Here is a 72,089-nt window from a genome sequence, read left to right as displayed (position 1 = left end):
CATAATAATAACCTTATGTTACTACCACTGGTTAATTTTTTTTTTAGCTTCCACTTTTTTCTTGGTATAGACTTGCCCTGCAAATCCCTCTGGAATGATAAATGGTGGATGTTTTCCTACTTCTTCTCTCCCAAAGCTCAATCCATGCTTGTGGTAATGATTAATTCTTGAGTATTCATTAGCCTTTCTGTATAATCCTGATCTAGGAATGACAGTAAGAAGGATTCCTTATAATAAAGTGATGTAATACTCTGGGAAATTAGACACTAAGAGTTCCAGTACAATAATGTTACATTAAAGAGAGATAATCACAAGAGGAAAAAGTCTTACAGTGTCACAGCATGCCTGTGAAAGTCCCTGGGTTATAGAATCAAAGTGTTTTCTACAATGCCCTGTCCATGTCAAGCTTTTTATAAGGCGTCTCATCATGACATTAGAAAAAACAGACTGAGTATGCATTATTGCAGTAGCTTCAAGCCAGAACTGAAAATCCTGGTTGTGTCAGATAACCCTTGTTTAAAAAAATAAAAATTAATTCTCTAGGGACTGTCTATTATAGGCAAATCACTTTCAAGAAATGAGCTACAATTTGTGGTAAATTAACATTCCTGAGAGTGCATAGGAGCTGAATTTCTGCCAGAGAATGAAGCTGCTCTAGAGACTTAGATGTGATGATAAACTGTAGCATCCAGGCAAACCCCTGATGAGGATTCATTTTGGCCCATGTGTAAAAGTAACAGTGAATCCATAACAAAAGTCTCAAAAATTTATGTGTGAAAGCCTCTATGTAAAAAAGCTCAACAACTTCCCTCAACTATGTACAGGAATTGCTAACATAAAAGATGAAAAATAATTGAAATATCACTTAGTATAATGTTTAATAGAAAATAAGAAAGCAGGGAGAACTGGGAGTAAAGCAAGAAAGACGATAATATGTAGAATGCCCTTATGTTATCTCAGTTTATGTCTAGCCTGAAAACTTTTCTATCTTTATCAACTATTCAGGTTTAGATTCCTCTTTCCCCATTTTATAAAGGACTTTGAACTTCCTGCTTGATGTTAAAAGCAGTATATAAATTGAAACTCTATTACACATCAGAGCAGATAAAGACATTGCAAATGCTAAGAAAAACTTTCAAATGAGATACATTACAGCTGGAAATGCAAACCACATTAATCCAAGAAGTTTTGGGGGTTTAGTTCTGCCAAAGGAAGAGAGAAGTCAAGAGTGACATTCTAAAGAATGCAGGAAGGAATATGAAACAAAATCATAGAGGATACTAAACTAGCTGAATAACAAATGAAAGCACATATTGTCACACGAGTCCAAGAGACCAGGAGACCAGGCAGAAAGCCAGCAAATATGGTTGCAATATTAAAAGAAGACATGAAAATCATCAACCAAATTATAGACATATTAAATGTCTGTATGTGGGGAGGAAAGGGGCAAAAGTTAGTGACACAGAGAGAGTCATTGGATGGTTATATTTTGCAGCACATGCAGAACACTCAGGGCTTGTCACAGTTCACACAGGGCAGTAATGAGGGCATCCTAAATATCAGATAAAATCTGGCCATGTTGGACTCAATGTGCATTTTGACATTGATTCTAACAGAGCCAAGATTTCCTTCATTAAGGGAGGACTTTAATACCCACCTCAATGAGGTAGGCAAAAGCAGTATTTCATTCTGTAGAGGGCAAACTCAGACTCCAGTAGACAAAAGGTCATATTCTTTTAAGCTTTGTTGCCTCTGTGAGGTCTAGAGACTTTGAATTTTAACAGCCCTGTGTCTAGCATGTAGAATAAGATCTCAAGACAAGATTTAAGTGTTCAGATTTTCACTAAGATATTCAGGTGGAATTAGTTAAGTAACAAATCAAGAGCACTATTTTGAGCTAAGCCAACAGGAGTAATCTTACACTACACATTGAAAAAACTTGGGCTTCCCCAGACATGTCTAGTCAAAAAGCCCATTTAATGATTTCGGGGTTTTTTTAGCAAAAACCCTGTGAATATTTGAGAAATAACTGCCTAATTAGCTCAGATGTGGTACAACACAAGCACAGCCACACAGCATTGTTTCAGATCAGAAGGTTCTCATAGCTCACCAGAAGAAATGCCAGAGGACACATTTATCAGGTCCCCAGTATATATCCAGGAATACCTTAGGAAATACAAAGTAAAGAAATCTTTAAGCCAACTCTTCAAACTCCAGGTAAGAGGGAAACAACTCCTTTGCATAAGCATTTGTTAGTATCCCTTGAATGAACAGTGCATGTTTTTTTGTCTTTAAAGAGACGTTGGAGGACTTGCTGAATGCATATTAAACAATTATTGACAAAAAAACCTCTGAAATAAGTACTGGGAGTACATCCTAGAACACTTACCCCTTTTCACAGCTGAATGCCCTACTGAAATCGAGCTGTGTACTATCTTTCATTCTTCCTGCTGATGAAACTACTCTTGCTTTATTTGCTGTTTTTATTATTTGTTATCATTCTAAGTTATCAAGAAAGAAGGTGTATATTAATTCCAGAAAGTCTGGTGACTCACTCATTGTGGTGATTATGGCTTGTAAGCCTCCTGATGTGTGGAAATTAATATTTCCTAGGAACTTAAGTGCTTCCTTGTCTAGTTTTTGGTTTCTGATGGTGCTTAGAGAGACTTCCCACTTGTCAGAGCTCTTCAAAGAATGTGAACAATGCATCTCTATATACACTTAAAGATGTGCCAGGTAGGGGGGGGGGAAATAAAGTGCTTTTGTGGCATATAAGATCAGAAGGGATTTAAGGATTATTGGACCCTAGACCTTAACTAAGTCTCATTTTCAGTGAGTAAGGCATATACAAACATTCACCCTGCAACTGGTCGGAATATCAAAGTGCTCCAGCCCTCAGACTCTCGTCTTCAGCCAGCTGGAACCTCACTCTGCTTTCCCTAAACCAAGGATTACATAAGCACTCCATTTCATCCAAAATCACCAAAGCTTTGGCTGCTGAAACCTCAGCTAAAAGCTCCCCAAACTTTGCCTGGAAGAGAAGGAGCAGTAAGGAGGTCAGTGCCATTACCTGAGCTGCAGCTGCAAGGCTGTAGCTGGATGCAGGAAGGATTTCTGTGCGTGCCTCCAACTTCTTGGACCTATTTCTACAAAATGTGCTTTTGATCTCCCAGGTCTCCCATGGTTTTTGATTTATGAACTAACCCTCCATCTTCCTTGCTGTGGGACTTTCCTCCTGATTATTTGTCCTAGAGTCTGGCAGTCTTTCCCCAGGCAGCTTGTGCATGAATTATTACAATGTTCCTAATGCAGGGATCAACAAAACACCCTGTCTTATTAAAACCAAGATTTTCAAAATTATTATTTATGTACAGAGTTGCCTACTAAGACGTTGGTTTTAGTTACAGTGTTTGTTATATTTCATACACTCCATTTTCTGTTTCTGTATCAGCCAGGGACCTCTCTTGGAACCTTTGTAAGAAAGAAATTCAAATAGCAAGCGAAATTATGTATTTCAGGTAATTTTGGAGTTGTTGAACAGCTACAGTTTTAAGGTTGAATATCCATACACCATTGAGCCAGACTAGAGTAAATATCACTCTGGAACCAAAAATACCTTTTTTTGTCCCCTACTGGAAAAAAACCCCAATTCTATTATCGGCCTAAGTTTCTGACTTAGATTTATGTTAAATTAAGTTGGATGCATTTTTCCACATTTCTAATTGTTTCTTCACCTTTGACTACTATAATTAGAGCTGTATTACAGATGAAGGAGATAAAAAGGTTAAGTACCAATACATTAAAAATAATAAAAAAACCCTACTCAAAACACTTCTCAAATATGTAGAGCACAGGTTACATGAAAGTAATTGGTATAAAAGTTTTAATTATGTTAACATTGGCCAGACTACATAATTCACCTTAAACTGAACCCTTCAAATCTTGCACTCTGAGTCTGACAGTGGGTGAGCAAGGGTCAATGCACATATAACACACAAATAACCAGTCAATCAGCTGCATTCAGCAAGTAATTATGTAAGGTGTTTCATCATCTCTGCCTCCTTATATCTCTGCTTGTGAGCTGAGTCTGGGAGTTGCCCTCACCCTCTGCCCCAGAGGTGCCACCTGCCCTGCAATGCAGTGACCAAGGGTAATGTCCCCTGCCAAGGGGAACTCTCCAGGGCACTCTGGGCATCTCCTTTTAAGAGTGTCCTCAATTGCTGCCAGAAAAGACAAAGTGGGAGAGAGAGAGACGCATAAAACTAGAATAATATAAGGCTGATGATCATAATCAATGTTCAGTTCTCCTTGAAATTCAAGTAGTTAGATATAGAATTTGCTCATTTTCTCCTTTAGATAGTCATATAACTCCAACATGCTAAAAGCTGAGAGGTATTATCACAGAAAATCAGTTAAAGAAAACAACATATTGTCAAAAAATCACAGTATAACTCATAAAAGAATAACACTTTTAAGCACAAGGGTCTGTGAAATACATAAAGTAGCTGGAAAAAATGCTTTATTGGGATTCACTCATTGAATGGGTTATCAGCTTGATACATCAAAGCAACTCAAGCCTCCTGAGAACAAGATTTGGTTTTACTGATCCTAAAGCACCTATGCCATTAGGAAACAAAATCTGAAGGAAAAAAGTCCTGAGTGCACAGTACTGTTTTTGTAAAACACATCCTACAATTGTATGTATAGAAAAAGACATAGATATCAAAAAGTTACCAAAAACCCCCAAAACCCAAATAACCAACAAAAGAGCAGAACAGAGAAAAGCATGTTTAGAAAATAAAGGTAATAATATTTGTTAAATGCAGAAGTATAGCTGGGCTACTCCCTGCTGGAGAGTAACTATCAGCAACAAGCAATGTTGTTATGTTTAATTCCCAGTCGTGCCTTTAAATTATTTACATCATTGTTTTAGTCACCCTTCTACTGTTAAAAGCTCATCTGATCTGAATGGTGGTAAGGATTCAAAATTGGCAAGATTTGGGTTGTTTGAGAAAAAATTACTTGCAACATCTAGTTAGGAATTGTTTATCCATTGCCTTTATATTCTCCTTTCTTTTTTTTTTTTCCCTAATAAATGGCTCCCAAACAGTGGGTATATTAGACAACAGTGATTAGGCCTAAACAGTTTTTTTTTAAAGGAATCCATTAAAAACCTTTTTTGTAGCTGTTATCATTTACTTTGGACTGTTTAGAGACTGCATCATGAAGACCTGTGAAAGTTATAAAGCCTGTGTTCTAGGAAAATACATACAAGCATGGGAATTTGAAAACTGTGTATATAAGCAATCAGTGCTTCTGAGATCAAGCCATAAATTTGCACAATTAAGAATTTACCAGTGTCTATAACCTGGTATAGTCCTAAAGTCTAATACAAATGTTCTTTTTCAATTTCGTCTAATTCAGACTGAAAAGAATATACTTTAAAATCTCGTATTTGATCAAAAAGCCATTAAATTAGAATCTTACATTGAAAAAAAACATTATTAATAGGAGAAAAGGTAATAAATCTAAAACATGTTTCATCTGAACAAAAGTTAAAATTAAAAAAAATTAGAGAGAATTTTGGACCTGATATACAATAGGAAAAACATGATTTTCACAGATTTAAAATTAGTTTTGTCTCATATGGAAAGTAAACAGCCATCCTTCTTCTTCAGCCTCTTCACCCCTTGCATCATACAGCACTTTTTAGTGTTGTTCTAGCACTTGGGAACTCAAAAATTCTCTAGAATTCCCTCTATATCTTCATGATTCCCAATTCCTCTAATTCAGAAACAGTTGTGGAAGAACAGAGGACACATATCAGACTCTAGCTAATGAAAATAATTAAATAAAGTGTTAACATTTGCAGTCCTTTATCAGTAGTTCCAAAATGAGATAGTAAATAAAGTTGCAGCCTAATTAAACCATATCCATGTTATCTATTTCTTCCCAAGTGTCCTAGACAGCTGTACCTTACAAAACAGATATCAGAGATGCCTAAGGAGTAAATTGTCTTTAGGGAGGTGCTATTAAGCATGCATCTTCTTGTATGCCATACAAAACACCTTTAAAATGCAATTGTACAGCTCCTTTTGTAGCAAAGTACAAGTTGCTACAGAATAAAATGGTAAAGCAGAATAAAAATCTTGCCTGTTCTTTGCTAGCGCGAGATATTTCTCCAATGACAAAAGCAAGGGAGTCCCACATGGAATGCTATTATTTCTGTCTTATCATCTCTCAGTGAGATACCACAAGTCCCAGCGTATTAGGGTTTCTCTTATCTTCCCACTCAAGTGGTCATGTGCTTATACCAGAGTCCCAAATTTCATTCTAAAACAGAAATGCTCTTGCACTCATTTTGGGGTGTGAATTGATTCATGACTCTTCACAGCTTGTGCTGCTAGTACAGTTTCTAACTGACTTTAATATCATTATCTAATAGCAATAAGGGATTTCGATAGCACAAGCAACAGCTCAGAACTATAACTAGCTCACACAACAGAAATTTACTGGAAAAAAAAGCTATATTTCAGGCACTTACCATAGTTGCTGTTTCAAAAACCTGTGACTAGCACCTTATTTCATCCCCAAACATGTCATTTTGCCTCATTCATCAAAAGCACTTACTTCAGTCTCAGGCAGCTGCGAAACCATTTGAGGTTATCTTGCCAGAGAAGGAGCCTTCATATCCTGCTTGACTTAAAAAGCACCTTTGCTCTTTACATACCGGAAGGTAAATACACTATAAAAATGCCAAGGCCTACCACAGTTCAGATATTTGAGAGCCTCATGAAGAAAAGGCACATAGAGAACCTGAGTAGATGCTGCCCATGAACTTTTCAAAGAATGCAAGAACATAATTCTTGCGTCTCTGAGGTGAGCAAGTCATCAGCTCGCTCCTAATTCATTCCACTCTTAACAAGCTTATAGAGCAAAGCACTACAGAGAAATGTGTGCTTTAAAGAGAGACCAACAGCAACCCCACTCCCCAGCTGTGCTGTGAATCTTCTCGGGAGACGAGAGCTATGCATGGCGCCGTGTAGCATTTATTATTAACAGTAAGTGGCAGCAGTAATATAATTAAAAATTCCTTTCATTTCTTTCACTTTGCAAAGCAAAGGATGAACAGATTTGAACAATGTTCCTAAGGATAAAGCAAACACCCAGTCAGGCTCCAGGGATGGCACCTTCCTAGCGAATGCTATATCCGCGCTGAGATCTCCCTGTTCATGAAGACAGGGATTCCTACCAGAAACTGTAACAGATGCTTACATTTACCAGCATTAGAAGATGCCCCTTTATTAAAGACAGCATCGGAATGAACTCCCCTAGTTTGAATTTCATAAAGTTTGTTAAGGAAACATTTTTGAAAGCAGAGAGAGAAACTGTGTTTAATGATGTTCACATGTTTCCCCAAAGAATGAAAGCTGATACATGCAGGCGTCGAAAGCATTACATTCTAATTTCATTACAGTGGGGGAAGGTACCTAGAAAAAGCACAAAAGTAAATGCTGTTGACCTCCCTGACAAGAGGCTGAAAAGGAACCTGCTCTGGGAAGCCAAGATATTTTGCCTCTGTAACAACTGGGTAGGTGATGGCTGTCTTGGAAAATTTATAGTATCGTTTTATTTATAGCAGATGTCCTCTAAAATCAGACAGTTTTGCTTTATGCTCCACAAATCTTATGGATAATTGCACAATGTAATGTGGAGGTTCAGTAACGCTGCAAATAGCAACATTATTTTCTAAAATTGATTATGAATGAAAGGAGAAAAAAATATCCTGATACTGATCTAAGGCTTGAAGATAAAAGGTTAATAAAAACAAGACTTTTGCCTGTGCTTTCTAGAAACTTGTTGTTTTAAGCGGAAAAGGTAAAAGTTGAAACTTTGTATGGAGGCCACTAATTAAATTATCATTTACCCCAAACGCATCTTGCAGTTCCAATAAAGATGATCAGATGCCAAAATAAGCTTAAAGTAGCACAAGTAGTTATGGTCATAGACCTATAACCCAAGAGTTTATTTTAGGTGTGTAACTTTTTGTTCAAGCATAGTCCTGCTTGCATGTCTTGCTCTGCCTAAGTGAAAGAAGTTCAAATGATCAATTCCATTTTTTTAGTGGAACTCATATGATAAACTTATTGTTCACTTCAGCTATAGTGTTTTTTTCCTGACAAGGCTTTGATGAGCTGCCTCTTGCAGAAACTTCATTATCTCAAACCAATTTAAAGAATCAAGAACAATTAAATCAGATGTAATCCCACAGAAAAGTTTTTATCAATACAGAGGATGATTAAAGAGGAAGCATCACCCCTTTCAATATCAAAACTTTAATTTCCCTTGTTAACCTCCTCTCAGTTTCAAAGATAATACTTGAAGCCCTTGGATGTGAATGAAACCACTGTTGCTGGGGTGTTTGCTTCCTTCATTTTTCCCCTAGCAAAGGGGAAGGTAGAAGTAAATGAATTTTTTGAAAGTAAAATAGAAATGGACAGAAACAATACATCTGTGAATTTGCTGTTCATTATGCACGGTTTGTAAGAATGCATATTTCAAAAAGGAAGTCATTAAAGTAATTCTGCTGTTCTGTTTTGCAGGTCTGCATGACAGTTTAAGCAATAAAATGGTTTAATCTCTCTGGATTGCAAAAACCGAAACCCCTGACAAGGACAAGAGATTGGCAGAATTTGTAATAATATATTTTTACTTATGTCACATATTTGTAATTTCAAGGACACGATTCACAATGACCCTATTGTAATGTTGCATAGGCATTGTTCCACACTGATTTGCATTAATATCTACAGAAGAGTTTTCCTCTCCTAGTTCTGCTTCAGAGTATATGCTTGTCATTAAAATTCTGCTCACAGATGTGGGTTAAAATATCTCTAACCTTTACAAATGTATTATGTGGCACTACTGACATAGCTTTTATTGCAGATAAAATCTATAACAAATCCTGTGTGTGACAGGAGAGGAACATGATTTTGTATTAAACTCAGATGATAGAGATGCATTCCTTGCTTGTACTTTTAAAATGCTTTGGATATAGTAACAATGAGTTAGGCTTTCAACTCCATTGCTGTTAGAAAGCCATTACATCTATTATTTTTTTTTTCTGCCTTGGTACTTAAATAAATTCTTCTTAAGCTGTCTTTCAGGACAGGACATAAAAGAGTAGAAATATTTCAACTCACTTCCAATCTTGGTTGAATACATCAGAAGTAAACAAGAAATCAGTTTATTAGGATGGACTATGTAACATCCATCAGTGAAAATCTTTTGTAACGTGCACTGAACACAGACCATGATCCTCTACTTCTGTTTCCTAACTTCAATTCATGTTCAGGTCTAAAAGGGTCTCACATTAATGTATTGATTTCCCTAGTACATTTTGCACATTCCACTGTTTAAACTGTGTTTTGAACATCACCTGACTTGTACATATATGCTGTAGGAAGGAAGTGCTTTCCCTATTGTTTTAGTCACAGTACTGCAATCCTGGATATTTTTAAACAAGAAGGCTTAATCAGTTTGCAATGTGAAGGCATGTGCTGAAACTAGACATTATTCCCCAGAAATTGTTTATTTTTTTCTGCAACAGCATTACTCTTCTTGCTTATATCTACTGAGTCTGATTCCACCCTTATCACAAAATAATGGTTTCCATTGGATAAGGTGAGAGCTCCCTTTTGTACTTACATTGACTTAGCTAACAACAAAATCTTACAACCAGAATCTTACTGTAACTTTGTCCTTAAAGAGGTGAAGCTGTCATTGTGCAGCTGGAGGAGATGGCTTGCTGTGGGTTGAGACCTAAATACCACAAGTTTGTTGTTCTTACCATGTGAAGATGGAGAACCTGACCAGATTGTGATGTCAAACACACTTTAGAATGAGCCTGTCCCAAGGAGCATGATACAGTATGGTCATCCATTTCACAGCAGAGTTGGGATCTGTTGGGATCTGTGTCAGAGCCTTTGACCATATTAATGCATTATCCATAAGTTTACATAAATACAAAGCCTAACTACTTTTTATTCTGATTTTAAAGGAAAGGAGATTGTTTTAAGGAAAGTGATTGTTGTTTGTTCATCTGTCAAGGTGGACTCACAAAACATATTTGAATCTCATATTTACTGGTGGAAAGAGCAATATCTGTGTTAGTAGATTGCCTTTAATTCCAATGTGTTTTCTTTAGGAAAAAGAACTGGAAAAGGGAGGAAATTTAACCAAATAATAAATTAAATTAGATTAACAAATAATGATTATGGCATTTTTAGTTTTCACACTAGGAACCAGAATGCAACACAGGGATACAGGAAGTGTATCTAATGTAAAATCCAGTGCCAGGGCTCTTCAGATCAGTCCAAATAGGTTTGTGTACACTGGAAAAATGCTCATTAGGGAGTATTTCACTTAGATGCTGTCAGATCTCTGGATCTTTGGTACTCAAGCACTTCTGTATCCTTATACAGCCCCTAGCACCTTGGATATTCAGGAGCAGTCTAGGGTTGTGGAGAAATTCATTGCACATGCAGGGAGGAATAAACTCTGAAAAGTTTACACAATTGTCTGCAGAACCTTGCAGAAGCAGTCCTTATTGACAGTAACATAGATTGAGAGAAAATCACATAGTTTTGTTAATCAGTAATGCTCAGTGATGACAGGGTGTGGGAAAGAGAACCAAACAAAAACCAATGAAAAGATTGCATAGGAAGCTACAGAATTATGGAATTTAGAAAGGGATGAGGGAATGGGATTTGGCTGATTGAGTTGATATACTCTTGAACTTGAAGGTTCACAATGCTTTTTCCATACAGAAGGGAGGTATTTTGCAAGGGAATTCTCAGTCTGTGGAGCATCAAAATAGATGTTCAGGACTGAGGTGTTGTCCAGGGCACACTGCTCACCTCTGCTGGCATGGGACAGGGCTGGGCAGAGCTGGGACAGAGCCCTCCAGGGCACTGGCTGCACACCCAGCATGCAAGCAGAAAAGGTGACAGCAAGCACCTCAGAGTCTTTAACACTGCTGTGCTCTTCTTATTTAACCCTTCCTTCAGTGCAGCAAGAATTTGTCCCAGGAGCTGGGGGCTGGATATTGAAGTGGAAGAGCCAGGACACGGCCCACCACTGAGCCACCATCTGCACCTCTCCCCTCTCTGCAGGGCTGCTGAATGCCAGCACTGCTGAGAGCTGAGGAGCAGGTCATGAGAACAGATGCTTTGGGCCCCACAAGTGGGTAGTCAGTTCCTCCCAGTGCCCTCTCACAGTTAATGTTGGCTTTTAAAGTCTTAAGTCATCTTCTGTTCCTAGAGAATCCCACATCAAGTATGTATATATTTTGACATTCCAATTTAGACACAGCAGAATGTACACTCAGCGACACATTTCCTCATCTGAAAGAGTGTGAATTAAAGTCAGGAACTCTCAAGTTATTTCAGGGTTTCAAATTATTTAATTGAAAGGTTTTGCCCCACTCAGATCAATTTTTTAGGCAGAGAATTGAAAAACAAAATCTTTGCAAAATAAAGTATTTTACCACTGATAGAAATGAAATGTTTCTTTTGAGAGTGGCAAGAATGTGAGGGGCTTCTTGATGGAAAGAGGATTGTGTTGATAAAAGGTCCCCAACCCTGCTCTTGAATTTTCTCTGCAGTTCACTTACTTAATAAGATTATGGGAACAGATACCGTTTTGTTGTTGTTGTTTTTTTAAATTGTTTAATTTGGTCATGATGCCAAAAAATTTCCAGAATTCTTCAAGCAGTAATTTGAGATTTTCAGAGAATATTCATTAAGGCCTTTTCTAAATACCAAATTTCCCTACCTTTAGACTGGGAATCATGATGCCTAATCTGTTTTTTAGAGAAAGTCTAAAGTTGGGGAAATTCTAAAGAAAAGAGTTATATGAAAGACACAAATACATAATATTTGTATTACAATACAGTTCCAAATTATTCACTTATTTATTCAAACATACATTATATCATTAAAAACTTTCTTGGTATTATTTCCAATTATATGTATTAAATATATTATTCATATATATTTTAATATCAACACCAAAATCCTGATGAAAAATGCTCAAAAGGTTTCCAATTAATGTTATTCACTTATTGTCAGTTTCTAACACCACTGACAGCAATTTCATAGAGATGTTAATGAATTTTACATGATATTCATGAGAATGAAAGTCTTTCTCATCAAATAAGATGTACGAGGTTCTGGCCAGAAAAGTGTAACTGAGTTTGCAAAAATGTTAAGATGTAGCATATTTCTGAGAGAACAATTTGCAGTGTGCATGGAAGAAAGCTGATAGCACTTGATTATATTGTAAATTACATAATTCTTCTCCATATACTATACTTCTACTGAAATAGGAGAGGGAGTTTGCCTTGGTTTAATGCCTTTTTCAGAGGTACTGAACACAGATGGACACATTTGTATCAGTGTAAACTTTTATGTCAAGGAAGATCGAAGTCACTATAAATAAAATTCCAAGGCATTTTAGTCTTCAGTCTCCCTAAACACTGGATTAAAAAAGTAATAAACAGCTAAAATAAAAACTATTTTTATTTCATTTTGCTTTGCTAGAAACAATGACAAAAAATATTGCTGAATTTCTCTTTGGCCCCCCAAAAAATTTACTTCTTAATTATAAAAAATACTTTTGTTCCATTTTCTACTTGCTTTTCTGTAATCTGTTTCCTTTAAATACAGCCTATCTTTATAGCCTCAAGAACAAATACAACCTGATTCCAATGACATACCATTGAAGTCAACAGAGTTGCCTCTGTATTTCACAGATTTTTCTTTCCATCTTTGTGCGTGTCATATATTGTCATGTCAGTGTGATTCAAGACAAATGAGCTTCTCCACACAGGCCAGATCCTGCCAGGTACTGAGTGCCTGAAACTCAAACCAGCTTCAAAGGAAGCACTCATTACCTCCCAGCATATCTGGCTCAAAATACAGTATTTCCTTGTATTTCTCCATAATTACCCTAGGAAATACTTTGAATAGTACAAATATTGAGTTTAGCCAACTGCCAGAGACAGCCTTAGTGGTCTTGGATAGATCTGTGGCATGTTGCATTTGGTTCATCTTTTGATTTTTTGACACCTCTTTCTCTCCTCTCCTCTCCCTTCTCCACCACGCACATGTAACAACTATTTTTCATGCAATTTTTCCCTGTAAACCAAAATGAGTTTTAGAAGTTTTTTGGAGGATAAGATGTAGACTTATGCTGTGCACAAACTCTGAGTCCACATATGTGCCTCTGTCTCTCAGGGGTTTTTGGGGCAGGTGATATCTAAAATCTCCAGAATGCCTTCTTTTTGCAAAAGTGGAACCTGGCTGCCTCTAACTGTCATCAGCTTGCAGAAGTCCCTGTCATCATAAAGGAAAATGGCAGCAATAAACTTATGTCACCTGCTCCAGGAATTGAAACGTTCCTGTCCTTTCCCAGCCATCCCACACAGTCAATGGCTGCAATTCTGCCAAGATCAAGTTTTTCAAAACTTGCTCGGTACCTCCAGAGGAACTTTATAAATTGCTCTTGTTCCTGCACAGTAAGTTTTGTAGCTAAGCCCCCTAAAGCAGCAAAGACCTGCCTTCAGCTATAGATAAGGGAGAGAAGCAGAGCTGGGTTATTTCAACCTGAGCCAGGAGCAGCAGAGGAAGGAGCTCTGCTGGGCAGTTCTGTGGCTGAAGCAGCACCTACACATGGCACGACTGAACCTGCCCTCAGCTTCACTACAGTGCCTCTGACAATCCAGCCCAAAATAATCCAAATTATATTTGCTGTGATAAATATTTTTAAGGGTCCAGGATGTGAGCAAATGGACATTATCCTCCTCACCTCTCCCCAGTTTTTGGCAAAGAGATGACTTGTCTGCATAAATCAGATCTTCTGAATAAAGTTCTGGTACTGTAATAAAACCATGAATATTAATAACAGGACAAAGCATACAACAAGGTGTCATGAGAGAGTGACACAGTAAGGAAAAGGTGGATAAGCTTTACACTCTTCATAGAGTAATTTCTTTGCATTACCTAACCCAGTGGAAAAGGCTAAAGTGATTGCTTAAATTCAATCTTCAATATTGCTTCTCTGCAAAAATAAATGTGATGAATTAAAAAGTAAGACTTGCATGAAGAATAGGTTTGCCTGAATTCCTGAGCAAACAGAAAACTAGTCCAGAAAGATTTCTTTAAAGACTGATCAACTAATTTGTTTGACCTTATTAACTCTTCCTTAGCAATTTTGTTGATTTTTGCCCATCAGTCTTCTGGTTCAAATCAGCTTTGACACTTATAAGGACTACCGTTTGGTAGTATGCAAATCACTTTTAATGAAAAGAGCTTCCTAAAGGCAGGCACAGAACTGAAAAATTTAATTCATCCAGGTGCTGCTCAAACTGTTTTCATTCATTTCTGAAAGGGAGGAGTTTGGTTGCCCAAACAAGTAGTGAGAGGATGTAATAAAAATACTTCAGGAAATAAGAGTCCTTGGTAAAAAAATAAAAAAAAAAAAATTAAAAAGGCTGCTAGATTTTCAGTTCAAATCTCCTGGGATGAGATTCTCAAAACAATGTCAACATAGACATCAAATTGTCACTAACTGTAATGGCAAATGGGTATCAACATCCATTAACTGCTTGTTAAAAAGATCCCAAAATAAATGTGTTCATCTTTGACACTGCAAACACAGCACTCCTGATACTCAGCTGGAATAAAAGACTAAAGATCCATTTAATTAATCCATCTTCTCTTCGAAACTTGCTGTTGCTTCTTCACAGGTGAAATCTCAGTTCAAAGGTAAAATGGAAGGTTGGGGGCCCAGCCTGCCCTAGGTGACCTGGATTGCTCTTTCATGGAATGCTCTTTCTCCTTTTTGATTACACCGATAGAAAGATGAGGCTCCTAGTTCTGTATTTAAATTAAATTTTTATATCAGGTTTTATTAATATTCTACAGGATTAGATAAAAATTAAAATTCTTAGTATTTCAAAACATCTTTTTCTTTACATCTTAGGGCTTAGCCCCATTAAATAAATGTTAGAATCACAGAATGATGGAAGGGTTTAGGTTGGAAGGGACTTTAAATGTCATCTAGTTCCAAACTCCTGCCATGGACAGGAGCACCTTCTATTAGACCAGGTTGCTCAAAGCTCCATCCAACCTGGCTCTGAGCACTTCCAGGGATGGGGCATCCACAGCATCTCTGGGCAGCTTCTCCCAGGAGCCTTCCCTTCCTCAGGCTGAAGAGCCCCAACTCTCTCTCTGTCTGAATGAGAGCTACTCCAGCCCCTGATCACTTTTGTGGCTTCCTCTGAACTCATTCTAACGAGACCATGTCCTTAAACAGGGGACCCCAGAGATGTTTAATTCTAATCCCTGTGGAGCTGCTGTTTAACGATTTATATACTGTGTACAGCTACACTGAAATTACCAGAAACAGGAAACTGAACAACAGCCCTAAACCTTTCAGGAATCAAGATATGAAATGGGAACATTCTCAGATGAGTGTTATTTAATAGACTTGATCATCATACTGCTCCTGAAATTAAATAGAAAATCTCAAAGTGGTGCTTGAAAAATGAACATTTCATATCCTAAAATACCACATTGATAATTGGGGAGAAAAGAGGAGATAGCTGTATGTTGTTGGTACAAATACTGTTGTGTTCACTTGGCTAATCTTCTGTTCTACACAGACCAAAACTAACAGACTCTGTTGAAGGGGGATGAAATAGGAAAAGAAACAACATGAACTAAGGCCCAGAGAATACGAAAAGTCTGCAAGCGAGTCAGTCACTGAAAACATCTACCTGTAGTGTTAACAGACCTACTTTTCTAATTGCAGAGACAAAGGTGAGAAGGTGGTGAAGTCATTAGGCAGTCCTGAGCTGCAGAAAAGCCCCTGAGATGCCTGGAGGAGGGGACTTGGTGCTCCAGGAAGATGACTGGGGATACAAAACTTGGAGCAGGGTGAGGTGCTAAAAGCTCTGTCAAGGGAAAAAGAGGGAAGCCCTGCTGCAAATAATAAGGCAAAGACACAAGGAGGATGATTTAGATTTCCCTGCCACTGAAAAATTGTGAGGGAATTATCAGATATCCAGCTTGCCCCTTGGACTATTCCAGCAATTACAGGCAACACCACTAATATATTTAAGGCTTTTATAATAACAGCAGACTCACTCTTTTGTCTTGTTGGATGACATTATATTCATAAGAAGCAAGTGGAAAAGGCCTCAAGTAACTCTGAAGACAAAGCTCCACTTAGACAAAACTCACTGGTCCCTTTATTTCACACAATTTAGCAGATGTATTTGTTGCAGTTGGTCATTCCAAAAAGAGATGTGACAGAGCTGTATCAAATGATACACTGTGATATCAATCAATGTAATCAGATGTGATGACTGTAGTATTACAGAAATCACTGTGAATTCTGATAAAAAATCTTGAGTACTAGTAGACAACACTTCTGAAATAGAGGGCTTCTGAATTTTTTCCTCATCTTTGTAAAAAAGAATCCCACATAAATCAAATGTCTTGGATTTTTAATTCATCATACTGTTTCTTAATTTTTTTCTTGCTGAATTCTTTTCTTGCTAAATACATGCACGTTTTTACTTGTATATCTAAAAAAGAAAAACTTCAGGCACTTTATAAATCTAAGATAATAGTTGTTTTAAGGACTAGCTGGTCCTTTGATGTGGATAATAAAGACAGAACAGATTTATGAAAAGAAAATAAAAATCTAAAATAGTTTTTGTTTTAAATAATTTTAAAATATGTACATTTAGTTTCCATAGATTTTTGTAATATTTGTTTTCAACTTGCTTTTAAAAAATATTGAAAAGTGGATAAGAATATAATTATGAACAGAATAAACTTTCCCACATTGCCTTTTTTGCTTCTGTAATTATGATGTTTATGCATGGACTTGTTGCATACTCTTATTTGGAAGTCTGTGGTATTATATCTTATTCTGTCACCTGATATTTAGGGTGGTTTTTCTTCCCAGTGTAATGTTCCTCAGAATTCTTTCCAATACTCAGAGTCTCACAAGATATAAAACTGTTTCACAGGGTCAGTTGTCATAATTATGCATAATGTGTGCACAGTGTTTATGTGAAAGCATTCTATCTCTGTTATGGAGGTATCCTGTGTTATTTTTATTTCTTCTTGCTTATCTTTTCTTGCTTCCTCTGGTCCATACCTCATTTTCAACCATTTCTTAGTTTTACTAGATTTTATTTAAAAAGCTGTTGCTTCTATTATTCCTGTTTAACTAATGAAATTTAACAAATCTCCTGTTCGGCAATTTCTTGCCTCAGTCTGGTTAAGAAATGTGTTTTGTTTCCTTCTGAGCAGGGTAACAGACTGGCACCAAGAAATGTGTTGAGGCCATTTATATGCAGATGATCTGCTGTCCTGCTTCTTTCACTAGGTGCCATAAATTAGCATTCAAATTTTGCTACAATTTTGTCAGGTTTTTTTATTCCTTTCATATGTATTTAATCCCACATCAGCCTCAGTTCTTCTGCAATATGTGCCATATTGCAGCAGCTTTTTGGCTGCCACTGATGATTTTCACATTCCTTTAGTGTGAGGATTTAATTCTGCTAACACTTTTGTTAATGAAATACATTTCACTTAATGGAATTAAGTGCATAGTCTGTCTATTGCTCATTACACTATCCAGTCTTAGAGTCTGGATTTAAATTTCACCCTTCTTCCATAAAAATTATCCACCACATTTTGGCCTAACAGGCATTCTGTTCTTTGTATAAAGTGTGGGAAAGCTGTCATTACAAGTAAAACACCAGTAATTGTTTCAATGTTCTCTGAAATGTTTTATTTTATTCTTTTTTCTTCTTTTACTAAATATGTTTTAAATGCATTTTCCACCATTTCGTTATGTAGGGTTTGGAAGGCTGAACTAGAATTTGATCACCTACAGACATCACAGGTAAACCTCAAACTATCCAGAACATCCATTTTTCCTTTTTTTTTTTTAAATAGTATGAAACTACTTCAGAGATTATCTTTAAAGTAAGAAAAAGCATGCATGTCTGCAAGCATACAGGAAAATTAAAGTCACACAGGAATTCACCAGTGAAACAGTTTCTCACTAGGCACCAACTTGCTTTTTTCATAGATTACACACTTTGTGGAAAAATCTACGGAATCCATTTTTTCAATTCAATTTTTTTCTTGGGATGTGGAGTCTCAGTTTCTGAGTAATTATTCTGGGGGTAAATTCAGCATGCATAACCTAAGCTAAAATCTGAAGATTGGCTGCTGTTCAGACAGGTTGTTTTTGAGGTGATTCATTGTCTTTTATGAAAACTTTGGTACAAGGTGGGGTAAAAAAAAAAGAAAAGCTTTTGGAATTTTCAAGTTTCTTCAGGGAGAATTCATTTCTAATTGAATTATTTTCTCTATCAGAACTACAGAATTTGAAATTCTCTATAGAATAGACCCTTTGAACTTACAACAGGTAGTTGGAAAGCTTAGTATCTGCCTCGCAGGATTGAGAGCTTTATTTCTTTATTTGTTTAAATTAACAGAAGGAGCTTTTTTATTGTTTCTAGACTATACAACTTCTGAATGAAAATTACTTTCCTGTCCCCACCTTTGCTATTATCAGTGAGTTTATCTAGTCAGAGCAGTGAATATATTGCCACAGTTACACAGCTGAGACAGGGAAAACAGGGTCCAGCCAGCTGCACCACAGCTACACCACATTTCTTCACCTCTACAAAGAGGCCTGCAAGGGATCAAAGGTTTCCTTAGAGCCTTCCTTGGCATCTACAACACTTTATCAAAAGTTCTCCAGTTTAACAAAGCAGCTTTTCTCAATGAAATTTCTTCAGCCAGAAAATCTCTGACTGGCTTGGCCTCCTTCAAAGACTTCATTTAGAGGGTCACCAAGGATCTGATTTCCTCTACTTTTCTCCTTAGGAAACCAGATCATAGGCTCTTCTTTCTGGAATTAATCAGCTCTGCTGGAAGTACTTCAGGTAGAACCTTTTGATATTGATTATTTTGAATATTTGGGATTTAGTTGCAGCTTGCACATACATTTATAATAAGTTACCAGAAATCGAGGATCTCCTATTATATCTGAATGTATCTGCTTGCTACTGATGTTCATATCTGCCTATATTGGGACCAGGAATAAACAAAAATAACACCAACAGCAATCACATTGGTGTTTTTGCATATTATTCTGACTTTTTAGGCACTGAGTTATATCTGCTGGACTTTCCTTTCTGGGATGCAGCAGATAATATGATAGCCAGTTGTTAGAATGTATTTGGCTTTTCTGCTGTTATAACCATGATTGGTTCTTTTCTGCTTTTCCATTGTCTAATCAACAGAGAATTGTTAACAGGGTGTACAATTGCAGAGCAAGGATGTTCAGGGGGGATTTAAATAAATCAAAGGGACCTCTTTTATAAGTGAATCAAAATCAAGCCTCTTGTAAAGCTAAAAAATGTTTTCTTGAATTTCTTTGTCCATTTTCTCTAATCTTTTCTACATCCTTCACTCTCTCAGCCTGACTTGCTCTGTGATTTCAGTCATGGCTAAAAGTTAATATGTTTTTCTCATTTATTTTACTCCAGCAATATTTTCCTGGTAAACTGAACTCTTGTCTTTTCTTGCTACATTATCTGCTCCTTTCTATGTTTCTTTTCTTTTTCTTAGTTATCTTGGATGGAGTACCTAACAGATTCTGTACTGGATGCTAAAATAATTGTTATATCTATGACATAATCTTTCCTTATCAGACAGGTTTCAAAATGAAGGGTAGAAGAGGGAAGAATGCACAGTGCATCTACAGACAGCATATTCTGAAGCATGACAGATACACCATTGAGTCTGCTCGAGTCTTCAGCAGCACCAGAGACACTGATTGGCACTAAAAAAGGGGGAGGGAGAAGACACATGACAGGTCACCAAGTTCAATGGAATATATTACAGAAACTGGGAACAAAAGATGAGGAATCTCTCAAGCCTAGTCTTCTAATTGCATAGGCAACCAGGTGAAAGGACAACTTTAACAGAAGAATCATTCTCCATTAAAACATATTTAATTTTTTTACCCCTACTACAGCTATTGGGAGTCTGGAAAATTCACTTCTGTTATGGTTGAAATCCTCCCTGTATTTCTTATCTAAGCATGAGCTGCTTTTCCATTTGTCAGCCTCATTCTATAGCTTTATTCAACTGTTTTCCAGTCTGCTGTGTAAGAAATACATTTACAGACACCAGTCATATCCTCTTTCAGTTTTTTGCTTAGTCAGACAGAAGCAGCTAAGTATTTTACTCGCCTCCATGAATGGTGGCTCTCCAGTCTGCCGGCCATTGCAGCTGCACCTTCTTGCAATTATCCCAGTTTTTGTATGTTTTCTTGATTCCAAGTGACAAAAACCACATACAGAATTTCAGGTAAGGCCACACTATTTACATGGCATAAATATATTTTTTTTTTTTTATTACAGAGAAATATACCATATTTCATTTGTATATGTGTAGAAAATATTCTGGTACTTGTATTTTATGTAATTAAAAACCACCACTCACTCTCTTTTGTAATGAATTTGTTTTCTAGCTCAATGGAAACTACAGATTTCATACATCTTCTCTTCATGCCTGAATGCCAAAAACAGATTGATTGAAAGACAGATTTTTGAGAATTCCTGCTAGCAAATTTCCAGCAGTTTGATGCCGCTTCTTTCAATGCCACCTGTTGCCATCTATCCATTAGACAATCTCTTATCCACTTTACAACTCTTCTCCTAATCCCCTGTTTCCTATGTAATGCTGTATCATAAGCAGCTCAGATATAGATAAGATGTATCACAAATCTTTTGTTTAGAAAATCAGTTATCTTATTAAAGAGTGATAACAAATTCACTCTGTACATTCTATCTTTAGTAAATCCTTTTTGTATGTTATCCCATTTTCATTTGCCTCCCTGTCTTAAATTATTTTTTCCTTCAAAATTTCTTCTGAAGTAACTGAGGTCAAACTAATGGGTTTGTAGCTGCATAGGTCTCCCTTTTATAAATGGATAATACATTTGCTCTTCTCCAGTCAGCCAGTATCATGTCTGAGCTGCTTCCTACCAGCTTTGGGATTTCATGTTCCCTTTCTTGTCAGATTGTGGAATGGACTTTATTTGATACCTCTCCCTGTCCTGAATACACTGTGCTTTTAGTTTTGCTTCCAGTTTGGTAATCCAGTTCTGGCATCACAGCTTCTTTCCCACTATTTATCCTGTTTCCTCTGAAAACATACATTAAGAAATATATAATTGTCTATATATTTTCTTTATTTCTATTAGCTTGTATTGAAGCCTCATGGCTTGGGTTTGGGTTGTTTGTTTGTTTGTATTTGGTTTTGTTTCTTTTTTTGGTTTTTGTCTCATCTGCATGAAGATTGTTTTCTTCTTTGTTTAAATAGCCCTTCCAAATTGTAAATCTGTTTGGCTGCTGACAATTTTCACTTTACTTTGTATTTTGACCTCTAATACACATCTGTCTGTTGATCCATCTTTTCTCTTTCATATCTCTTATAAAAGGAAGGAGTTCTTCCATTTCATGGAATAGCTTGGCCACTTTTCCATGCATTGTCTCATCTCCATCTCCTACATATTCCACATATCTTTAGCTTCTTTAATCTAAAGGAATTACAAGGGTCTTCCATATTCAAGGTCTCGAATAATCTGGTCCAATTTTACTAACAAGGTCTTTTAGGCTAACAAAATTTGCCCTTTCAGCCATAAAGACTTATTTTTATTGATTGTTCCATTTAATTTAAATGAGCTTCACTCATGATCTGCTTTTTGGACCAGTTGTCTGATAGTGTCTGTGCTGCTTATCAGAAGAAAGAGAGTGGCAGTCTCATCTCTTACTGGCTGGTGACTGCTTCGTAAATATTTGCCTTAATTTGGCCCAAATGTGTTCTTGCCTGATGCATGCCATACTTTCCTTTGCCTTTTTAATCTATCAGATTATTGGAAGGCAGTTACAAAAGTTTACTTTTTTCTTTAGATCTTTCCTGAGCAGCTTGAACACTTCCATACCTTGTTCCCTCTACGGAAATTTACCTTCTCTTACCTGATCATGCACCAATATTTCCTCAACCAGAGCTCAATTTTCATTGAGCAGATTTGCTACTTGTTGTGTAGAGCAGCAAGACATGAAACTCTAACAAGGTTTCCATGTATTTCTAAAGGTTCTTTTTTCCCCTTAAATAATGTAGATCTCAGTTCCAATTTTTTCCATGGATATTCAGCCAGCTACTATTCCCACGAGTCTTCTCTTTTTAGGCACTTTTCCCCTACCTAAAATGAAATCATTTAGTCTAATCATCTTTGATTTATTCCAGTGGGAATTTCTTAGCATCATTTCCCATTGAAGAAAATTAAATTTTAAAAAAAGATCCTTCCCTATTCCCAGCAGAATGCATTTTTCCTTTTCCACCCACATCTTCCGTATTGAGAAATTACCTCACATCCTGCTCTGTGGAATTGATTTAGTGACAGTTTATTTGTTTCTGATTAACACAGGCTCCCTGTTCAAGCAGCCACTATTTTTTCTTAGTCCATTTTGCCTTCTATTAACAGATGATCCTTACTTTCATTCTTCCTTTCTCACTAACTTTTCTACCATTATCACTCCTTTTTGGAATCTACAGGTTTTTTTCTGGAGTTAATTTTTCCGCTTCCTTTCTACCTTCTGTTTTGTTTTATTTTCTGTTGTAGTTTTTGAGTCTCCCAGACAACAAGCATATTATTTTGCTTTCCTCTGTTTCCCAGATTGCTCCACTTGTTATATTTTTACAGACTTCCCTGACTCACCAGTCTCCCCTGAGGTATCCCTTACATGACCTCTCACTTAAAAAGAGCCCATAATTCTCCAGTTGCCCATTCAGTTTGCTCTTTCTTACACCATTTCCTCAAATCCACATCTTCATTCAACACTACCTCCAGGCACATCTCTAGTAAGGTCTTCTCTTGATGAACTTTAGCAGATGACATTGCAGGCATATATATCTTTCCAGAGAATAAGATACACCCTACAGTTTCTGAATCCAGTGCACATTGTCCCTGGATTTTTTCCTTCTGCGGCTGTCTCGACTTCTTACAAAGGCATTCCCTCTTACATGGAACCTTAAGGCAAAAATTCCTCTCACTGCTGGATTATTTCTTTCTTTTTCTAGGATTCCCTGTTGCTGGTGACATACAGGTTGGTGGGACTGAATAGCTATGCCATTATCAGCTTGGATACTGCAGCACTGAGGAGTGTATTGCAGGGTACAGAGTAATAAGAGCAAATTTGGTTCACAGTCCATCCTTTTCAAAGCCATCTATCAACCAGGAGGCCACTTTACACAGCTATCATATACAGGTTTGATATTGAGACTAGACTTCTGAGTGCCCTGCTGGAGTCAAATTCATCTGTTATTACCTGGCGAGTGGTCACTGGAAGTGGAGTGGTCACAATTGAGAAAATAAGAAATAAAATTTGGAGTCCATCTTACAAGTAAGATATTTTCAGACAACATAGCCGATAAGTTCTGGACAGTACACAAGGAAGGACGATATTTCAGTCAGGTTAAACACTATATGGGTAAGTATTCAAAGACACATAGTCTAGTTGAAGGATCCTTCCCCTCAAAAGGATCAAACTCCCAGACCTCCAGTGAACAAAGAGCATTTCTCAGAGGAAGCATTTTAAATGTCACACCAATAACTGTCATATAGCGTGTCTTAGGAAACCAAAATATATCCTCCATTACTTTGTCCAGTGTCTATGAGATCATTTATGTATAACAAATTTTACTTTAAAAAAAGCAGTTTCTCACTGAATTAAGTATAGTATTTATGCTATATTCTGTTCAGATAAAAGCACTATTCTGGATTCTGTGTTACAAATAAACATTGGCATACCCGGAAATGTGAAACCCAACAGACTCATGTTGGACTCAACCTGATTTGTAAATGAGCTAGAAACAGACTTTAGTCATGGTTGTCTTTGTACACAGTTTCATTCTATTTATCTCTGAACAAGCACTATTTTACAGTAAGACATACATCTTACAAGGCAACATTTGAGTCTTTTGAGTGCTAATACAGGCCATTTTGTCCCACCAAATCTCACCAACGAATAATTCTCAAAGAATGTAATTGCATCCATTCCTGTTTTAGGTGTTCATGAAAGAACCCATGACCAGTCATGCTATCACTTTTCATTATTTTTGGTCTAATTTCTGAGCAGAATGAATCCATGTAGAGGTTCACAAAATTCTACACCATTGTGCACAAAGAACATATCTTAAATATTCTGAACAAAAGAAACAAAGTTTATTTCAGGATCCTCCTGGATTGGATGCAGGTTCAAGAGGGTTGAACATACTCTCATATTTCTCTAATCAGCTTAAGTACTGCATTTAAATCAAATCAGGAGTGTGCAACAGGTAATGTTTGTGGTATTTATGGTAATAAGGGAGAAATTCTGAAGTGGTTGATGCAAATTTTTTGTGTCTCTTTTGTCTTGTTAGATTTTTAGATAACATTGAAACCACCAGGCTAGAACACACACCACCATCCTGGTAGGGACCTTCCCGCACAGCATGCTCTGAATGTTGCCACCCCTTAACTATTTTAAAGGCACCTGTACACTCACAAATAATAAATCTACCACGGCACACTTGGAAATAACCCATCTCCACTTGTACAAGTTACTACCTTCAAAATACCTCTGTGTTTAAAATCGTTTAGCAGGGTTTACCAGATTTATAATCATTTAAGGCTTGCAGTCCAAAACCCTGGGTGCACGTCAGGCTGAGTTATTGAGTGTTTACAGAAATCTGATCAAATGGACCATCATAAGCTGGGGGGAGCAGGGGCGGGGGTGGGGGGGCTCTGCGTTGAACTCTCTGCTGGTCTTACGGCGGCGGCATGAAGAGGGAGCTGTAGCTCTTCGAGCCGCAGCGCTGCCGAGCCAGCGCGCCCAGCCGCGCTCCGCTCCCCGCGCTCCTCCGCTCGCACACTCACTCCTTCCCTTTTCTTTTTTTTCTTTTTTCCCTCTCAATTTTTCTCCCCCTCTTTTTGTTTTCTGTCCCTGCGCCCCTGTGCCAGTTAATTTAAATGTATCTGTTCAAGTGGAGATAATCCATGCAAATCAGAGGCACTGGCTCCCAGTGCTCGATTCACAAAGAGAACTCAGCTTCAGGAGGTCACTCGTTCACAGCTGCTCCTCCCATTATATTTTTCCCTTATTGCAGAACTACTGCATGTATACAGTGACTGAAAGGACTCAATTCACTGCAACTGCTGCCCGGCTTTACTTACAACTTTCTTTAAAGGGGGACTTACCTTCTATCACTCTTGCTAAGGTAGGAAGTCTGATTCTTCTAAAGACATGTAATGCCTCCAGTGTTTGCTCTTTATCAGATCCCACTATAATGATGTATATTGTTGTCAGAATTAGGTCCTAATAGATTTGCACCAGGTGCCTGATGCTTTTATTACTTGTGTGTATAGATACAACTGTTTAAACAGCTCATTTACTGTTTATTTAGCCAGCTATGTATCCTCCACCCCCTGGTTCTCTTTTCCTTTACATAATGGCAGGTAGGATCTCAGTGCAGAAGCTTTCTAATCTACAAATGTAATCTCTAGCCAAGTTTGTATTCTGTTTTAAAAATGTTTTCTAATGTCTGTGCAAGTAAATGCAGTGAACTGTATCCCCACAAAAGAAAACAAGAGAGCTTTCTGGCCTGAAACCTTATGAAGGTGCTATCTCTGGAGCAGAACAAACTGTTGAAAGGTTTTAAACAAAAATAAAAGGGTCACCTTTTACTTTGCAGTGTTGTAAACAAGGAAACTCCAGGCCTCACTGCAAATGGGCCTGTCATAAATTTAGACCACAAGATAAACATAGTTAGTAGAATTACCAGCAGAAGTGATGAAATGGAACTCTCACTATTCTGTGTTAATATTTATTGTTTAGAAAGGTTGGATAGGCAGTGCTTACTCTGCAAACAAAGTGCAACTCTGAAACAACTATTTGAATGAGATTTCTAAAAACCTCCTTAAGAAAAGTCAGTCACTACATCATTAGTTACATTCTAATTTTAAGCATACATCACTTGAAATATTGAACTAATACATCTGACAGCACAGGCTGGTATTATGAAAGCAGACAGAAAATCTTGCATTTATTGATGTATATTTCTTTGAATACATTGTCAGAATTTAGGGCTGAAAATAGTTATATAAATAACTACATAAACAACTTTAGATACATTAAATCACAGGTAATGGAATTGAAGACTAATATATTGCAAAAATTAGAATTTTTCTGACTTGTACTTGTCCCAGAGTAAAGTTCTTGTTTGTTGTTTTGCACAGCTGGATTTAAAAAATGACAGCAATTAGATTTGGAGCCACTCTGCTTTTGGATAACTTGCTATCTAACATAGTCAAGTTAATCAAATAACAGTTCTGTGAGGCTTCAAACAGAGTTCAAAATGAAAATTTAGTTAACCAGTCAGGACAGAGAGATATTCCCAAACATATCCTGTCTAATTTCTTCAAGAAGGCTTGAGTCATACATTTTCATTTCATGTTTCTGGATTAGATATTTCTACTAAAAATGCTTCAGGAAAGTATTTGCTCACTATATTAAGTATTTCAGTGCCTAAAATGTGCATATTTTCTCTTTGATATACAGTCTGCTTTTCTGAACAAAAAATGCATTCTGATTTTGGAGTACAGTGCAAACCTAGAGAGCCCTGTCATTGTTAGCATAAAGAAGACATCTACACAAGTATTACTGTGCAGAGGGCAATCTTTCTTTCTTTGGCATTTGTAAGGTTACTGTACATAGAATTTAGCAGATAAATATCTTTTGCTTCATGGCATTTTGGAGATCCTATTGGTATGCAGGTTACCCTGTGAGGATGGCAACTGAAAAAAAGAAATATGTTTTATAGCAGTGTGTAATAAAAGCCCTTCACAATGATGTAAGTGGAGTCTGACCTTTCTTTCTTATCCTGTAATTAGAATTTTTTTTAACTCTTTCAAGTGCAGACTTTTTTTTAATAAATTAATGTTAGAGAGAAGAAGCATATATATAATGTGGAGGAACAAACATATATTTTTGATACATGAGTTTTAAAAGTAAAATTTAAGAATCCTTTCTAGACAGGAAAAAAGAAATATATTCTTCCCAAAAACTCAACTTGCTCCACACAAAGAAATTTTGATTTGCAGAAAAGAAGCATTTGATACTGGCATCCTGCCTCCCCAGAAAAAAAAAAAAAAAGTAGGAAACAAAAAAGAAAGGGAAAAAAGAAAGCATTTCTAAAAAACTACTTCTTTCATTTTGTGAAAGAGAGGGGAAATGCATTTTAGAGAAGTGAGCTGAACTTAAGGAAAGGCATTAAGGATCTTTTGTCTGACTGAATCTCTGGCCAGGGTAAAGTTGGAAAGTAAAGGTGATCCCTGTGGAGTTTAGCAATATACAGAGATGAGATTAGATGAGTCACCACTGGAGATATGAAAAAGGCCTTTCCAAGGAAGATTTTTTGTAAGTGGATTAAAATACTGTTGCAGCAGACAGCTATTTCCTGATTCTTTTCCATCTTTTACCCAATGATCAATGGCTCACAGGGACAAAAGTGGTCCTTAGTGAGTCATCAGCAGCATTTCATACAGTTACATCCAAATTATGTACTCAAGTTTCCTTTAAATTCACCAGGTTTACTTGACACAACTTAGTTTAATTCTTTGATACAGTGAAATAAATGAGATGAAACTAGGTTGAGATGGAATATTATTGAGCCCTCTGAATGTATTTTCAGTAAACTCTCCATGGAGCAAGACCCTGTGTTTCATTTCAGGCTAATTAATGCCATGCACTTTTCTAGATGAGACTATCAGAGACTTTCTGCAGCCAGTTCCTTTTTCCCATTGGTTTGGTTTCTTCCTCTGCCTCTGCAAACCTGCCACTGCTACAGTAACTCAGCCAAAGCTCTCTTCTAGAAAGATTTCCAGATACTCCGCTGTGGTGTGCCTTGCAGCAGGTCCATGGGACGCAGCAAACCTCGGAGCTGTACATAAGGCAGGGCTCTTGCTCCCATCAGGCTCCTTCCTGCAGGTTTTACCATCTGAAAATAATGCTTTAGAGATTGTTATTAAGTTCCATCCAGCTTCTTGAATGTCTTGTTTATAAGGCTAAACAATACTTTAAAAGTATTCTAGAGAGTGGGGAAAAAATGGGAATCCTAAAAAGTAAGTTGTAGAGCTTTTGAGAGAACACATGGCTAAAAATAGGAAACTTAATTGTCAACAAAGTCCTCGAGGATTTGTTATTAGTATTTTCTATAATTGCATAGAAAGACTATGTTCCCCACAGCTTCTCATCAAATTACTTACACAATTATATCATATTCTCCTTTTTAGTATTGCCTTGTGCTGCAGATTATTAAAATGTAATATTGCAGAGTACAGACATTGCATATCTTTTGCAGATAAAGTGTGCTTATACCTCTAGGGGTTAAAAGCTGAATCTGATCTATAACTTGCCTACTGACAGCCTTTGAAGTTGCTCCTTATTTAGTTATTTATTTATTTGTTTATTTGGTTGGTTGGTTTTTGTTTATTTATTTTAGTCTAAAGATTTGGATTGACAGGTTTTAATATGTTTGGAATTCTTCAGCAGATGTAAAATGCTTGGTAATGACTGAAGTTAACCTGAGGCTTTATATATCCATCTTCCCCAGGAACTGCACTGAAGCTTTAGTAAGAGTTGAGAATTTTATGCAAACAACTATTCTCATGAGAACTTCTCATTTTTCTGTCCTATCTTACTTGCTTTATAATTTCTAGAGGTGTTTTAAGTCAAGTTGAACCCTTTTGCTTCCCTCTCTCCCAAATACCTGTCCTGGGAGTCTACATGAAAATTTTCACAGATGAAATGCACCAAAAGAGAAGCTGATAAAAAGAAAATAAGTGGAGTGGAAATGAATCTTTAAATGGCAAGTCTGTGAAACACTGAACATGGTTATCTGACATTATGTCAGTGAGTGTTATCTCTTGAGGAGAAATGAGCAAGAGCAGTCCACACAGGAAAAGTAATTGTTGCTTTACTTCTGTCTGTTTATTTGGGATAGCTTGAACTGCCTCCCATTTTTTATTTTTCTCAGCGTGAAAAGATTAAGTATTAGAAATGCAGCCAGTAGGCATCTGACTCAAAAGCAATGCTCATTTGACCTTTGGACACAAAATATCTAATGCAAGTGCAAATCTAAGCAACCTCAAAAATCACTGAATACAAGAAATACACAGAATGTGGGTCAGTAAAAATGCAACACTTTTAAAAATTAAAACAAAATAAACTACTGAAATCACTTGGTTAGATTAATGTTTATTTCTCCATTCCACATCAGAGTATCAGATGTTGCATTTTTGTCAGCTTACCTGGGGCAAAAGGTCTGCGGCAAAATTCTGCATTAGTTTTAACAACTGCAACTGAAAGGTTTTGGAGGACAATACAGGGGGAAAGGAGGGTAAAAGATACTTAATCAATACATCCATATTTGTCAAATGCTAGGTTTTAGAGGATGCAAAGATTACGTAGGAATTAAGATGCATTTAAAGTGTGTGATGCTGCCATTTCTTTGTCTAAGGGTTACACTCGTCACATAAGGAACTTTATCCTTCCCACCCTTTTAATTCTGCTCTTTTTGCTGGGGGGCTGGTTGGTTTTTTATCATTAGGGGGAATGGCATGTGAAAATGCACGAGTGTGAATTGATAAAAATCTCTCACTCACAAGACACTATTTCTTACTTTTCTTCCTGCCAAGTTATGAAGGAAGAAGGCAGAAAAGACAAAATTTATTCCATGTGTGACAAAGGATTGAGACAAGGATACAGGTTCTGTCTCTGGAGAAATAAGTCACAACAGGCCTCTGGAGCCAGGACTCTGATATCTGACTTGCCCCTGCAGAAAAGTCTATGACTTAGAAATTGTGCTCTAAGGAAGAAGATGAAATACTTGTTAAAGTCAAGTAACAGTCCCCATGCAATTTTTGTTCCTTGGCTTTGCCATGGCTACGTTACACGAGTTCACAGAACAGTAATAGTATAATGTCAGTTGGCAACCTAAAATTTAAAAAAGGAAAGACATTTCAGTATTTTCTCCAGTGAACATGACAGTATATATAATTCCCATTACCCTTAGAGCTGAGGCAAGAATTTTTTACTTGGAGGAGTGTACATATATTACATATACATACATATACATTGACATATATACATACATACATGGGGGATGTATATTTCGTTTTTCTTACCAAAATTTCATTGCCCATGTTGAGTACAAAGCTGATCACTGCAGAAACAGCTAGGTTAGTGAGCAGGCAGGAAAGGAGGGAGGATCCATAGGCATCACATGTTCAAATGACTTTGTTCCATATTTCCTCCATAGATACAACAGTTTTTGTTTTACCTGTCCAGTGAGTAATGTGAAACCTGGTGCCTCCTTTCTCCAGGGAGGAAGAGATGGTGAACAAAAAGAGGTCTAAAAGTTAAAGATAAGTTTGAACCTCCAAAAATCTGTGCAGGCATTGCTTGATGGTTTCCCAAAGTCCATTAGCCAGTCCCAAAAATATAAGTGGAAAGATCAAATATGTTTCACAAGTTCATGCTGTATGGCAAGTTTTTATGTGAACCTAGCAGGATGGACAGACAGAGGGACACTGGAGAGTATTGAGGTAACATGTGGGACAGCCAAGGATATTACAGAAGACTGCTTAAAAGTACAAGATGTGGTTTGCAGTCAGAACACTTGAGTTTAATTTATTTAGAAATTACATAATAAATTGTGAAAAAAAAACCAAATATAGCATAACATTTCTGGGGATCTTCTCTGTGTTGTTTGCTATGGATGTTTTCTCTGACCTTGCAGTCTCTTCACCAGGCTCCCCTCTATCCGCCGCAAAAAAACCACCAAAAATGTATCATAAAACCCGTTTAATTTCATACAAAAGATTATACTAAGTGTGCTTTTAATGTAATGATGTCAGTGGTGGATGATAACATGTATTAGGTAGCGCAAACTGCTGATTATCTGTCAGGATAAATCTGTTTATTTCAGAAATAGCAGTCTGACAACCCCCTGTTGTTAATCATGAAAGTACATGCTAATGCCAGGTACTGTTTGGTTGGAGCGTCTCAGAGGAATGTGTTTGTTAGATTTGTGCTTTGACAGTCTTTACACTGAGTTTTGCAAATTTTCTGTATATTTTTTTTTCACATTTTTTTAATGCAGAGGCTAGAACAAAGCTGCTGATCTACAACTTAGGTTCACAGCAATTCAGATGAAGGAATGACTTGTGAAAAGAGAGAGTAGATTATAGGATTACACAGTGGTTCAGACCGTGCCCATTGTGCGTTCATCTGTAGTAATTTCAGTGCAGGCCCATTAGTGATGAGCAGAAAAAAAGCAAAATGAAAGTTAGGGAGTTCTTTTTGTCCCAAGTTTCACTACTCTTAAATTTGTTTATTTATTTTTCAGCACTTACAGCAATTCCTAGTTATATCCTGAACTAAAAAGATCATCTCCATATGATGCTTATACCATTCCTTCTAATGAGGTAAATGGCAAAGTGAACCAGACAGCTTTTATAATATTGTGAATTTGACCCAGATTTTGTGTAGTAGGAAATTACTACTATGTATTTTGAGTGAAACATAAATAGAATACTGGGGTACAGTTTGTCAAACCTTAGGTGAAAAGGTGTTTTATCTGACTTTATTCCATTTTGATCATTCCATGAATGCCACAAAAAGCTGAATCGCATAATAAAAATTGATATTTATATTGACATTTCAGGATTCTAAATAGAAGCAGAGAAAATCTAAACAGCCCTCAGTATCTCTGCAGCTGTTCCTCCAAAACCATCTGAGTTCTGACTAATTCACTTTTTCTCCCCATATACCCTCAATTGGCGCTAATATAAACATCTCTCTCTAAAGCAATTTCTCCTTAGAAGATTATGCACATCTTCATCTTAATTCAGAATTTACATGTGTACTTTGCATATTTTTGCATCAGTATGTGTGTTTTAAATTAGATAAAGGTCACTGTCATTCATAATCAAGAAGAAGGTGCATAAAAGGTCAGGATTCAATAAAAAAACTGATTAGATGTAGAGGTTTGTTCATATGATTCAGTATATCATTGGATAAGTGGAAATCATGAGTCAACAAATTAACCTTGGTATAATGGGTTACTTGCTTCATTAGGACCAGAAATGAGATTCACAGGGTTTTTTTCCAATATACTCCTTGTTTGTCTCCGAAATAAAAAGAAATTCTATGGTGCTAGTAGTTACATAACTATTTTTATAATTTAATTTGGCTTAAAATGTGACACAAATGACAATTCTAATGTGAAAAAAGGAACTGAGGCACCAAATACATTTTCTAGGCATATAAATATCAATGGAATAAAAATGATACACTGTAAAAATAGAGAAGTTAATTTAAAATAATGGTTTGTTTCACATAGGCTTTAGCTTGAGCACATAGAAGAACCTGTGATGAGTCAGGCTTTCAAAATCTAGTGTCAGGAGGAGGTCCAGGTGCAAGTGAGCCTGAACTGAGGGCAAGGATAAGCTTGTGCTCCACATGTTGATTCTGCCACAAACTTTCCATATGTTCTTGGGTAAATCACCAGCATTGACTGAACGGCCACACATATCTGCAAAAAATGGAAAATAGTAACAGGGCTTATAGTCTTGTCTCTCCAGACATGGGATGACCAGGAGGGCTAAGATTTTAGGATTTCCACCACTGTTCTATTTGTTACACCATATTCCTGGTCTTATTCTGCATCACACTGGCAGAGCTGGCAGAGCTGGGAATCTGCACTAGAAACTATCTGAGGATTCTACACAAATATTCTCAATATTTGTGAGCATAGACAAGAAATATCAGAAGTACAAGACCCTACTTGAAAAAAAATCTGACCTAGGAAAGACAGCATTAATTACAAAAAATGATAATGCTATATTCTTAACTTTGGACTGTATAAACTTCTTGGGGCAATTTTGATGACTCCACCATAAGCTTTTCCAAACAGTTGATTTTTTTCTTTTTTTTTCTTTTTTTTTTGCCATGGGGGTTGGTTTTGGAGTGTTTTTTCTTTTTTTCTGGAAATTATTGCAACTATTTCAAGCTCTACCTTACCAGAATGGCCTATTAGAAAATCAACATTACAATTAAAATAGTTATACATGTCAATGTTTCAGACATTGTGTATTTCTGTGAGCTTTCTTCACGTCTGTGTAGAATAAATATCAAGTTACTACTTGTTCATTTTTTTTTCCCTTGGGCAGCATTCTGTACCTATTAAATCCTAAGTATGAAAGAAAATTAGACTTGCCTGTTACCACTATAAACTTACACACAGTGGTTTTTAAATAACATGTAGGTGATCTCCCCTCTGTAAACATAGAGAATTGGAGTTGCACATAATTAAAGCTGCGAGCATCACAATACAAGATGATGCTTTCCTGACATTCATATGCCTCATTCTCTTCCAAAATGCAAAGAAAATACACGGAACCATAGAGAACTTTCTTTATTTACAATATTCTTTACTTTTTATGCAAGTTTAGTACAGCCATATTTTTACTCTGTTATTCCATCCTTTGAAAGTCAGCTGCGTATGAGTAGGAGTTTCAGCTGGGACTTACTATGTGAGACTGCAGGATCTGTTCCTGATCACTAAAAGGATGAAACAACCTTTGTAATAACCTGGCTTAGCTTCCTGTAACTCCCAACTTCCGTTACTTCTCCTCCATAGGTTTCTAAGCCAGAGGTATTTGACTATTTCCCACTTAGAGTTCTGCTGTGGGCAAACTCCTGATGTATGCTGGCCTTGGAGGTACCAAGGCACAGAATCAGCATGGAGGTTGTACCCCCATGATGGGGTACATAAATAATGTGTGCACCCTTGAAGGAAATGCCCACAGCCTCCCAAAACACTGAGCTGCAGCCCAGAGACAAAATAGCCTTGTTGTTCCTTCTGGACATCACTGAGCTAGAGGATGTGTTTCAGGAATGCCTCTGGTGGGACCTGAGCAGTCATGGGCATTCAAATCACAGGAACAAGCCCATATTCAAACACATGTAATTTATGTTGTGCTCTCAGTTTTTGGTGATTCACATTAGAAACTGACTTCTGTTGAGTAGCAGTGCTTACTGAGGTAGACATAACCTGAGAAATATTACATAGAGCGCTGGCACTACATAGAATTCACCAGCTCCACCCCTTATTTCAATATTAGGAGCTCACTGTGTATTCAACTCATTAGTTCTTGAGTCGTGCTGCAGACGTAACACAGAAAAGAGCTTTGGCTGCCTCACCAAACCTGAGAAATCATACAGATGAAGGACCACTCATCCTGTAATGTGACCATGTCCTGTGGCTGTCAGCAGATGAGGAAGATGCTCCTCACAGTGTCCCTCCTTACTAATATCTGCACAGTAACAACCAGAATAGAGATAAATTCCTCATGCTCATCTGAAGCTGAGGAAGTGACCTTGGGACACTGGACAGGATGATCTGGTGCACAACTCCTAAAATGTATAAACAAAGCTGATCTCCAGGAGTTCTGTGGCCACAGCTATCCCAGCTAGTTTTGTGTAATGTGGTAGAAGGTAACATACAAGCAGGTGAGAGGAGGAGTTTATATGAAATGACCAGACTTCTTCAGTGTCCTCTCCATGACACAGTGTGATCTCAGCTATTTTTGTGATTTGGCTGCTCTGGGAAGATGGGAAGGTTCTCTTGTCCTTGCAATGTCTGGACTATGGTGCAGTATTCCCTGCCCACTCCAACTTCCTTTAGCTGCACAGATCTACCATATTGTGATTTTCTTAGTCCATTGTTTCTGTGCTGGAATCTCTGTGAAAACAAGTGTTGAAAATCACGACTCTCACTGGTACCTTTGGAAAAATCACCTAGCTGAATTTTTCCAAACTTAAAGTTGCAAATTTAAATTTCATGTTTAAGCATCCAAATTAGTGGTCTGATTTTAATGTGTGCTGACACTCACATTTTCAATTGACTTCAAAGGGAGTTGTGAGTTCTCAGAAGTCTAAACCTATGAAAATCAAGCCAGTCAGAGACTCAAACTTGAAAGGTTTCTCCCATACCATTATTGTTATTTGCATTACTTTAGTAGCTTGACACCCCAGTTATATGACTAAAGTGCTAGGCACCATATTTTATATATTTTTTTCTTATTTTGCTATATGTAAAAGATGACAGACAAGGATGTTGTCATGATTGTTTTGTTAATATTTGTATACAGCTTTGAAAAATAAATACTCTGTAAACACAGATTATAATTATTCATGAATAAAACCCACAGATTACAATTATTCATTTCTTTTTAAAACAATTTCCATGGATTTTGAGCCTATCCTTAAGAAACAGACCTGGTACTGCTTGCAGAATATGTAGAATAAAATTGAGGGGCCAAATTCATCATTTGCTCTTAAAATATATGCTATACCTGTAGTAGTTTGAACAGTAAACAGAAATTAAATAGTCTCATACTGTGTTCAATTTGAACAGAAATCCACACCATTTAACAACTCCTACATAATCCTCAAAGAAATTAAGTAGGATGATGAACCACAAAGCTTTCTTTAGAAACTTTTGTCTTATCCATGCCTCTTTATTTTAGTTAAGCTGATCCTTACTAGAAAATAGTAGACTCTTTGTAACTGGGACCTATGCAAAGCTTTTTCTTTTTTTCCCCTGTGGATTCAATAACTAAGCTGCTTGGAACACCTTTGATTCTGACAAAATGTTTTGCTTAAAAGAAAGTTTTTTTCTCACAAATAATTAAGAAATTTCCCGATGCCTGTTTTTAGTTTAGAACTTTAAAATATGAGGTGCTCTTTGAATGAGTTTCCATCTTCTGAAAAGGTAATGACTTCAGTAGCAGCGTCCCCACTGACTTCGGTGACACAGCACAGCCACTGTGTGTGAGCAAATACAGCCACGATCTGAGCTCTTATAAGGCTAAATGCAACACATATAATCCACCAGATCCCTAGTTTTAGATCAAAACAGAGTGCAAGGATTTCTCAAGAAAAGTAAAACAGGATTTCTACAACAGAGCTTTTACTGTTGGTAGTTTGGCCCATGGCTGTGACATCTCAACACAGGCACATTCCAGTGCCATCAGATCAGGAGTGCAGTATTAATATATGCAAAAGTGCACATTGGTGGTTTTCCATTTAAATAAGACAGGTGGTTTAAAACAGACCATAACTGATTAATAAGTTTCTTCATGCAGACTTTCATTCAGGCATCAGGAATAAGTGCTCTGTCGGCTTGATAAATATCCAGGCTAAACACAAATGTTGTTATTTGTCAAATAGTAACTGTTTTAATGGGCAATTCTTCATGATCTTTAACAGCTATAAATTGATCTCCAAAACTCAGATGTCACAGAATAGTCCCTGTATTTCTCAAAGAATTGTCTTAAAGAACCCAACTTAAGGGAAAGCATAGTACCAAATAAGGAAATGCTTTAATTTACTCCAGGGGCAGAGTATATTAGGCATAGTAATGAGGATTTTACAAACAAGCAGCAATGATATTATTTTTCTACAAAGCAGATAATATAGTAATGAATCTAGACAGTCATTGTATATCTTCCAATACTTAGGATTTTAATAGAAGTAATCATCGGGAATTCTATTTAGACTTTCAGACCTTTACATCTTGAACCATTTAAAACATTGATACATGATTTTAATCTGTATGGTGTAAACTTATTGATTTTTTGCTTGTAAACTGCACACTCTTCAGATAGATCAATTTTCACATTTACCATACCTAATTATTTTCTGTTTCCTTCTGACTTTAAAAGGCAGAGATTATTGGGGGCCCCCTTTGTTTAACTGACAGTTTCATGGCAGCTAACACAAATAATAAAATAAAGCCTGAAGAAAGAATAAGTTGTATTTAATAAAAGGTTTAGCACAAGTGTTTATGTCCTGTGAGCACAAAGAGCTGTGCATGTTTCCTTTATCTTGTAGTATCAGGTAGCAGCTTTAACAATATTTCTATATTTCATACATAAAATTTCATGTGATTACAAATCTCAGCCTGGGTAGTGGAATGAACCTTGCCCAAAAAGGAAAAGAAAGACTTATGCTTCTGACAAAGTACCCAGACCCATATCTTCTGGGAGATCGGGGAAAGTCACTCTTTTGGAAGCTGCATAGAGAGATAAATGTGGTAACAAAGGTTCACAATTCTAGCAGGTTCCCCTAGAATAGTACTTCAGAAATGTGAGGTGTGAAAGAAAGGCAATCTGTGCCAGATACTGATTAAATTTCAGTCATCTATCCAAAGCAGTCCCTAGTCGCTTGTAAAATGCTCCATGTAATTACAGCAACTACAGTTTTTAAAGCAATTTACACATTAGCCTTTAACTTGGGTTTCTTTTTGTGGGTGCATTTCTTCTTTGGAATCAATATCCTTAAAATATACGTAAATAAGTTATATGACTTTGCAGCCATATAGACTTTAAAAATTCCATCTCTGGTATTTTCTTCACAGATTCCTCTTGGCTTTTGGAAAAGCTTAACTGTAATAAAATATCACACTCTGGATGTTTAGCTAACGTTGTTCAGTGACCCCAGCTGTAAGTCACAACCATATTTAAAACTGTTAAGGAGCTAGGAATTGATGCAAAATCAAACCAGGATATATTAAAATGCTGCCAGGATAAAATAATATTAAGGGCTAAACTTTGTCCTTTGCTAGTTACACAGGTGCAAATATCAAACTTGGAAAATCCTTTCAAAACTTTGTGTGTCCTAATCTTACAAATCTTCTCCTAGTCTTTGGACATGGAAGACTTTGCTAATGTAAGAGCCACTTACACAGTTACAGGATGAACACTGGCCAAGTAAAAGAGGTCTGGCTCATAGCTGTGGTATTCCAATTTTAAATTAATGTGTGAATTTTGGAAGGAAACTAAACTGACTATTTCATTAAAATTCTACTGGCTAAAACCAGAAGAAATGCAAGGAGTGAATTAAACTCCTCACAGTCAGTAAAACTGTTCCCATCAGAGCTGCACAGTGCAGCTGCAGGTAGCTTTACACTTTTGTTGTCGTTGTTGTTTTACTGTGTTTGTTCAAGGTGTCTTTTGTATCTGCCAAGCACAGAAAAGCTCCCCAGCTATTCTGCACCTCTTTGTTACCAAGGCTATTATCCTAACTGGGGCTAATAATATGAAGCACATTTATGTTTGTGTAGGAAAACTAGGGTCACTAGAGATAATCCAGAAAGTTGTTCCACAAGGGATTATCTAGGATGCTGTTTTCCAAAACTGTCACATATCAGAAAAAGGGCAAAGCACTTGTAACTCTTGTGATTGATCCTCTGTCAAGTCATGATTGCTGTCACCAGCAGGTTACATTCCTTCAGCAAAGCGGTAGACACTGCTGAATTTTAAGCTAAACCAGTTAGGCTTCCAGTGTCATATTCCTTTCCTTATCTCTTTCCATACCTCATTCCCTCACATCAGAAGAGATAAATTTGTAACTGAAAAGAGAAGATGACATGGTGTATGTTAAAATATCTTGAAATTAGTGCTCCCCTCCCAATAATATATTTGGGTCTGAGGAGTCTTATAGGTCCTGAAATGCCACAACTGAAGCATTTAATTTGCTCTAAGGTGAGAAGGTAAAGAATGATTCATCTGATAAAATTCAACACAGTGTTCTATTAGACAAAACCATAGGTTTACGATTCTTGTGAAACAACAGATATTATTATGCTAAACATAATGTTTTCAACATGATTTTGAAATTAAATGCTGGTATATGGCTATGTCCAAAGATTCTAAAGTCACTCTTATACCAATAAACATCATTGGTTTGTAAGATTGTGGTCAAGGATGTAAAGTGCTCTCTGTCTTTATCTATCCTGAGGACTTTCTGTGGTTTTATTCCCTGTTTTCTTTCAGTCTTTGAAAGTGTACAGTGGATACATCATAGTTATCAGATATTCCATGAATTTTTTTAAAGAATTTCAGAGATTTTATTGGTTTTTCCAGTGAATCCTGACATTTGTAATTTATTTGCATCAAATTACCGTAATTAAAGATCTAGCTTTTTTCAAGGACATTTACTTTCAAATATATCCTTTAGTAAATCACGTAGAGATCCACCTGCTTTCCTTTACACATATTAAGGTGCAAGTAAGATTTTTAATTAAGCATTTACTTATTGCTTTTTAAAAATTTTCACTACCAACTCTTGTTTAAAATGGTTGTGGATTAACTATTTACTTTTCTAAAAGTTTCTCCACCAAGTGCCAGTATTTACAAAACTATCTCAGGAAGCCTCATTGGGCCAGACTTTAACTTGCCTTGCATAAAAAGTGATGGTCTGCCTGCTTTGACTTAGACTTCGTGGGAAAGCATTCCTGAGCACTCAGTGGAAAATGGCTTTTTCCCCAGTGGTCTGTCACCTTACTCCACCAGAAGCTGCCATCCTCCAAGCTCTGCTTGTGGAGGAGTTTGTGTACGCATTCCTTTGCATTACAGACAAAATGAACTGGGAAAGCTTAATGGACTGTTGAAGGTGAGTATGAGCTAACCCAGCTCATTTTGTCTGAAATGGATTGGGAAGCACTCACATGACCTCCTTCCTCTCTCAGAGCCCCGGGGTAGTTGCTTCCCATGATGGAAAACAGCACCAACCAATTCAGTGAGGTCTGGAAGAAGACTTTTTTCTGTGTCCTGAAAAGCAGGTTCATAACTCACATTACCTTTTCTCCAGCCTTTAGAGAAAGACTTATATCAACTGTAAATGAGGAGTTGACTTTTAGGGGAAGCTAAGCAACCAGCAATGAATTACAAGTAGGCAACACAGGTTTTTTCAAAGCTGTGGCCATAGCCTCTATTGGTCATTTCAATTACTGAATGTCTAGGGGCAAAATGTCCAGGCCAAATTTAGCAAAGTCTGTAACAGCAGTAGTAAAATGCTGTCTCTGGAAAATTCTCTCTTCTCTTGATGGTGGTTAATTTTTAAAAATTACTGTCTAGATGGCTGAGTCTTCTGTTATCTTTAGCAAAGAAACTTCTGGAGGTGAAAGTCTCTTTCAAACAGCCCTATTCTGACTCCCAGTTTTTAACCCATCTTCCTTGTTTTAAATAACCTGCAGAAAGCTTAATAACCTAAAATATCCACACATATTCCAAAATATTCTCATGATCTCCATACACATGAATGTACCTTCTGTCTCCATTATTTCATATATTAGTAAGGCAACTGATTCATCTCTGCTACTCTTTTGCCCTCTAATATAATGTTTGAATAAGGAATCGTTAAAGTTCTCATTAAGTTTGTTGTGGGGTTTCATAATGAATTCCTTTTCACAAGCTGGAGAGTCTTTTGATTTTTGCTTGCATATTCATGGAAGAACTATGTCATAAACAAAGTCTAAATCTGGCACCACTCTCTTGCTAAGCCATGCTAAGACTGTGCTGTATCTTTCTACACTTTACCTCATAAAGAAAACAATGTCAATGGCAAGCATGGAAGGTGAAGAAGATTGCTATTTAAAGGATATTTTTCTGGCACAGGAGGTACCATTGGAGGCACATCATAAACAAGAAGAAAGTGCATTGCTTTTCTTCCACAGGACAAAATTCTGCCTTGGTCTATCCCAACAGAAAGAACAATACACTTCTATGCAAGATTGTTCAGCAAAGTCCAGCTCAGTAAAATTAATCTCTGGCCATATTTACATATTTAGAGATAAGTAAAAAAATACACATATTTCAGAGTTCTTTTTTATCCTACACTCTCCCTCTAACACAAGTTAGACATGAATCAATGAGATTTATCCTGTCAACATGAAAAGAGAAGCATATATTGATAGATAATCTACATAGATACAGTGGTCAAGCAGTGGATTCGAGTTTAACTGATAAGTTCCATTCAATGGCAAGTATATTTGCTTAGGGCAGCAAAAAAATTCTGTATCTCCTAATGATGTGGAACTGAATTCTTTGTCTCCCTTGCTGCTAGCTTGCTTTTAAGGCAGAACTGGACATATCTATGACAACTAAATAGGTATTTTGTAAATTGTACTTAGCTACCTTTAAGGAGAGGTCCAAACCACATATTGTATAAGCATTGCCAGAAATTCTATCGAGCTTGGCTGGAAAAAAACTACCTAATGCTACATTCTTCTTGCCAATCAGCACAACAGAATTTTTGGTTTTTTCTCTACCCTCAGGCCAGTACTGCAGGCAGAATTTTGACTCAGAGATGCTGCTCTTTTAGGGCCTTTTTAGGATACTTAAAGAAATGTCAACAATAATACATAAAATCACTGTCATGTGAAATAATTGATAAGCTGATCAGTTTCCTATTCTATTTCTTTAATACATTTTCCCCAAGAATAATGATTATATTTATAGAAATATAATAATTTTCCATGCTAAAGCAAAATGGTATTTGACATTAACAAAAGGTCAGGTGTCATACTGTAAACCACAATGAGTATTGCTTTTAAAGATTATTGAATTAAGAGGTACATGTATTTGACAAAGTATAGAATTCCAATCACTGCCATAGTAGCAGTGCCCTTTTACATGCCATGGATTTATTGACATTTCCTAACTGTAAAAATGCAAAGTAGTTTGCATGTGATAGGCACTATCAATTTCAAAAATAAAAATGTCTCATTCAGGAACATGTATGTTTTCCTTCTGATTTTGCATGCACACATTTGAACACTCCAATATCTGTGCATCCCATTGTGATTGTTGTTCATAGAGACAAATATAAGTTCATTTTTGGAGGCACTTTTGTGCACCCTCATGCAATAATAAGCCATACCTTTGCCTTTTCTTGAAACAATAGTGGCACTGCTCTGTAAACGTGCCCCAAGACTGTTCAGGGGAGTTAGTTAAAATGAGTATGAGGACAGCATCAGAGCCTCTCCGTGGTGTTTGCCCACACCACAGATCTGTCACAGTTTGGTGTGACTGACGGGCCTTAACTGAAGTCCCAGGTCTTTTAAGGGTCAGAATCACTGTTGGAATTATGCCAAAGACTGTCTAGAGAAAACACCAGAGCTTCAAGAACTGCCAGGGTGTTTCAAGCTGTGAGGGCAAATTAACTAAAAAGGATTTTTAACATTGATAGGTTTGAATAATAATACTTTGCAAATGTAACACCTTTTATGTGTTCCTGCAGTTAATAATAATAGAAAAGCCATAGAGAATGAGCCTTCTATTCCACAAAGCTGTGCCACGTTACTATAACACTCTTACAAGAATAAACTGTTTATTAATGAAACAAGCTCAGTTTCACTTTAAAAGGATATTATACATTTCTATTCATCTGTATTTTCAAACAACTTTTCTGGTAGTATCAAATGAGTTTCTTATAACAGGAGGGCTTGAGGTTTTTGTTGTTTGTTGTTGCTGTGATGTTTCTTTTAAATTTACAATCAATTTTTTTATATTTAGCAACAGAGCCCAAATTCCCAGAATGGCCAGTTCCATGTTCAATGACTAAGAGAGAGATTTTAACCTAAATATATGCCTTTTCAATAGTTTCCTGTATGTAGAATGAGGATTCAATGGAAGGTGGTTATCTAACAGGTTTTCATTAGTCGTCATCCACTTGTCATCAGCAAATGTGTCATTCAAGGCACCCTTAACTCCTCCTTTCGGGACCTTTTAAGCTTCTAGTCTCTCTCACTTCTTCTGCTATCTACAGGGCTGTTCTCTGGTCTTTTTCATTTAAACTCACATCAGCTGTTATACCCAGGAAATTAAGTTTTAATTATAAAGGAGCAGTAAAAATTGGAAAAAAAAAAAACCCTAAACTGCAGTGCTTTTCTGTCAGTAAGCTGAAAAAATCCCGAAACAATCAAATAAAGCCAAGCAAAAGACAAAGACAAAATCTGGATGCATTGTAAGATCTAATAGTTTGTGTACACAGTACACAGTACCTCAGGTTTTGGTGTAAGAATTGCCATGGTGGATAGAATGAAGGCTTGCATGAACAGCAGCACAAAGGTTGTCACATATAATTCAAAGTCAGAACTCACTTTTCAAACACGGATGCATTGGCAATACTGCCAAATCTTGGATTTGGTCTATTAAATCAGTACTTAGGCAAATAAAACAGTCATTTGAGTGATAATTTCAACATGCTAATCAGATATTCAGATGTCAGCAACTGAAAAATACACATTGGCCTTTTGAATTTAAGCCAAGACAGGCTTTGAGACTGAGACTTTAAAGAAGGATCAAATAATTTCTGAATTTATCTTAATCTTGCTGGGAGAGAGGAAGATGGGATTAAAGTTCTTTATGAAGTCTTCACTAGTTTTAGATATAAAACTTTTCTTTATCATCTTATTATTAATTAGTTGTGTTTTAGTTTGTATGCTGGTCAAAAAGCATCCTTATTCACACATCCTCACTTTCACTCTCATTCTATACAGTTCTCACCATGACACTGTTCCTGTAGGAGTTCCTACTGAACTATTAGTTCCTTTCTGCTGAAACAATACTTTTCTTGCCCTATTTCTCTCCATCATCAAAACCAAGGTTAGCTGAGCCTAAAGAGATCTGTGTTAGATATAAGTTTTGGTAGACGCTAAGACCAGCTTTTTTTCATCTAAATAATTTTGTTCGTATAGATGTCAAGTATTTAATTTTTATTGTTGTTCTTTCTTTTTACATATTCATCAGTTTCCTAAAAAATGTGAAGACATTAAAATATTGCAGATAATATTTATCCTAGAGATGAAAAGTCTCTCTTATGCTTTACTGTTCTTTGAAAATTAACTAGAAAATGTATCTTTAATTATGATTGTGACTTTCAAGAACTAAACCAAAGTATGACTCAATGCTGTTATTTTTTATTAATTTTTAGTAGTATTAGTAGTATGCTGTCTACAAGTATAATAATTGTTCTTACTTGAAGCCCACTCTGCTGAAATCCTTCTAAAGAGGCTGGAAAAATTCCTGTGCTGTGTTTAAGTGCAAGATAGTACAAATAATATAAACCAAAAGAAAATGAGGCAAAATTCACCAACCTAATCAGTATTATTCCTTGCAAGCCATAAGCCTTACCATTCACAGGTGCAACAGAGCAAAGAGGTTTTAAGCAGGAATTTGAAGTGGAACAATGATGTGCTATTTAACAGACAAATTAGCTCAGATATTATTGGGCATGCTCTCTTCCTATTCTGATAATGTAATCTATTTTAGCTTATTTGCTAGCTCCTTGAAATTGCTAGGTATCCATTTACTGGATTAATTAATTAAACATATTTAAATTATGCATTAGTCATGGCTTTAGAAAGTTAGAGTAAATAACATAGGCTTTATTAATTTTTTTCCCTCTCATAATTTTCCTATCCCCAGTCTCTGATTTTCATCAATTTCACTTTCTCTTTTTTTCCCATTCCTTTTAAGTTTTTGTTAATTTTTTAATAGCACTAGCTGTTTCACCACTGGAGCAGGTGTCTTTTCTCCGCAGTGACACCAGAACTGATCTGTGGAACAACTGAGAACAGAGTTGTCCCTAGGGACAGAGCACACCCAGTTTTTCCCATGACAAGTTGTCAGAGCTGGAGGCTTAAAAAATTTAAGGGATTTTTTTGTTGTTGTTTTAAGCAAAATATTTTCCACCACTTTTATATTTTCAGAACATTGTTCTGGCCTTGTACAGGAGACAGGGAAATGTAAATGTCAAACATTCACTTCTGTTTAAATGGGCTTATTATACCACAATGTGTTGAGATTTTGTTCCCTACCGGCCGGTTCTTTTCACTGTCGTACCCTGTAAGCACTTTCCTTGCACCTGCCTGAGGAGACTAATCCTCTATTAAAACATGTTCAAACTGAGCAAAGGCAGAAATAGCAGCCATTTCACTCAAACAAAATGAATCAAAACCTTGTAAAAAATAAATAAATCAGGATAGCTTTGGAGAAGACATTTGGCTTTTGGTGTGTAGATGAAGCCTTGTTACCTCACTATGTTCCATCTGGAGAGCAGGCTTTGCCCTTAGGGCACGGACCTGTTTTGAAAACAGTGCAAAGAAAACTCCCTCCCACGTAGGTTCTCAGCTGTTTATCAGTGCCACTCGTGTATCAGTGCCACACACACCTCGTCATTCTGGGGGGCAATCTTCCTGCACTAGTGCACCAATGACTGGTCATGCTCTCACTTCCTTCTCCAGGATCATGGCTATTTACTTAGATGGAACAGTAATAATATGGATAATGTGCATTTCTCTCCCAGCCTTGGTGCAGTTGGACTCAACAGGGAGCTGCAGAAGCATTGAGAGAACGGTGATGTTGCGGACTGGCTCACTGGGGAGAGAAACTGCCTCCACCAGACAGCAAAGAACTGCAGTCTAACAGGGGAAAGGATGAGGGAAAATCTGTTCTGACATGGTAAATCAGCAGGCTGAATCTGTGGGCATGAACTGCACTGCCCAAGAACAGAAGTCCTGTTGGACAGCCCTCATCAGTCCAAAGTGCAGGGCTGATCACATTGCAGTCCTCAAGAGATAATTATATTTTAGAAAACCCTAAGAACACAATAACAACAACAGATACCCCTTGCCCCCAAAATGATCATTGCAACTACTGCTCATAAAGCCAGGTAGTTAATTTATGGTACGAAGTCACATTTTTCTACAGCCAAACCCTTCTCTGCTGATAAAACCAGTATAGAGATCAAGGATAAACAGTGAACTGTTCAATTTGCAGACAAATTATACAAACAAATGTGTTCATGCTAGTTGCAATGAAATTTCAACTACTTTCAAGTCCTAAGCATTTTGTATCTTTTTAAGTTGGGTCAATGAATGGATCAGGTTGACATACAATGACAATAAATCATTTATAATGAAAAGAGTCACTTGAAAATGCAGTACTCACGTTTTCTCTGTTTCGTGCAGCTTTTGTTATAATTTGTTTCGTAACATCACCTTTTGTAACATGGCTTTTGCTTTTGCTGTGTGTTTCCTAAGAATTTAAAAATTCCTCTGAATTATGAACAAAACCACTCACTGGAATTTTCCCTACAAGAAAGGAAAAAAATGTCTGTGCTGTTGCTGAGAGACATGCCATACAAGCCAGTATCTAGACAAAAGAGAGCTGGATTGATGCTGGTTATTTTTCTGGAGGCCCAGCTGTGCCTAGATACTTCTCAGAAAAGTTGTATGTAAAATTAATTTAGAGTAATACACAGCAAAAACAGGCATAAGTAAATCTGCAGACAATACCCCTTAGCTTTCAGAAGCTCAAAAGGTGTATTATTTTATTTTAGTCCCAAGTATTTTGATATATATATGATTTGTTATCTGCTGAAATGATTTCTTTCCTAATGCCAGCAAAACACAATTAAAGATAGCATGTTTCTGAATTAAGATTACATGGAGCACATCAGCAACTGATTGTGATTTTGATTACAGATTCCCACAAATGATTAAAAATAGTAAGAACTCCTTTACAAGTGCTTCACAAGTTTCACATAGACAAAGAAATTGTACACCACTGGTCATTCACAGCCTGCAGCAGAAGCCTCTTAGTATGGCAGGATGTCAGGTTTCTGCCCTTCCTATTATCACGTGTTTGGGCAACTCAGCCAGCTTCTGATCGGCACAAAAATCACACTCTGGAAAGGGCAAAGACAAAAAACTAGAGAAGTTCAACAGACTGTTAAATCATAAGTCCTCCTGAGGCACAGCTTATGGACCAGTTTGGGTTAATGGCTGCTCTTCAAGACAACCATCTAGAGATACCCTGAGATTTCCAGCCCATGCAAAACTCTAATTCAATTTTTGAAGCACCATGCCACCAGTAGGAGAAAACATTACATGTGAAACAGTGGAAGTGTATAAGACCCTGGGGAAAATACATTACTAACACTGCTGAATTATTATTTTTTGGGTTTGGGGTTTGTGTGTTTTTATTTGGTTTTTGGGGTTTTTTTGGGGGGAGGTTAGGGAGGGTGTAGACAAAATTAAAGATTTCTTTGAAATGTCACACTATACAAAAGAAATGGAGTCCGTAAATATTTTAATTTCCAGATTAAACCAAGGATATCTGGGTACATCAGTTGCAACAGCTTAACAATTTACTTTTTCTTAAAATTTTGCTAATAAATTTCTGTGTCTCATTTCTAAATTATCACCAATAATTTTTAAATATGATCCTTTAAATACTATACTATTATTCCTAAAGCTGCAAAATACACATAATCTGAACACAGTAAGATATAACCATAGAAATTTGTGGTGAAACTCCACTGATTTTGGTGGCCATAGCCCTGATGTGATTAAACATGACATTTTATTGTTCTACTCATCTTATGCAGCAGCTTTCTTACACTTATAAAGCAATATGGTTTCATATATTCTTCTTGTCCTCACTGCTGCCTTTGAATTACTTTAATAACAACTGTAAATAAGCAAAGCTCATATGATTGTCCTATTACCTGCTTATTAGCTTTAGACTGTACCACATATGGGAAGATACAGATTTCAGGGGACCTGTATCTGATATAGACACGTGGCTCATGTTAACATTAATTAGAAACTTAGATAGCATTTCTCATTTAAACATCTTGTATGAAATAAAAATAAACTAAAGACATTTTTACTCTTTACTCAGAAAAAGACATGGGACAGAAATATGCATTCTCATGCCTGGTCATTGAAGGAATATGTAGGTTATAAAATACATGGTGAGAAAAGTCACAGATTCTTTTCAATCCATTCAGTTTTGAAAGTCTGAAAATCAGAAATGTCCTACTGTAGCAAATTTGAGAGACTACAGGGATACAAAAGAATTGTGCTGATACTGTCTTCAGGGATAAATGCAAAGCTCATTCTCAGCCAGGTGATCTGTTCATCTAATACAGTCCTTTGTTCTACACTGTAAATGTACAGCCTTTCTCAGCCTCTCTCCTCCAGCCCAGATTTCCCCTTTATGCTCCCCTGAAATCCTGGTCTTTGACTCATATCTCTCAAAGTCTGTTTGGCTGAGGAATATCCTCACTTCCTGCTGTTCAATACCCTGAGCAGGGCCCTAATTTGCTGCCTGAGTTAACTTCATCCAAGCCATTGGGCGCTTATAAATCCCATCACAGGGACTTCATGATATTCTTAGTTCTATTTTATTCTGAAAACCCCACTGCCCAAGGTTATCATATTATGGGAGTTTCATTTCTCTGTGAAAACAAAAACCCCAAAAGCTGAAAACATGAGAAATAAATAATAATCCAAATTATGGTTGTTGAAGGGGTTTTAATCTCTTTATTTCTGAGACAAGCTCTTGATTTTGCTAGAAGCATAAATCATGATTGTTAAACACTTAGCTATTCTGTACCACTCAGCAAGGAAAAATATTATTTCAAGAAAATGAATTTCATAGTATTTCATCTTAACCCATTATTTCTCGTATTTCAAAGAAAAATGTCAGTGCTCCTCATGCTATTAATGTCTACCATTTTCTGTTTGGTCGTGTCTAATACCCTAAGTGTGGTACTGTTGAGGCCAACTCATAAAGTGAAGAGCGACTCATAAACTCTGCCTATCAAATGACATGTAATGCTTTGTGGTGCCTAAAAACTGTTATGGAGGTTTAACTGACAAATCTAAGGATAGAATTCATCTCTAAGAAAACACACAGAATGACAAGAATGTTTAAAATTATCTCATAACAAATGCCAAAAAAGGAGGGGAGGAGTGGTGTATTTCTCCTTTAACTGAATTTCTTTGGTCTACTCCATAGCCTAGTGTTTGTTACTTTCATAAAAACACTTAAGAAATTAGAATAGATTTTGAAATGAAGATCCAGCCAAGCTTCTCTGGAGTAATACTCAGACATAGTAAACAATTACATTACATAAACCAACCATCTGAGCAAAAATGGTAATTAAAGTAATGCATTGGTCTGCTTCATTGATTTATGAATTTGCTTAATGATTCCTGTTAGAGCAGAAGAAGCCATTATGCATTCACTGATTTTAAGAGACAGTATATAGTTGTGTGACCTTTCACTAAAGAAGAAAAGTAATATTACTGAGCAATTAAAAAAATTGTAAAAGACGTGTTGGTATGAAAAACTTTTTACAACAATTTGAAAATAACATCCCAAGCCCATTAATTTTGTTCATGAATAAAGCTGCTCCCATTTTTCACACTAATATTCAGAAAACAGTAAAGGAATTTGCCTAGTCAATGCCTGCATGTTGGATCCTGTCTGAAAAAAATAAAATGAAAGAATCCAAGGCTAAATTTATCTGCCTTTGATTTAGAGTCAACCCAACCAAGTACCCCAGGTTCCTGGCTGAAAGACAGGGGCCCACACTCCCCACTCAATTACTGTTACTCATTGGTGCTTGGTACACTCATCCAAAACCAGAGCTCCGCTGTGTGAATTGGGGTTAAAGCAGACACTGAAATACATACACTGAATATCTCTGACCCAAAGCACTTATGATCCAGACAGACGGTTGGGGAAAACCTGAGCATACAAATGAAAGCATACACATAATATCCTCCTGCTGAAATCCAGGGAGATTTTACTCTCTGTTTCAAGCTAATTCTCAGTGATACTGAAAATCTCACCCACAAAGACCAAGCAAATGTATTATCTTGCTGTTATGGAGATAGGGAGCTAAAGCAGCAAAAGATGAAGTATTATCATCCAGGTCTGTGCAGGAATTTTGTGGCAAAATTGAGTCTTAAAAACAGGATCACAGATTTCTTTACCAGGTCAATTTCTGTCCTGTCCCCAGAAGTTTTGTGAAGAGGGTCTTCTCCCACCCCTAATGTGCATCCATTAGTGCTAGTGAAATCCACACCAGGTACTAAAAGTAAATAGTATTGAATGCCTTCAAACCTTGACACAGCAGGAGGCATCCTGAAAGTAAGGAAGGAGGAGTCTTTTAAATTAGCTGTTGTAAAACAAATGGAAGGGTCCAGGGAGTGCATTTGACATTTATCTGTGTGTTTCCTTGCTTTTGTTGTTTTCTGTCATTGTGCTATCATTCCATTCCCCTTGATTTTTGTGTAAACTTCCTTGTTTGTTTGCTTTTCTGATAACTTGTAGAGTAAACTCCTTCACGAGAGAAAATGCAGCTGGGAGAATAAGGCAGGGGGAGGTTTTCTGGCTGAAATACTTTCAACATGGCATCAGCATAGTTGCTTGTGACTTTGAGCACTGTGAAACATTTGTTTGTCTTGCTTTCTTTCCTTGCTTTTCATATCCCTTTTCAATCTCCCAAGCAGCTGATGGAAAGAGAGAGAATCCTCTACAACACTAAACACATTTTGTTATTTATTGTTAAATCTGTATTTTCACACACAGCAAAGATTGCACATGTCAATATATCTTTTTAATTGTATGTGGAACTTGTCACATCAGGTTGTAAGCCCCTTGAAGTCCCAGAGCCCATTCTGAACTGGGTTGACACTTCAAAGTAAAAAGGGAACAAGTATGGAAAGCTCTTTGAATCACAAAGAGCCAAATGAAAACACTCCATCAGACTTCAATCTTCAATTATGCTTTTCCCTGTGTATTTTTCTGCCAAAATCCATAAATGACCTTCAGAATGGCGACATGATGATCTAGAGACCAGCTCTTCATCCCTTGTTATCATTTTATCAGCTCAGCTCATTTAGGCTGTTGGACTTCCTTGTAGGAAGACAGAGGTAGACAAGAAACTGAATTTGCAGAGGGACAGACCCTCAGCCCTAAACTTGGACCTTGTCCTAGTGATACTTTTTTGTCATCTGCTGAGAGAGCCATTCACATTCAATAGGTGAGAAAGAGAAGGGTTTACGGATAAAAGTGTGGGATTATCCTATTATAACTGTTTGGAATATTTTAATTTTGCGTTGTAATAAGTATTCTTTTTACTCTAACAGAGACCCATAGCTTCACAATTCTTGAAAGAAAATAAAAAAGGTAAGAAAAGGGATATTTTGATTTACATTCTTTCAGGCCTGGATACACAGTGACCATTTCAACTCTTTACAATACTACTAATAAAAAAGTCCTGTGATACCATAAACTGCTGAAGTATTTCAGAGATATGTAATAGAGCAAGAAAAAAAATACACCAATAGGAGGAGGAACTGTGAGGGAAAAAAAAAAAAAAAAAAAAAAAGGGTGAGAAGAGCTCCTTTGCTCCATGAACATCCAGCCTTCCCTGCAGAACCACAGTGGCGGGGGCAGCCAGCACTCTCCCCCCTGTGCCACAAAATTACCTGCAGAGACGAGAGCCAGCTGCTTCCCCAGCCCTTTGGTTACTAACTCTCAGTGTGAAAAACAAGAGTTAAAGCAACAGAAGAGTCTTTTTGTTCTCACCTTAGAAATGGTGCAGGAGCCAAGGCCCAATGCACTCCTTAAAGGCTACTTAAGTCCAGAAGTAATATGTTAAACTTGTCTCTCTTTCTAGTACACACATTTAAAGCCAAGATGGATATTATTTCAGGATTCAAAATATTCACTGTAGGGAGGCTCACTGATGTTAGGAGGTAATTTAGTAATTCGTTGATGGACCACTGAGCAAGCAGCATCAGCTTTTAAGTTTATCACTATTACTGGCAGTAACTGGCAAACCTTTAGCAGTGCTGGTAGAGACCACAGTCAGAGAGCCTGTCTTAAATCTAGTAATGAAAAATTTGATTGAGATTCCACTTTAAAGAGCAGTTTGCAAGCAGAGTTTTGAGTGAAAGCAAAGTATCGGTGTGAGTCTGAAACTTATTCAAGCTGTCAATCTCGATGTCTTGTGTCTGTTAGCATGCGCAGCTTTGGTGTTATTGTTTGTTTGCATGTTAACCAAAATGTAGGTCTACATTTTTCCAGCACACACAGACTTCTGCTGACTGGCTCCCATGGATCAGATGCAATCGAGTGGTGAGAGGCAGTTAACTTCCATCTAGCAAAGCTTGAAGCACAGGCTGGTGCAGCTGGCTCTGCACATGCCTCCCCTCACCTCTTCAGGTAGCAGATGTTTCTGGATCCCCAGTTATTAAAGAGCAGGTTATGCTGTTGCCACATATGCCTCCCTTGAAGCTGTAATTTTACCCAAAGTTCGGCAACTCAGGCTCATGCAGTCAGTCGCACTTGTCTCAGGAGCCAGCCTGCCTGGGCTCTGCAGCAAACCTGCTGCCCAAAGAGACATTCAGACCCATTCCAAAGAGGTTAACGCCCATACCTTCACCCGTACAATTGTTTGTAAAGACATTAGCACACCTCTTCCCTATCAGGAAGCTACTTAAATGCAGAAAAACGCATTTAAAACCTAGGTACGCTTGCCAAAGCAGTAAAAACGACTTAATTTTACTGGTCCGCGGCCTGTAATGAGGAGCAACATATCTACTTCAGTGTTAGAGGCATCTCCTAAACGTCGGGCCAGTAAATGAAAACAAAGTTTAGTGTACATGATGTAAAATATGAAGTCTAGGAACAGTGAACCAAAACAGAAAAAAACAACAACAACAAAAAAAATTCTAACCTATTAAATAATAAAAACATGCAGCATACTGAAGAAGGAAAGAGACGAAGGAAAGAGATTTGGGAGATTACTGCACAAGAAATGTTGATGTCTTTCTCTGTGTGGCTGCATTAGAAGAGGCAAATATGAAGGATAAACCAACCCTAGAGACAATAAAGCAAAACAACACCGAGAACCTGAGCTGTATTAACCACAATCCAGTTTAGTATAAATTTGTCAGGGAGAGCAAGAGGCTTTAAGGTAAGATTATGACTTTAGGGAAGAGGCATATTATAAACAGCATCTGCCAGAGGCAGCCACAGAAAGCATTTTATGAGAGATTCCACTGAAAAATGCCTCTTCCTTCCCTTGCCTCAGTGCCATAGGAGGAGTGGGGAGTGGGCAGCGATCAGGAGCGCCGAGGGGGAGCTGGGCTCCAGCTGCGTTGGGGTTGCAGGCTGTGTGCCACAAAGGCACGGCAAAAAGGAATGCTCTCCCCCGTGCTTGGGCCTGGTGCTTGGCTGTTTCCATGGCGATCAGTGAGTTTGTGCCGTGCTGTTTTTTTCTCTTACTTTGGGTGTGATGTCCGAGCCCCAGGCTGGGAAGGAGTTTGAAGGAGTGTGAGCTGAAGCGACTCGAGGCTGCAAAATGGCTGCGGGTGTGAAGGCAGCGTGCCTTGGGAGGGAACGAGGATGGGTGTCACTGCCTGGCAATGTGCGTGCTTTAACAACAAACTTGATGTTTTGTGTGTGTAAAACCTCCTGAAAGGTGTTGGAGGAGGTTCTAAAGGTGGCTCTGCAACAGGCTTTGTCCGCTTAATTCTTGTCCTGTGACAGAGCCAATTTGCGTAAAGGACAGCGCTATTTTTTCCCACAGATTTTTTTCCTGACTGAAATTTAAATTTAGGGACTTGCTTTGATTAGATTTGGTTTCCCTTCCTCTGTCATTCACTTCTCTAAATCAGTTGTGTTCCTCCCTTTCCCCATGTCTCAGTTTTCCCTCTTTGTAGAGGGCCTGCCCGAGGCTGGCATTCCCCCCGGCAGCCTCAGTGCCGCAGCTGAAGGTGCTGTTTGTGTTGGGGCTCGCTCTTCCCTTGAAAGGGAAAAAAAACCAAAGAAAATAACAATTTTTGGAAAGCTGAAGGAAAAAAAAAATAAAGCAGGCAAACAGGCATAAATTGTTTAAGATGGCCCTGATTGTTTAAGATGGAAATGTAGTACTGGTAACTTAAAAAGAGAAGATGGTTAGATAATTAGCACTCATCTTTCCTAGCAGTTACAATTGCCCTTCGAGGCGCTCAAGACTTTTGTTATTGAGGAAGGGATGAGAGCCCAAGAGCAGCATTTAGCACATTTCTGTTATGCAGTTTCTCTTCGTGTGGTACTGCGATGTCATCTGTGCAAACCTCCAGGAATAAGTGGAATTCTTGCATCACTAATTTCACCTGAACACGGTATTCTCTTTATGGCGTGTATTGCCACTGTAAACAAACAGTAAGAGTAAAGATTTCAGCAGAGCATTTGTGTGGTTGTGATGGATTTTGAGTAGCTTTGGAAATATTGAAACTTTTTGGGGAATTAATTTTACTATTTAATGGCCTTTTAAGAAAAGAAGTGGCAGAACATTACCAGTTTTGTACAGTTTACATGGAGAAGTTGCATATGAATGTAAGCAAAGTGAAAAACAGTGGTAGACTTTTCAGGTGTTGCAATACACTGTGATGTGTAGCCCTGTAGGGGTGTAAATAATGTCCCAAATTACCTGGCTTTGCTGTGGTTGTACAGAGTCTGAAGATGAGTGACTGCAGCTTTTCTTGAGAGAAACAGAATTAAGATGGAACAAATAACCCAGAGTGAACTTTGCACTGAAGAAGGAAAGGAGACTAAACTATGCAGATACAATCCAAATGTTTGGGGTGTGTTATGCCCAGTGTGTGGTGACACAGTTGTCTGCTAGGTCTGTGTATTTAGTGTCTCTGGCTGGTGGACTGTATTCTTTTCAGAGCATATAACAATTTCAAACAGTAGACATGTAGAGAATTGAGGTCAGAGAATTGAAGTCTGAACTGTACTATAAAAAATAAATAAAAAACCAAACAAAACAAAAAAAAAAAACCCAAAACAACAACAACAACAAAAACCACCAGAAAAAACCAAACCGAAACTTGAAAACAAGCAACGTTCCCAGGGACATAAGCGAAGATGAGATGATATTCTTGGGTAGACTGATAGTGACCATGAAGTCTATTTCAACAATTTCTTGTTTGTTTCCTAATTTGTTTGCTTGTTTCCTTGTTCCTTCCTGTTTTGACCGAAAAGGGAACTGCAGTTCTCTTTGTAACTCACAGTTAGCTGTGATATGTGACTCTGGCAAGAACACTGAGCCAGAAGTTCACAGAGCACCTGGATTCTGCCTGGTTTGTGCTGTTTCAGGGCGATTAAAAATTCTTTCAGGCAGTTTATATGGCTGAGTAAATTAATATTTATAAAGCCTGTAGGATAGCTTATGTTCAACACCTCTAGGGTATTTTTATTCAGGAAAGGCCTCAATTTTACAAAACAATGTACAAATACTGCAAGAGTGACTCAAGAAGGGGTGTTCAAATCCACATTGCCTTGGGACTGCTGAAAAAAAAATGCTGGTTTTCTCTGGAGACACTGACAGATGGAATGCCAAAGTAGTTAATTCCTCTGCTGAGGATGTGGAGTTTGTGAGCTGTGGGGGAGTAAAGGAGAGTAATACCTTATATATAAGGACCAATGTAAAGCATTTTTGTGATGACTTTGTTCTCTCTCCATCTCACCAGCTCCTGGCTTATCTGCAGGTGTGATACATGGACAGAACATGATTTTGACACAAAATCCCCTTAGGAATCCTCAGCTGTAAAGCTCACAGTGAAATGGAAGGCCAGGCTACGCTTTCTGATTTCCCATAGCTTAACTCTTATTAGATGACCATACATTTCAGGGCCACAAAGAATCTGTGCTTGGGTGCAATAAATGATAATAAACTTGCCCTGTTATTATGTAATAACATAATCACTGGATACCAATATAATTGCCTCTTCAGGAAAAAAAATATTGCGTTTTATATATATAGATGTATGTATGTATATATAGATATGTGTGTGTGTGTATGTGTATATATATATATATATATATATTTGGTGGGATTAGAGGTGGATGGCTTGACCTACCAAAAGCTTTGTGTCTCTGGTCCTACTGGAATGCTAAGGAAATGAGTAGTTGGAGTCCTGGGCTGTGATTGAAGACAGCTGCTTCTCCTCCCTGTCCCCACACCACAGGAAAATCCATTCCTGGAGGTCTGGTCTGTGGTCTCTCCCTGTCTGTATAGCGGTGTATATTCTTGTTTAGTGTAACAAAATGTTGCATTTTCCTTCCAAGTTTGTGGCAAAATATTTTGCTGTGGTTTCAAACTGTATTTTTAATAGCTTTTAAAAATTATTTTTAATTCTCTTCAGATATTATAAAATCTGAATAGATACACGTGTACTCGTAAATTTCTGGTTAACATTCAGTGATGCGTGAGCTGATGTGGTGTCATGGTTTTATTGTCAGTGTCTTTGGCCTCAAAGCTGTCCGTTTTTGGTATTTAAGCTTGAAATGCAGGTTCTTTCTGGTTTATTTTTTGGGTTTTTTTTCGGTTTTTTTTTTTTTTTGGGCAATTAGTCAAGAACTCTATAGCCAATAGTGTTTGGAACAGAGATTTTTCCTGCCACTAGCATTGTTGGGTTAATAGTGTGTAAAAAAAAATGCACTGCATATAATTTTCATAAAATACCAAATGACAGAACTATGCCTTGCATCATCAAGGAAAAATGAGTAAATAACACCAAAATGTCAATGAAAAGCCACTCAGTCTGTTAGCCCAGCAGTAAAAACACACCATGTATGTTTATAAATGTAGCCAGAAGTTCCCAATAAATTGCAAGCATGATGATTACAGCAGAAGGTAACAATAATCAGCTAATAATTACCATGACAGATTCAGGCCCAGATTTGGCCCAGCCTGCAGAAGTACTGCAGTTAGTTTGTGATCAAACAATTTAAAACCAGAAGTATTCTGTGCTGTTACTTGCTCCTACCCAAATCCCCTTGTGTTGAAGCTGTCTCAGCTGCTGAATCTCACAGGCTCCTCCAGTCAGCACCACTTAGTTTGGGATGTGATGCAGCACTTCAGTACTGGGGAAAACCTCTGAGAGGGTCTGTAAGAAGTCTCACTCTTGGTTTTCAGCTGGCAGAGAGTAAAGGTGGTAGAAGTCAGGTTCCTGCCTGTCTTTGAGCTCTCTTGCCAGCAGTTTGCTGGGGAGCCCCTGGTTGCCCCCAGTGTGTCTCACCTGTGAGTGCTGATGAGAGCCTTGGCAATGCTGTGCAGCTGACTCCTGCTCCAGGAACCACATGCACAGGGACAGTGAGAACAAAATTGCTTCAAGAGTCACGTGGATGTACTTGGAGCATTAAATGTGAGTTCTGGAAATTATGGAAATACATACGTTCAAAAGTCTTGCGTAGTTCAGTGTTTGTAGCTATGTAGAAATCCTACACCTTAAGTACAGGATTCATATTTTACAGGTTTTTTTACTGTTTAAGATGTTTTTGCTTTCTATATAGTGTGCTTCAAGATGACAGAGGTGCAAGCTTTTTTATAAGACTTGCAATATGATTCTCTCATAAGTGTCATAGTATTACTTTGAATCAGAATTGAAATGTAAGAAGAACAGTATTTAATTATATTTAATAATAATTTTTTCTTTAATTTTTTTTAAAAACTTATTTCACAACCAGTGGTCTGCTGAACTTGGACAGCAGACTGTAAACCTAGAGCTTTAAGGGAGTTGTTTCAACACTCAGCAAAATCTTTGCCAGGCTGGATCTGTTTCACTGGAGGTTTCCTGTTGCTCATGTACAAGAGAAAAGGATCATTCTGCAGTGTAAGCATCCTCTAATTTGAAGAAATGGCTTTATTGCAGCAGTAGTTATTGCAATAACAGCTGGTACTGTCAACACTGCTGTATGGGAAGAGCTGTAGTGGCAGAGATTCGGTTCTCACCTACAATGGGAAGTAGCTTATGAGCCTCTCACACATTTTTTTTCCTACCTCCAGGAGAATTAATACAGATTTGTTTCAAAAAATAAATGTTGTTCATACAGAAGGATCAAAAGGAGAAACCAAGAGTAAATTTAATTTAGCTCTTTACCGTAGTGTATTTTGAGACTGAAAATAATTGCACTACCTGCTTCTGGGAGTGTAAGAAGCCACAATGTGAAATAATTATTTAAAAGTTTGCAGCTAACATTCATCCTTTGCCGAATGAGATGCTGAACTGAGGATTTACAAAAGCAAAAGGCATCTCAGTTAAGATGCCAGGTGTTCCAAAGCAACAGTAGTATTTATTTCACTATCTGCTTTCAGACAGTAATTTACTACCTGATAGATTGCTTTCCACAGGATTTTTTTTTTTTTATTTTAAAAATAAATAAAAGAGATTATGGCAATCTTCGAAAGAAGGCATTAAGACATTCAACTAAATCTTTTTACTGTGCTTATACACCTTATATAAAGGTCACAGATGGAGGGAAAGCAAAATGTGCCACCTCCCATGTCAAAGCTGCAGTTCTTGAGAGTAGCAAATTGTTCTGTTACTTGAATCTTGTATCCATTTGGGACTGAACAATTTTTTTCTGTAAAGCATGCAAATGTGTCTTCTGTCTGGTAGAGTATATCTATCACTGTACTGAAGCTATTGTTCTAACCCTGAAAGCAGTTTACTGCCATGGAGGATCTTATTCTGAAGTCCCAGTTCACGTGAAAAGCCATGTGCCTGGGTTGGTTTCTTTTTGTTTGGGTTTGAGGTAGGGAAGAAGAAGGTCAGGAAAGAAGCAGTGTGTATATGAATGTTTGTTTTTCTCCAAGAGAAGGGCATAGCTGGGCTAAATTGATTTTTGTCTCCAATAAAGGGTGGAAAGGGAACTGTCCGAGAAAGTGCATGGAAAAAAAATACATTAAACAAAGCATCACTTAAATGTGTATAATTGAAGTGCAGAGGATATGTCTTGCAGGAAGGATTGGACCAGGCTTCATCCTGGAATTATGTAATTTAAATTTTTCCAATCCCATTATTACTGTGAACGTTGCTGTTACAATACCAGTGACTAGAAGGTTGTTTAGACTTCCTGGATGGTTTCCAACAAATGGAGGTGTTGTGGTTATGCAACATCTTCTGCACACCAAATGTTACCAAGGAGTTATTCTCAATATTATCTATACTTTGACCTGCTTAAAAAAGTAATGTCTAACTTCCTTTATTCTGTGTGAAATGAAGTGGTTCAGACACCACTGGTACAATTCCTGCCAGAAACAACAAAGACTCTAAGTTAATATTATTTCCATATATTTAGCTGGTTTCTAGAATATATGACTTTAAGTGAGGTTTTGGGGGATTTTTGGGGGGAACTGGTGTGATAGAATTTGTTCTTTGGCACACTAGCAGAACTTATGGGACAGGAGGAAGTGCTGTTTGTTAAAGCTGAAGTCATTAGATTAGTCTTTTCCATTGTCATGCTGTTTAAAAAAGAAAAAAATATCGCCTTTAAGGAAAAATACCTTGTCTTGAGTATATTTTCATCTGTATTATCTGTGACACAGACCTTCACACTATAACTGCTCATTAAAGTGCTGTAGCACACTAAGTAGACTGAAGTCACTGCTATCAATTTCCTACAAAAATTGAATGTTTCTGTAACTTTTGATAGTGACCTCTTTGTTCAAGTCTCGTTAGATAATGCAGGATTTTATTTTCCTTTAAAAAAGAAAAACACTTTCTTTGAGAAAGTTGATCTATACATGTAAATCTGTTTAAAATTGATCGCGTCAGCAATGTTGTGACACAAGTCTTTCAAAAGTCTTTCTTAAATGACACTAGCTATTTTACAGATGCCTTTGATGATATTAAAATCATATTGTGGTTTTATTAACTATGATTTTTCTTTCTTGGTCTATCTTAAAACTGTTTCTTTTTATGTTTTTAAAAGTGAGGTCACTCCTTTAATATTAAATCAACAATTGCCATGTTCTATTATTCATGCTACAGAACTAATTCTGACTCCTAGGAGGTAAACAATAAAGTAGAAATGCAAGGGTTGGGGAAAACCCAAACACAACCCACACTTAAAGCTGAAATGGAGATGCTAAGAAGGACAGGAATTGGAAATTATGCAATTTCTCATATAACTCCATCTACTAAAGACACTAGTACATGAAAACATCTTCTACATCTTGCTTTATAAATAAAGTGTTTATCTGGTACTGCCTATGACATTTACAGAATGAATCAGCATGGCTTCTTATGATATACAAAGGTTTTTCAGTGTCTAAATAGTCTTAAATTATTATAGTGAGATTAAGACCTTCAAATACTGTTCCATTTAAGCAGCAAAACCAGATTTTAACTAAACCAAAGCAGAAATTTTCCTTAAAACCATTTTTGGGGGCAGAAGTGAAACGTTTTGCTTTATGTATTTTTATTGGTTTTTCATCATGCATTCCAATGACAGAAGCTGTGTGCCATTTCTCAGCTCTTCAGGCTTCCCACAGGTCTCCAAGGCACATCCCTGCACTTTGGCAGTGCCCTTGGGAGGAGCCCCAGTGCTGCCACCCTGGCTCCTTCTGGGGGCAGCCCCAGCCTGGGATGGGCACGAGGCATGGGGAGCATCACCTGCAGCCAGAGCTCTCTGCTGGTAACAAGGTCGGGGTTTTGCATCCGGTACCTAAAGCTTTAGAAGAATTTTGCTTTTTTTTTTGGTATTTAGAACAGAACTTTGCTGCCTATTTCACCGAGGATCAGAAATGGCAATGACAACATCAAAATAATGAGGAGATTTTCTTGTCAGTTTTTATATGATTGTAGTAAAATGATGCTTCTTATCATGATTTATAGGTGCTTCAGTGTTTGCAGTAGAAGTACAAGTGTTACCATTTATTGACTTCATAAAGAGAGACCATAAAAGATTAAGGTCAACTTTCTCAAAGGCTTTGCTGATTTTCAGTCAAGCAATAGATGGTACATGGGCTGAATTGTTTGGATTTTCACATGGGCAATGTGTTCAAAAATCTGGGTTTAGAGAGACAGGGGTTTGGTTAGCTCTTGATATTCTTGTAGAAGATGTTTAGATGTGCTCTGTCCTATAGGCAACATAATGTCATGTAGTTATTCTCTTGGTTGGTTCAGATGCATAAAAGCTGCAACCAGAGTAGTTAATTTTTCTTTATACAAGAGCAGTTAAGGCAAGATTTGATTCCAGATGTGAATTATAAACTTGGATCTGTACATGTAATATAAGCAGCTACAATTTTTGGTAATGACTTTCCATAGTGCCTTTAATTATTGGAAAATAATATTTGCACCGTTGAACTGAAAGTACAAATCAAAAGATACTGTTTTTCAAAAATTCAGTCAAGGATTGTTTTTCCATGTTGTTTAAAAGCCATTCATGACACATAAATATCAGAATATTTTACTTTCTTTATAACTATCAGGGTTTTTTACAAATAAAAACACTTAATAGCCCCTTTCTAACTCTGGAGAAGGTATATTGCTATCAAATATTTCCTAATACAACATAGTATTATATTTGGTGCAGTTATTAGTATGAAAATGGATAGCTTCCAGTAGTAATTAATGTGATGTTCTTTTGCTTTTGTAAATAACTGCTGGCTCTAAGGATCTTTGCATGGATACTAGAAAAAATGCATGCAGTATTTTAATACTGTTTCATTTCTAAACAGCATATGAGTGTCACGACAGCATTATGTAGTCAAATTATTATAGCAAAATGATTTTTGTTTTAATGGAAAAAAATCTCAGGTCTTACCAGAAAGTCAACCCAAAGGTACACCAACACATTATGAATATTTCAACACCTAATAAGAGCACTATTTCTCAATATCTGCATAAAGTAAACAGTTCTTTTTGGCAGACATCAGAATTATTGCTATTAGATTGTAGATCTTTATGTTTCTGCCTAGTTGCTTGATTGATGATGATAAAATCTAAGCCACATAGCCCTGATGAGTTTGTCAGCACATTATTTGCATGATGACTTCAGTCATTATCTCTAGATTGGTACTGTCTGGTTTCTCTTAGGGTAGGGGAATTGAGGATTCATAGTATATGGAAAGCAGACATAGGTAACAGAGAAGTTTGATGCTTCTAGAGAACTGGAGCTCTGCATTTGGCTTTGAGTTTTCTTTTCATATGCTGACAATGATTGGGCATAAATTTAATTGAGTTTTCACATGCCATTCAATAATACTTTTTTCCCCTAGGGCTCTTCTGCAACCCAGTCTCATCTATTTTCACCAGCTTCCACTCAGGAGTGCCAGAAGACCAGCTGAATGCTAACCAAGCATCTAGCCTGGCAGATAAACCCTCAAGGAGGCAAGAAAGAATTATCTGTATTAGAGTGGCATTTCAGAACTAATCCCACATTCCAAAAAGGGGCATATTTGGGTTTAGCAGTCTGCATTAAATAAGCAGGAGGTAAATTTGCAACAGAAGACTTACTCTGTCCTCCCTAGAGGAGTCTGTTATTTGAGATGCCTTGCCCAGTAATGTGATGTGGGGCTGTGGTTGAGTTGAAGTACTTCTAAGTCCAGTGGGAAACAGATAGCATCATCTTGTTTGATTTCTTTTTATTAGTTCTGCCTTTGAGTTTGTAATACAAAGAAGGATGAAACGAAGGTCTTCTAAAGCTGCAGGATTTGGGAATTTAGATGTAGAGGAATATTTCTGTGTTGGGTTTTCTTTTTTTTTGAGGGGAGCAGGGAGTGGTTGACACAGAAAAAGGGGAGAATTGCATACCTGGTGAAGAAGCTGATTTAACTGAGATTCAGTACACTAATTATAGCTAGGAAGAATTACCTAATTTTGTCCTTTCAAACATGGTTCTTTGAACTGTGACTCTCGTGCTTTCCGTTAAATTGTATGAAGAGCTATCTCACCTTGTAGTCAATATTACCTGAACTGTATCACTTCCAAGATTACACATTGCTCTCAGAATTGCTTTCTGTCTTTGTGACAAGATCTCAAATGGGTATAAATTTAAATTTGTTTAAATTCAAACTGAGTTTCAAGTGGTATTTTCTTGGTAAAAAAACCGCTATGCCATAGCGCAACTAGTACTGGCTCAATTTATTTCTCGATTGTACTCCAGCCAATAGCCTGGGAACCACAAACATTCAGCTCTACCATAATCCATTTTATATTTGAGATCCTGCTAGCTTCTAATACCCTATTCATCTGTGTTATTCCACAGTCCTTAGGTAACCTACCATAAAAAGCCTATATTATATATAATGGAACCATAGGATCAATCTTCAAACAACAATCTCTTTTCACCATAATACTTATATTTTGTGTTAATATTATACCTTGCTACGAAATTCTTTTTGTCTCCACAAATTAATGGAATCAAGTTAATGAATTACTGATTTTTTGGTTTTGTTTAGTTTGAGGAGTCAGGTGTTCACCAGGCAAGGTGGTACATGTAAAAGGAAAATACTGCGTGTTAATGCAGGGCAGAGAAGAATTAATCCAAGACTTAACCCAGTACTCACCTGTTAATTTCAGATATATGAGAAGAATTTGCTTCCCTTTTAAATAGTCTTTCTTGTTTTTATATGCTCCTGCTACCTCCCACTGCAAGAATTTACCAAAGAAAGAAATATTAAAGCATTGTCAAGTGGGCTACTCTTACATGTCTCTTGTCCCAGAGCGAGCTGGAGAGTCAGAGAATTATGTGGGAGTAAATTTAATCTCAGACATTTCCTGAGTAATTTTGCAGACACAAGAAAGGTGGCTGGTTCAGATTAAAGCCAGGATAAGAAGTTAAATTTAGGCTGCACTTTGATATGAAATCTTTGGAGTCAATAGCAGTGTAAACAGTTTTTAACTATTCTTTGCTCTGTGTTTATGCCCTTGCAGGTTTTTTCTCAGCTGTACCAGTATCAGCATGAGAGAATTGAACCTGGGAACTGATCTAGATTTTATGACACAATATTTTTACAAGAAAGAGCTGGGAAAGGGGAAGATTACTAAGAGGATGGCAGAAAATTTAAACCATTTTTGCTTCTGTGCATTTCATATTGTGTAATCATGGCCCTAGAAGTAGCTTTGTGTTTGCCTGTAAACAGCCAATTGCCTATGTTGTTAATGTTCATGGAGTGAGTTTCCAAAGGACAGTAAGAAAAATATCTCCTTTTAATAAATTCTGATTGTACAGAATGATAGTCTTCTCTTGCAAGAAAGTGAGAGTGTGGTATTCCACTGGCTGATGTAGGCTTGATCCCATAAATCATGTGGTCTGGGAAATAAATGGGTTGGACTCGTGTGGTTGCAGAATGTGATAAATAAAAGGCCCATTCTGGGAGCTAAATCCAATTCTGGCTTCCCAGTCTAGGCAAATGTAGTGAGATCCTTAGAAAATAGTCTGTAAGGAGAGAGTGTTGAATAGAAATAAACTAAATAAACCTTCCCGTATGGCTCATTGAGAACACCAGGATCTTCTGTTTGAATGTCTGAGTCCTCATCTGGTTTCGCTCAGTAGAATGTGGATTTATACAAGGTACTGCTTATTTCTAACCAGTTTTTAGAAACTCTTATAGTGTAAGAAGTTCATAGGGAACAACAGTAATAGTTTTAAATGTGCCCTGATTAATAGGGACCACCCTATGTCTTGTGTGTTTGACATTTGGAAATATCTTACTTAGGCCTGGTGAGACAGAACTCAGCAAGAACCTACAACTGTTAATAGTTACTTCTAAAAAACTTGTTTCTTAATATGTCCCAACTGAGAATCAAAGAAAGTTGGGCGGGTGCTATTTTAGTGTCTAGTAATATTTTAATCACTTAATAAAAAGCAAAGTCAATATGACTGCATTAGTGATATGATTCAAATACATGGAAACTCAGATTTCTGGAAAACTGTCCTGACTGGAGGCTGCCTGCTGTTTCAGATGACTATCACTTCCCCTGTGAAAGGGCAGGGGGAAATGGTTCAAGCAGGTAACAGCTTCTTAATTTGCTTTCTTAGTCTCACATCACCCACATATGGAAGAAGCAAAATCACGTTAACACCCAAATTTAAACATAGTAGACATGTATTCTCATGATGTCAGTAATAAAAGTATGTGTAAAGCAGCATGTATATTCTGGAAAGGAAGCTAACCGTTAAAGCCAAGAAACATAGTCTGGCACAAATCTTTTTACAAGTCCAGAAAGACTCGATGATCTACAGATAGGTGTAGCTTAACAGCAGGAAGAAAAAGGAAAAGGGGGTTGGGCAGCTGTCTGCTGTGTTAGCAGTACCAGACAGTGCCAGAGAGTTGGGAGTAGCTTAAATGGGTAGTAGTGCAATTCCACAAAACTATTGCTTTGTTTCATTATGAGTTTGGAATGAATACAGTCCAACACTGAAAGGTTTTACTACGCAGTGAGGATCTGGCACAAGCTGTGAACACAAAAATAGAGAGAGAGATTCCTCAAATTATCAGGAGTTAAGATCATATTTGGACAAATGTTAGCCTGTTGTCTTAATTCCTATGGTTTTTATCTGAAGTATTAAATTCTCCTTATGGGGAAATATTCAAGACAGTTTATAGGAAGAATGCAGTTGCAGTTTCTAAAAACCTGCTGGAGGAAAATATAAGAATCAATTTTTAGTCACTCAGGTAGTAAAATGCACAAATAAAATCAGTTTTAATAACTACATATTCAGAGTAGACATGTTCTGCAGGTAGTTGTTTCTGTACACACTGCACAGTGTATAAGCAATCAGGAAAATCTTTCTGCTTTAATTTAAAGGACTCTAATATTTTCCCTCTGGTTTGTTTATTCAATGATATTTCATGTTACTGGCATAAACACATCATACCAGGGAGGAAAAAAATAAGCCTGTTTATTGGCAAATGAGCACAGAGGCCCCCTTCAACAACAATTTTTACAGTAGGCCTTTGCAGTGCATTGCTTTTGGAGAGAGGGAAGAGTCGGGCTTCTTAAAAGGATGATTTCCCTGATATTTCCAATCTCACTGCTAAACAATATTATTTGCCTAATGAGAGGGGTGTAGCTATTTACAGGGATGTGTGTGTTGCCAACAGTAAACAGAGCAAGGCTGGGGGAACAGATTCATACTATCAGCACAGGAGCTGCCCTCATTTCTGCAGAATGAGGCACCAAAAGATCTGTCTGGTTCAGTGCACTAGTTCTGGTAGTTTTGCACTTCTCCAAAGCTTTCCTGTCATGTATTTGGGCACCAGCTGTAAAAATCTTAACCAGCCACATTCTCAGCCCTTCCCAGCATAATTGCTCCAGAGTCACGTAAAGTCAAACTGGGTGGTTGCTTAGGGCAGAAGGCTTCCTAGAGTAAGAAGAATTAGCCAAGGTCTTTCTTCTATTTGTCCCAGTGCCCTTGAAAACCAGACTTGTCACTGAAAAAAAAGTTGTCTAGGGGAGTGGGGTGGGAAAATTGCTACTTTGTCTATTACCCTTATCGGGTCTGGACTGGCTGGCACTGATTCTATCCCATCATCCTCAAGATGGAAATTCTTAGTTTTTTTCTTTTATTACTCTTTCCCCATACTGGGAAGCTTGAGTTAGATTCTTGCCTGCTCTTTAAAGCTACTAGGGGAATATTCTTTCTGTGCACTTAGCTGCCAAGTAAAGCAGCAGTTTAATAATTCTACTGTTACCTTTACGTTGCCAATCCACTGACATTTGTAACAATTAAGAAGGTTTCAAAATCTAAACAAAAATTAGAATAAGAATGAGCAAAGAAATTGCTCTCTAATCTAACCAAAGCTGTATTATAGCTGCTTAGTGTCTGAGCTCAGCAGTGGGGAAGGGGAAGCATGATAAATGACTGAGGAAGGACGTGCTTCAATAGAGCTCTGCTTTGGTCTTCAAATTAAGCCAAAATGAATTGGGCAGAAACATACTTTGAAACAACGTCCTCTTGCCCCCTCCTTCTCCCCTGAGTACATTAATGATTACAAGATGTGGGATACATATCTGAGCAGCAACAAGAGCCTGCCTCCCAAAGTGGAGAGGAATATGGGAACGCACCCAGAGGAAACATAAGTTAGCCACCAGGCTCTTAACATTAAGAAGTACTATCAGCAACAAGGGATTGTAATACCACACATGTATCAAAGCCAGGCTTTGATTCTGTATTTTTATTGGGATGTTGAAGGTATAAAGTGGCTACTTTCAAATAAACAGACAATTGTCTTTGTTTCTTTTTTCTGAAGACATGTATTTAAAGGTTAAAACTTCCTTCCATTTATAACGTGAACATAATAGCATTTTATATTCCCTGGATATGAAATGGCTTTCTAAGACTTAATCCTATTTATAGTTAAGGGAACTGAGGCACAGAAAGGTGAAATAACTGACAGAAAAGGCCAGAGTAAAACTTTGTTCCTTGAAATCCAGTCCTATATCCTGTTCATTGATTAATTCTGTGTATTTGGTGAGCAACATTTTGTCAACTCTTCAGTGACTTTTTATTGTTCTTAGAAGTAAAGCAAATTTAAGAGAGGCAGAAAGAGAATACTGTGTCATGAAACAACATAAATCTGTCTTCCTGTGCCTCATTATTTTCTTCTTTGAGAAGTCTGTGAGAAAATGGCCATGTATTTTCTATTCCTTGTACTGTTTACTCTGAATGTATTTCTTCTGGATGGATTGGGAGGGTATGTTCTCAGCAAAAGGCATTTTTTAGATTTATTGTTTTTTTCTCTGTAGATTAAAGAATTCACATTTTTGGAGAATTTTAAGATGTTATTTGGCTAAATTTAATTTTTCATATCATTGATATTCTGATACCTGAACTTAAAAGAGTTAAAATTGTATCTTATGTGTGGACTCTTCCTTACAAGAAGATAGTCTCTTAGATGATCTGGCTATTTTATTTCTTCCTGTTTTTGTAAAAATTCTCTCCTGCTCACAAGGCCCTGAATGGTATTCTCAGAGTAAAGGTTGGAGTGGGACAAAATATGCATTTTCCTTTTTCTCAGCCTAGGACTAATGATATGATGGGTGTTTGCAGTGGTATCTTAGGCCACAGAGATGTGGTAAACTTCCTTTCAAGATCCTCAGGAGCTGTTGTAAATTTAAGAGGGCTGCCTTAGTTCTGCACGAGGAAAATACAAATAGCTTGTTGTAAGATGTCCCAATCTCCTTCCCTTCTTTCTCCCTGGGCTGCCTCTCCTAAAAGGTGCAGCTCGAAGATCGCCCACTTGTGACAGCAGTTGAGCACTGGAGAAGGGGGTGCAGGATTTAGGGGAGTGTATAGGGAACAGGGAAAGGGCAGCATAAGCCACTATGGAGAAGGGTCAACCAAACTAAACATTTTGAATACAACTGACCTGATCCTAAATTTTAGCAGAATTGTTAAAAAAGCAGAAACCTGGAAACAAAGCACCATGTACAGATTGGGAGTAGAGTTCAATACTATTTTTAACTTTGCTTCAATATCTGGCCCCGCTGCAGTAGGCATGGAGAGGAGACAAGCTGTGACATCTCAGCCTTCAGAAAGCTAAAAGTGGAGGATTACTACAACACATTTCCTCTGGCTGAGGAAGGAAACTGAACCTAACTCTTTTTCTCACATGAAGGTCTTGAAATTATGGATTAAAGCAAGATCCTCTCTAAAAGCAAATAAATGAGAAAGTTCTTCATTTATTGTCCAGATGAACTGAATTAATCAAGATTGCTATATTGATATGTCCTTGCAAGATCTTCTACTGTAATGCCCATGTTAGGAGCATCAGGAAGTGGCCTGTTTGAACTTATTTTGTGGCTATGGTATTAGCAGGAATGTTTTCCAACTACCTTTCAGGAAAGACATCAGCAATCCAGTAGTTTTCAATAATACTCCATTGAGCTGAGTTTCCTCAACAGCTTCAAGCAGCTTTAGAGGAGGAAGGCAGCTTTGGCCAAACAGTGCATGCATCTTCACACCCTGAAAAATGGTCCTATTTCTGCCGAGTTTATTTGGGTCTATGTGTAAACAGAGTTAAAATTCTGCCTTCAAATAATCATCAGTTAACCTCTGCATTTATACACTCTAGTGGCTTTGTAAGCAACCTGCAACACTCCTGTCTAGACAGTAAGACTTTATTTCAATTGCAGAAATGCCACTATATTGACCTTGTTGGCATTGTTTTTTTATTGTTTAAGGAACATCAATTTATATGTTGGATCATGTGGAAATTATAATGTAAAACAAAAAACCAAAAAAACCCAAACCAAAGAAGCACAGCCCAAACCAGTTCATAGTCAAGGTAAAGTGATTAAATTCTTTACAGCTTTGGTTTTGTTGGAACAGAGCTGGCAGTTACTGCCCAAAAGTAGAGATGCTTTAGAAGCCATCATTAGATAATCTCAGTAACCTCTCAGCTCAGGGTTAGTGGTTCACTGATTTTTGTCTAGCAAGAGACACGCGTTTTTGCTTTATTACACCTTGGGATGCGTTCCTCCTTTAGCTGAGGTAATTTCCCAGATGAAGTGCTGACCGCGGCTGGGGCACTGCAGTTTGTCTCCTGTTCAGGTCTCTAATATGTGCTTCCTCCACTGCCTGTTGTTGTGGCCTTTAGCCTGCTTGTGCTCCTGTGAGTCTCCAGAGGAGCAGCTTCAAGAAAACCCTGCTGCCCCTTTGTGACCATGAGGGGAGGCTTTGCTGTCTCAATGGCCGGCTGCAGGGCTCTCTTACACCCTGCAGAGTTCTGAAATTCCTGTTGGCAAAGGAGCACTCCAAACTGCATTATTCTGGCTGCTGCAGGAAATGAACGGTGGCTGGAGTCTTGCCACCCTTTTGGTTATGCAAATCAGGAATTATGCAGAAGAGCTATTTGAGTCTTGTTTTATTTTTGCTTAATCAGTTGTCAACATGTTTATACAGTTCAGTCACTGTCACTTGCCATTGTTTTGCCCTGACTCCATGTTTGTGGAGGAGTTCATCACAGGGAAGGGCGGGCAGAGAGGCTGCTCCTTTGAGAAGCAACCGGGTGAGGCTTGCAGGCATTTCCCAGAGGCTCTGGGAAGCCACCATCCTACCCAGGCACTGCAAACCCCACGAGGCAGAGAAGAAAACAGAAATTGCCAACTGGTGGATCTGCCTATTAAGCCCACGCCAAATCAGTCCCATTTCATGCTGGCTTGTCCTAAGAGGGATTCCTGTCTTAATGAAAGCTGTGCAGATCTAGAGTAACTTTATCATCTGTAACTGGGCTGTCCTGGATTTGTTCCACCCTAAGGTTGGTATGTGGCACAGATCCTCTCTCATGGTAGGAGGAGGGAAGGGTGAAGGCAGCAAGCTTTAATGTCTGCACTGCCACCTACCCTGGTGCTGTGGCCAAGAAAGACTGGGACAGGTAGAAGTGAGAGTTACTCCCATCAGGCAGACACAGAGTATAAACCTTTCATTCTTACTGGGTAATGACTGAGTGAAGAGAGCAGCATTCACCCACTTGTTCTCATTAGGGTGGATTCCATTGGGGCTCAGGGCTTCCCTTGGCACAGAAAGCTATAATTCATATTTCACAATACTAGCTCTTGTAAATATGATGTAGAAATCAATAAGTTAATTTTTTAAATTCATGTTCCAGTTTTCAGGTTATTAAGAAGTTCCTCATAACCTACTTTGTACAGATCTTACTGCGTGTTTTGTCATATCACCTCTAATTTTGTGTTACCTCTTAAAAATACACACTCTCTTGTTTTTTTTTTAATTACAGAAACCCTGAAAGAAATTATTTTTTCAGTTCTCAAACCACCATTAATCATGACAGCTGTTGTAACTCACAGAGGCAAATTGTGAGTATGTTTTTCTGGGGCTTTGGGGTTTTGGTGGTGTTTGTTTTTTTTCTTCAGATAACCTTACCATAGTTTGCAATTACTTTCAAACAGTGTGTAAATCATGCATCCAGTGTCTGTGAAACATTGGTCCCCCACTAAAGAGTAACTATGAATTTATACCTACTAAAACTGGCATTTGCAGTGTATTTAGAGCAATATTCCCACCCCTCAGATAAAAAGCAAAGCTCGTTTTCTTTTTTCTTTTTTTAATTTTTTCTTTTTCTTTGTCATAGTCACAGAATTGGTAGCAGGTAGAAACAGCAGCTTGTTCTCATAAATGAGAAGAGCTGTAAACATTGATTAATCTTCATGTAAATTCCTTTTGCCACAACCCTGCTGACAGATCATTATCCTCTCGAATGCCTGTCTCTTTAGCCATTTTGCCTTGCGACTTTGTCATCCTCTATTAAGTAAACTGGGTTGTGCATGGCTTGGAAAGGAGAACAATAGAGACTTGGGTGTTGCAGTCGGGGCTGTTGGCAAATTAATAGATGACACCTCTTGCCACTTAGAGAAGCAAGAGGAGGACTAAATGAGTTCATCAGCACAGGGCTCAGCAGTGGTGTTTTGGCTCGTTTTATTGTGGCTGATGAGACACAAAACTAAACTCTAACAGTTGCTTAGCTCCTTGCGTGATTGTTAAGCCTGGTATCTTGGCCAAGTTCCATTTTGGGTCATTATGTTGTCCTTTCTGCTGTTCCCCTGTAGTTTCAGCTGGATTAATTCTTTTTTACCTCCCCTTCTGGAACCAGTTATTTGGCACTGCTGGCACTCTTCGCTGGCATCCCAGAGGCTGACTGCATGTCAGTGGTAGGTGGATGTGAGGGAGTAATCTTCATCTAAAGCCTTTAAAGCACTTGATCTAAAAAGATGAAAGGACTCTAAATAAAGGAAGAGGTATCACTGTTATTCAATCACAAATGGAAAGAATTTCCTATGCTCATCATATTGAGGTTGACACCTGGTACTCAAGGAGAGGAAAAAGTCTTTTGAGTTGGTTTTGGTTTCTCCATTCTCCATTCATACTTCATCTAAAAGCCTGCCTGACCATATTGCTTTTATCCAGTCACTACTGGCCAATAATGCGTTTATTACATTGCAGTATTTCCCAGGTAACACTTTGTCAGCTAGAGATGAAAATCGTTACATTCAATTTCCTCTGCACAAATGACATTTTTTAGTCAAAATGCACATAATATGCAAATTATTGTCCATGCAGCACTGAGGAAGGACACCTCCTGAGTTATTAGTAATGTGAATTTGTGTGTATGACACAAACGGAACCAAACCAAACTTTCCCCAAAGCACTGTGCTCTTAAATATAATGAAACAATACTAGTTATTATTTACTGTTGGTAGCGTATGAGAAATGCCTGATTAAATGTAAATTATTACAAATACAGCTATGCTAAGTAATTTATATATATTTACAGAAAATTTATTGTGTATAATCAAATACCATTAGCTATAAATCTTTCCTTTTTCAGTGTTGTCAAATGCCTTTGT

At 37.4% G+C, this 72,089-nt stretch overlaps 1 long non-coding RNA gene across 2 annotated transcripts; it reads right to left on the bottom strand.

Annotated features, from left to right (window-relative positions):
* Positions 1-26,131: 26,131 nt before the first annotated feature.
* On the bottom strand, positions 26,132-53,690 carry LOC135305159 (uncharacterized). Of its 2 annotated transcripts, XR_010366434.1 has the most exons (4): positions 53,221-53,690; positions 46,075-46,217; positions 29,976-32,807; positions 26,132-28,220 (listed from the first exon to the last, which is right to left on the bottom strand). It is a non-coding gene; the product is annotated as an uncharacterized LOC135305159 (long non-coding RNA). The 2 variants fall into 2 exon arrangements; XR_010366435.1 differs by lacking the exons at positions 26,132-28,220; positions 29,976-32,807 and adding an exon at positions 33,675-35,018 and having other exon boundaries at positions 53,221-53,348.
* Between the last annotated feature and the right edge of the window lie 18,399 nt (positions 53,691-72,089).

The sequence above is a fragment of the Passer domesticus genome, chromosome 7 (genome assembly GCF_036417665.1).
Source record: "Passer domesticus isolate bPasDom1 chromosome 7, bPasDom1.hap1, whole genome shotgun sequence".
NCBI classification, from domain to species: domain Eukaryota; kingdom Metazoa; phylum Chordata; class Aves; order Passeriformes; family Passeridae; genus Passer; species Passer domesticus.
This window is presented reverse-complemented; position numbering and strand designations above follow the sequence as displayed.